At 48.7% G+C, this 61,343-nt stretch overlaps 1 protein-coding gene across 1 annotated transcript; it reads right to left on the reverse strand.

The window, feature by feature from the left end:
• Positions 1–13,560: 13,560 nt before the first annotated feature.
• Positions 13,561–52,410, reverse strand: ADRB2 (adrenoceptor beta 2). Its single transcript, XM_009672471.2, has 2 exons — positions 51,207–52,410; positions 13,561–17,384 (listed from the first exon to the last, which is right to left on the reverse strand). The coding sequence occupies exons 1-2, from the start codon at positions 52,381–52,383 to the stop codon at positions 17,350–17,352; spliced, it is 1,212 nt and encodes a 403-aa protein (XP_009670766.2). The 5' UTR covers positions 52,384–52,410; the 3' UTR covers positions 13,561–17,349.
• Positions 52,411–61,343: the final 8,933 nt, after the last annotated feature.

Genomic DNA, 61,343 nt, shown 5'->3' on the forward strand with positions numbered 1-61,343 from the left:
CCTCTTATTCACTACTGCCACAGGTTGCCGTTCCCTTGATTTTGAGTGGAAGAAGTAGGCTGACAGCAGGCACCTCAATGGGGAAAGTCGGGTTTGGGTTCCAGCATATCCTGTCCCTACAGTACCACCCATGTTGGGAGCACTGCAGGTGCAGTGTACTTTGTTTGATTCAGGATCATCTGGGAAAAAGCACATAGCAGAGGGATAGAACGTGTTTTAAAACAAGGAACTGAAGACAAACTTATGAAGTGTTCTGTATGCAAAAGTAGGAGGAATCCTTCCAGCTCAAAAAAGATCCTGCTGTGGTTTGCATGTAAAATGAACCCTTGGTGGAAGAAAGTAGGTGTACAATTTCTCATCAAATGATTGGATCAGGCAGCCAAGAACACTTTTCAGGATTATGTTCCAGTTAATTCGATTTAACGTCAGAGCCTCCTTTTTGTTGTTGTGCCATTATCTCCTCTAAGGCTTCATCAGACTCCAGCTTTCTCTTTAGCGTTACTGCTTCCCAGCACAGGAGAAGTCAGTACTACGCAGCCATCTCCCCTGGCAGCAAGTTATGAAGGCAAGTTCTCCTGCTGTCCTTTGCAAGACCAAGGGCAAGATGCATTTCTCCTACTAGCCTTAAAAACAAAAGCCAAAAGGAAAAGAAACAGGGGGAAAGTAAGAAATAGGCAAATGTAAGAGTCAGTGCTTGATTTAGGAGATGCCTCACCAGCTCAGTTAACCCCACTGGCTGAGTGCAGTCTTGAGTGCCACAGGAGCCAATACTCCTTCAGGTGTGGGCATAGCCCTCTCTTCATCCTCAGCGCTCAGATGCTGCCCCAGAACTGGAGCTTTTGCTCCCTTTGAGGCTCTGCTGCAGAGCTTTACAATTATGGTCATGAAGTCAGCCAGGCTTAAACAGCCAGACACACTCCTCAGCTTGATAGATTACAATGGCAGTTACTGTTTCAGCCCTTTCATGAGCCTGGTTGGAATATATTATCCACCTTTTGCTTTCAGTCTGTATCTTTCTTGTAAGTGTAAACTCAGAGAGGTTATTTCTTCTTTTCTCGGACTAGATACAGGGCAAGATGCTCCAGGGAAATTTTTACACCAAGGAGTAGGATTTCTCAAAACCACTAGTGGTTTTGGATATGCAGCTCAAGCCAGTCAGGCACTGATGATTCAGTAAGAAAGCTAATCCTAGAGATGGTTAAATTTATAAAGAGTCATTAGATTTATGATAGAGTCCTGCCTGCCAGCAAGCACGTCTCCAGCCACCTAGCATGGTGCTACTGAGCCTGGTTTCCAGCTCTCTTCCAACTCTCTCCTAAAGTTTAAAGAGCAGACAATGAAAGCACCCAGCATCCCCTTCAAGTTCCTGATGAGAGCACTCTTATTTACTGCAGTAAGGCTACAGTCCTGTTCAGCACATCATCAGACACCCAAGGCAAAAAAAATCTCATTTTCTTCACTGCTGCCAGTATAAGAGTTAGTTACTTGGAAATCCTCCCAACTTCTCTTACCCTAGATTCCTTCCCCTCTCCAAGCTCATCTTCTCTTAAGCATTGAGGAATGCCACAACGAAAGCAAAAGTCAGTGCAAGGTCCAACCACACTAATAGTACTTGTACTCCCATAACATCCTCTATTCCAACCACATAGGAATCAAAGACACATCCTTCCTTCTCAGAGTACCCATTCCCTATACCTTCAGCATTTCCCTCCCTTAAGCTTTCTCCTTCTTCTTTGAGCTGACTCTGTTAGCAGGAAGCCCCTTGGCATTTCTCTTTTCTTTTTGCTGACCTACAGAACTATCTTGAGAAAACAGAGGACTACCTCCAGTTTCCTCTGCACTGTGCTCTAAAATCACAAAAGTTAGAGCTGTAGATTAAGATCAGCTGTGGAGCATTTAAAGACTCATCTATGCAATGAGTGGCTGCTGGGAGAAAACCATGGAAAGAATCACTGGTTGTCCAGGTGTAAAGGGTTTTGTCAGAGACCAGCCCTGGCTTTATTCTGCTGCTTAACTGGGAGAGCTGCTAAGTGACCTGAGCTGTAGGGTTATGGCTGAGGAAGTTTGTTCTCTGTCTTCTATCAGAGCTGCTAGCATCTCTCTCTGCTAGGTAATCCTGGTGAGTCCTTAGTGTGCTTTCTCTGGTGCTAGTGACCTTGTACCCTTGGAGAGCTGGTGACTGAACCAGCTGCTTGTGGGCTGCAGGAGGAAGCAAAGTTGAGCCCTCCCAGGGCTGGAGGCTGGTTGGGGGCTGGCTAGTACAGTAAGTGAGGCTGGTAGGGAAGCTGTGGAGCCAGATAGCTTCTTGGTGAGCTGAATGCTGCAGGCGGAGCCCTCTAGGAGACAGGCGTGTGGGTCACTGCAGTCTGTACCTTCCACTAGCTTGTAGCTAGGCTCTGTGCTAGAAGAGGAGGTGTTTGGAGCCTGTTCCTTCTCTTGGAGATGCCAGAGCCATTAAAAGATTTGCTGTGGAGCCTATATTCTGCAAGTTGTACTGCATAGCTAGGTGGTGGGAGGCTGGCTGTCTGCACGCCCCTTCTTTTGGGTTCCAAATGCCATCCTAGTCAACGGGGTATCTTTGTGGCTGATGCTACTCCAGAAAAGAGTCCCCTATAGGAGTTCTGCTCAGGGCAGTCTGTCCTGGCCCCAGCTGCTGTGGAAGAGCCCTCAGTGAGCCCCTGTCTCAAGGGAATGGCCATCTTCTTTGATTGAATTTAGTTACTGTTTGTGGGGGAGACCTATGGCTCAGTTGCTAATGTAATAAATGATCCTCTTGCTTACAAATCCTATCACATCAGCAGAGGCATTTATGTCACTGAAGGCTGCACTAATCACTAAGAGACAGAGAAATACATCTACCACTGTAACTTGTCTCTGTATTTGAGCAGGGAATACAGATACATCTCAGTTATCTACATCCAGAGCTGGAAAGGAAATTTCCTTCTCAGAACTCTTGTCCTTTGTCCTTAGTTTGGCTTTGAAACCACTGAGGGGAGGAAGGAAATGGAAGGAAATAAGGAGATCCACACAGGTGAGGCTTGAGTGCCCTTTACAGAGTCCCTGTCACTCCATCCCTCTGCGCATGCCACCTCAAGCTGTGTTGGTAGGAAGGACTGGGAGCACCTTCAGCCCATGTTGCTGCTGTGTCTCTGCTCGGGCTGTAACTGCTCTCTGCACCTGGTTTGTGTACCCGGGACAGGACAAGACGCAGCTGTGCAAGAGGGACCAGGTTGCTGAGGGATGAAGGTTACAGGCAGGCATGAAGGGCACTTCTGTCATCAGAAAGACATCTGCCCACAGCGGGACAGAGTCAGGGAGCCTCCTCCAGCAGGCACTGCCCAGGAAAGATTAACCCCAAAAAGGGATGGAAAAACAACCCTGACATGAACCCGCATTCCCTGGTGGAGAGTCTGGAGGGAAATTCAGACACAGGTGCAGGATTCATTGAGTCAGGTTCCTTTTTTTCTCCCCTCTAATAATACCACTGAGAAAAGGGATCCTAAGAGTTTGGGATTGGGTTATGTGAGGTTGCAGGGGAACAAGAACAGGGGAGATTTCCAGGAAAAAGCAGAGCTTTAATAACTCTGCTAGTGGGCCTGGTCCTGGGATACTGCAGGCACTGTGGTGATATTGGATTTACACAGCTGTGAGAGGGGAGATCCTGTTTGGATTTGACTTACAGAGCATCCCCCCACCCAGCCTTGCAAAAAACAGGTGCATATATGCATAGTGGTAAAAAGTCCCTAAAAGGAGCACTCTTCCTAGTGCGGCTGCATACCCCAGAGCTCCTGTGGAAATCCCCACGTCCAGAGTTTTTCAATTCCAGAAGACGACAAGGCAGGAAGTAATGTACTGGGAAAAGCAGTGACGGGTGAATTGGTTCTGCAGAAAGAAATCGCCTCAGCCTGGCAGAAGCTCTATTTATCTCCCAAAGTCTTTAGTCTCAGTCTCTCCCAGGGGAACGTTTATGGAGCTCATTAGGAGCCCCATGACAAACAAACCTTTGTCACATGCCAAGAGGACAGGCAAGACCGCCAGCTCCCTGGTTCCCTCCCCTCCCCGCCCAGAGACACAAGGGGATGTCTCGTGCTGCAAATGCCATGCCAGGAGACAACGTGACAGTGCTGCTCAGAGACCCGTCTGCTCGGGGGCCGTGCAACAGGGCCATTAATGCAGATAAAAGTCCCGTCCCTTGAGGTACCTCCTCTTGCCAGCGGATGGGAGTGAAGTCAGACTCAGGATGACAAAAACCTTTTACCAGCGGGCCTCCCACCCACTTTCCTGCTGGAGGAGGAGGGTCAGAGGCTGCAGCCACGCTCTCTGGCCAGGGGTGCAGCTCCCTGCCTCATTCTGTGCTCTGCACCTACACGAAGGCATTTAGAGTCTGGGCTGATGCTGGAGCAAACCTCCCCTCTTGCTGCACCCTTTCCCGTAGAAATTTGAACAGCCTTATGCTGCTCTGGCAGCCCGGGATAACCACAGCACTGAGCGCTGGTCTGCTGTCCCAGGACAGCGCTGACTCTGCCCCCGCAGTCAGGGCCTGGGGAGAGATGCTGGCATTGCTGGCTCCTCTGCATTTGCCTTGTCCTTCCTGCTCTTACTCTCCCTGCTGTTATGGATGGTCCCCAGTCTTGAGTTGGGCTAATCCCAATACTCCATTTAAGAAGTGTTATTTGTCCCATCAGGCCTAGTCCTGCTCTCTTGCCTGCTTGGTGGTACTGGCTCTGGGAAGCCATCTTTCTGCTGTAGGGTCACAATCTCGTTAGGTTAAATTACTCAGCTATTGACTACATTAATTAGTCGATATTGACTCATCACACTGAAGAAAATGAGGGGGACTATCGCAGTAACTGCTTTATTACTCAATCTGTTAAAAGAGAACTGCTCCCTGTTTGCTTATCCCAAAAAGCTGAATATTCAAAAGGTCAGAAGGATGTCTCAGCATGAATCAGCCAGGAGACGTATACCTGAGATCAAAGGGACTGTCATTCCAATTAACAGTCTGGGTTCCTGCAGCAGCAGGCGTTTTACATGTAGCATATACTCTTATCTCCAATAAGCCCTTTAGGTCTCTCTGGAAGTCTTTCTTTTCAAGTCTTTCTCCCCATCTCCCTGGCTGTCCCAGACATCCTTCAGCTGGCAGAAGCAGCTCTATAACCAAGAGTGTAAATTCCTTCTTTCCTACCCCAGGGATATTGCTGCTTTTCTCTCCCTTTTTTTTTTTTTTTTGGAGGTTAATTAAAACCACCTCATTTTCTCACTGCAGCTGCCTGCCCTGGCCAGAGAGAGGAAGCTCAGAGTGTTAGACTGTGACTGAGAACTGGACCCTGGGTTTCAGATCAGAAGCAGGTCATGAGCTAAGCAACCAGGAGCAAGCAGGCAGTGAATGCATCCTTCTTCTGCCCTGAGGATGGGGCTTCGTGTTGTTAGAGGTATGTGGCGCTGCTCTAAATCACCGCCTATCCTGGCAGCTGGGAAAGTAGATCTTTGGCTGATCTGATTGCAAGGCAGCATGGATTTATTTGAGCAAAGCAGGAGGAATAACACTGAGGAAGCTAGGAGAGGCAGAGAAATGTTATTGGACACATACAAGGGCCTGTGCGATCCCTGGCTTCAGGGGGCCAGGCTGGCAGGCTCCTCCAGACGTGTCGCTCCAGGAGCGAGCGGTGTTGGCAGGGCCAGCAGCCTCCCCAGAGCTACCCCACCACCCCGAGCTTCCTGCGGGAGAGCAGGGCTCTGCCCCGGTGCAGCTGGCCTCCACTGTCCGCAGAAAGAAACCACAGCCTGAAAGAAGAGGTTATTCAGAGTGGGTTAAAGTCTATGTACACCACATGCGACAAATTCTCCGAGGGAAATAAAGATGGGCTATTAATACTCTGCCTCAGTGCAGGTTCCTCAGGGACACCCAGGGCACCCACATTAATTCCCTATCAGCACATTAGCATTCATGTGGGCACAAGAGAGGCTGCACCAAAGAAATGAATAGTGATAAGGCCATTATTTAATTGGACATTATGGAAATGCTGACTTCCTCCCATGTAATATTAGCATAGCCAGCAGCAATGTTGCACACAGGCCAGGAGGACTTACTGAATCACGTGGATCTCCAACTACAAAAACCTTTGTGGATACAGTCTGACTTCCTGCCTGATGGTAGATAGGAAAGCACTCTAGTGCAGTTGTGGAACTGCGTGGAGACTCCCTCCCTGGTCAAGGAGGTGGCAGCCTGAAGGAAAGGAGGACTTGACACCACCTTTGCATTAAGTCCAATATCCTGTCTCCTATAAAGTCACCTGTCGTCCCAGAGGAAGATGGGGAACATACAAACAAAGCAAACCCTGGCCAAACGCACAAGGTTTTCCTGTTCCTCAGCCAAGTTAATAATAGAGCAGGATTCAAACCCATACAGCCACATTGTATTTTAAGCTGATCCCAGTTCATCCAAGGGGGGCCAATAGACTACACACAACAGGCTGGTTCCCCAGGCCTTGGAAAGGTGGGAAGGCTGCAGAAAGACAGTGTTAGTGGAGGAAAGCCCCCCTTGCATTGCTCTCTGATACCCTCATCTGGTTGAATCTGGAAGCTCAACCTCCCAATGGACAGGACAAAGCCCCAGGTGGGTCCCCAGCAGCATTAGGGCAAATGTGCAGTGGGCCTAAGCTGCCCTTAAAGAGGAGCGAGGGAACAGGCAATGTCCTGGGAGACAATGTACCCTAGGACAGATGAGGACTCTGTTTCTTCTCACTGTCCGTGTAGAAGACTAGAAGGAGGAGAACTGAGCAGGAAGGGTCCTTCTGTAGCCTGTGGAAAAGAAATGGAGGTATAGCTGAGCTTTGCAGGAAATACATCCCCACCCAGGAAGACGAGCAAGGAGAAAAAATGACATTGGAAGGGGAGGTACAGCCCGGACAGTTGCTCCAATAGGCAGCTACAGAGTGCTGAGCTAGGGGAATTCACAGCACAGAAGGCAGACTTTAAAAACATGTTTGCTTCCTTCAAAGTTATCCAGTGAAGTGGTTTCCTATTAAAAGTAACCCTGGAGATGCAGCTGCCAGTTTTACACTGAATCGCCCCGGCTGGCTCTGCAGTTCCCAGCTGTGACTTGGTGATGTTGCTCTGGTACATTCTGTAATTGTTAATCCGCTCTATACAGTGCGCAGCCGCCCCAGGAATCGATGCTTAAATAAGCACAGGGAAGTTTTAGCTAATGAAATGGGTGTTCATTTCTATTCTGGGGACTGGCTTGTTCTCTTGTTCCTGAGAAGTATCCTGGATTTATCTGTGTACTGAAGTTGAGGCAAGTGTGGCAGTTGCGACTCCCCAGCTCTGCATCTGCTGAAATCTTTCCTATGACACATTTAACACAGCATCCTGCACTGAAACCTATCCACTTTCAACACTCCAGCCAGTGCTGCATTGCTTCACAGCTACAGGGGCTTGAGGTCAACAGCAATGCTGGCCACTGTCTTTTTCTGGGGAGGGCAAAATGAAGGGGTGTGTATCCAGGACAGGAGTGGGTGTCACAAACAAATTCCAAAGAATAAGAAAACGGGGACAAAACCAGAGCCATGACCTTCTCCTGAAGTTTCAGGACATTTGTCTTGAGAGAGCTGCTTTCTCTCACCTTCCTTGCTCCCTGTGTCTGCTTTATTTACTTTGTCTAGTCCCATCATCTTCGTCTACGTTAGCGCTGCCAAGTTTTGTCTGCCCTTTTTGAACAATCCCTTTGGGTGGGAGGAACGCACCTTGGCTGCTGGTGGGTGCGAGAGGTGGAGGTGACCGTGTCTGCATGGAAAGAAACACTAACAAAGCTTTCTGCTATTTAGGAGACAGCCTGAACATTGCATGGGCTCATTGTCCCGTCTCCCAGTAGGACTCAAAAAGAGAGGGGCAGCTGTGGGCAGAGTTGGGGCTCCAGGCAGCAGATGACGTGGCATGGACGTGGCACGTTTGCTCCCAGAAGGAGCAAACTTTCTCTTCTTTCCAGGGACTTGCCTGCTGGTGTATCTTTTTTAAAGATGTCAGCTTTGGAGCTCCTCTGGCATCCATGAGTGCATCCACAGGATCTGGCTCCTTTTGACACAAAAATCTTTCCCTGTGAAGTTCCTCTTTTGGAACTTCCTCTTTTTCTGGTCTCTGGAAAGACTGTCCCTTTTCAGTCAACCTCCCTGATGCCAGAAAAAATTTATCTTCCTCTCTTGTCCTCGGCTTCCTTCCTTCAAGCTCCTGTGCGGGGCTCATTCTCTCTCTCAAGCTGTCCCAGCTCAGTGAAGATGCAGGACGCTTTGCTCAGCATCACATGGGGAGAGCAGCCTCACTGCCTAACGGCACCACTCAGCACGCACAAACATGCCATTATTATCTTGACTGTTTCTCGTGTGTCTGGGGCATCTCACTCTGGATCTGCTCCCTGCCCCCATTACTCGAATGCAGTAAGAGGAGGCCTCGGAGGTGAGGTCAACTCTTCCTCCCCCAAGGCTGGAGCAGTACTTATTGCTGAGCAACTCTTTCTGGGTGCTTTCTCTTCACAGCAAGCTCTTTTGAATTTTGGGCATGCTAATCCTTCCTGCCTTCGAGCACGCTCCAAAAATAGTGCTGAGCCCCCGCGGAGCGTGCAACCTTGCCAGCAACAGGTGCCGAGCTCGTGCCTGTGGTCCTGCGGCCGCCGGCCGGGCGGTGCGGAGCGCGCCGCCCGCCTGGCCCGGCGCCTGCTGGCTCGTGGGAGCCTTGATGACTTTTGCGGGCTTTGGAGCCATTTCTGGGCAATTAGTGGAAAGCTAAAACATACCATGCCTACCATATAGGCCTCTTCTTTCTCTGCGAGGGAAGGCGAAGTGGAACAGTTTGGCTTGAAGATTTTCCACTTGACCCTTTTCAGTTGGCATTGCAGTCAGCCCGGAAGTGAGCTTTCCCACAGAGCTTGCATTTTATCCCATGTAGCAGCCTTGCAAATGAGGCTGCTTTTTCTTGGCAGCGTGTTGTTCTCCCGTGCCTCCCGTGTCAGCCCACACCTGGGAAGCAGCTCTGTTCACAGTAGCTGTGCACAGGTTGCAGCACACAAAGACAGGCGAGGTTTCACTCTTTTCCACCCTTCCTGCCAGAAAGCATGCTAAGCCCAGTTTCCCATGTCGCGGGGGATCCCACATTGAAACTACCACCTGGTTTCTTAGCACTAGACTCAGTGCAGAGTTTAATCACCTCAGTAAACAACAAATGGGTTAAAATTACAGGAAGCATATAAAGAAAATCAATCAAGGTACCATGTAACTTTTGGCCGCAAAAGGTTAACAGCTGAGCAAAAGCAAGGAACACCAGGCGAGCTGTCAAACACCAATGTCTGAAGCCCTGCAAGGCCTGCTGCTTACGTCCAAGGTGTTGTGTGGACCTGGGGCTGACCCTCAAAGATGTCCATGTCCTGGCCGCAGTACAGCCAAACAGTGTGGTACCAGGGCTCCTCTCACCCAGGGCTCATTTTCCAAATGGGACTCTTGAACTGCTTACCACAACCATCCAGAGTTTGTACAAGAACCATCATGAAATACTCATCTATAGCCACAGGATGGAGAGCTGGAAGTGCCATTTAGCTAGACACAGCCACAATTTTGGGATCAGAGAGTGAGATTTCATCAAACCCATTTTTTTTCTCAAGAATGCCATTTATGACTGCACTTTTATAAAGGAATCTCTAAAACATGGCAAACTTCATTTTGAATTGATGCATTCATTTTGCTTTGGTTTTGATGATAAAAGAAAACTGAAAAATTTAATTTCCTCTTCGTTTACTTTACCCCTGAATGCACTTGCCTAGATAATGCTGAGGGTGTTCTCATCTCTTTTTTCCCCTCCTACCTTTTGTTGTTTAAAAAAAAATAAGAAAACTTCTCCAACTGATGGAGTGTAGGAGAAAGAGAAAGTGGAACAATTCAAAGTTCAGTGCGCTCCACTTATTATTGGAAAGGTGAAGGGGAGAAACAGGGTGGTGGAGATGTGATTTACTTAATTTCAAAACGAAACATCTGAAATTATTTTGCAAAGATGATTAATATTCCCTTAAAAATAACCAAAGCCTTCCTAAGAGTCTGCCTTGGCAAACTTGGTGTTTGTTGTGCAATTGCTTTCTAGTTCTACAATTCTTTTGCATGTGTTTCTTGCTAATGCTCCTGATGGGCTTTTTCAGCAGTTGTGCACATGATGGGAATCAGATAGGAATGCAAAGTTCCTGAAAAGGAGGGCATTGCTGTATTCTTCCCCCTGGGAAGCCTGGCACCAAGGGCAAAACATACCTCATAGTCCCAGGTATAGCACCGACACGGGGCCTGATCCACAGCTTTCAAAAGGCTGCAGAGGGTGGACGGAGTGGCCAGGATGTGTCTGACCAAAGGCAGAACTCTCCAGCTGAGCTACTCAGAGCAGCTTCTGTAACCTTGGTAGAAAAATAACGCTTCTAGAGGCAGTTTATCCTGGCACAGGAGAGTCACTTCCTGATGTTTAGCTGACCTGTGTTTAGCCAAGGTGCAGTCTTAGGTGCTGTTTGCCATCACTGGGGTTTCCTCTGCCAGTCTTTTATTCTCCTTCTTGCCCTCTCCTGCCTATTTAGGTCTTGAGCTTTGCAGGACTTTCGCCAGCCCCTTTCCTGCATGAGTGGTATGACACCCAGAACAGTGGAGCTCCCTGCTTCGGTTGCCTTCTTGGTATTACCATTGCAAATACGGTTAAGTCGTCTGCAACCCTGGAATCCTAGAGAGCCTTTCCATTGGCTTCGATGGGCTTTGAGGCAGGATTAACTCTTAAAAGAAATTGGCTCCCCACAGAGGCTGCTATCAAGACTAGCAGGAAAATAGTTAATAGTTAATAGTAGCATTGGATATTTTTTCTACTCTTTCAGCTTCAAGTCACAACAGTCTTCAGAGAAGCAGCATCAGCCTGGTGTTTGTAATGCCTGAATACATTTTGCTGTTATTTTTTGTGTTTTAATTACCGTAATTTCCATTTCTGTAACACTCCTTCTTCCTGTTTTTCGTTTCCTGCTGTCAGATGACAGCCTGGTCTGCGCAGTTTCACATTTTTATTACAAATTTCCCTGACAGACACACACAAAAAAGAAAAGCAGATAAATAGCCCATCCCCCATCACTTCCCTAACTGATGAGACAAAATCATTCCCCTCAGCATCAGGATTCTGCAATTTAAATGTGACCCCTTTTATCAATTTCCATGGAGACCAAAACAGAGTGTCTGAGATTTAAAAGTACTCTCATAATAATCAAAATTATGGTAAATTACCAGCATGAAGTTATTTAGTCCAACATTCACTGGGCTTTGTGCCTCCGGAATTGAAGGCAAATGTATCCGCAAGATCCAGAAATCAGCTTTGGCCTCAGAAAGGCAGAATGGCACAAGCTGGGGCTGGCTGTGTTATAGAAGAGAACCAGGAACAACACTGGTGCCATGCCAGCAGTGCCCTCCAGGGTGGTGGCAGGCCAGGGCAGCGTGACTGAGAAGAGACATGTGCTCCAGAGGCAGGATAAGGCAGGGCAAGTATCTAGTTGCTGCTTATGCCCAGCTGTATGATTTTAACAAGGATGCTAAGCATTGGAGGGCCCCAGAACGGGAAGATGTGGTTATGGCTGGGAGCGACCATAGCTCTCGGGTCAGCGTCGGAGCTGAGCCACCATTTGTGGCACAGTCTCCTCAATCTCCCTCCATCCTCCAGGCAAACCTGTGCCCAGAAGCAGCAGGATTCTGCAGAAAGGCGTCCTACAAGGGTTGCCAGGGACAGAGAGCCCTGCATGCACAGCAGCGAACAGAGCAAACGCTAGAGTTGCAGCTGGAGCAAGGGAATGGTTCTTTCCTCTGTTTTACTGACAAAAATCAAGACTGGCTGCACATGAAAAACTCCTGACTGCTCTGTGGTCTCTGCTTTTTGCCCAGTAGCACAAACACTAGCCAAATGTGGAGTTTTTTATTAACTAGCCTATATTTGCAAATTATGAGGCTTCTCATCTGTTGCAAGAGATCACAGTGCCAGAGCCTTGAATGGACAAACAGACCAGAAACCAGGGAGCAAAAAGTGAGTCTGCTGCACAGTGCGGGCACAAAGTGCTCATTCGATTCTTGGAAGGATTAAATGGGCTCATAAAATAGCCCCATTCAGACAGCAGCATTTGCAAGCACTGACATCTTAGCTTAACAAGGTTCTTCAGCAGTTTGAGAAAGCAGTTTTACATGCTGCTCTAAAGAGATTTAAACTGCCATAATTCATGTTCATACCTCTAACCATGAAAGGATGAAGGAAAAGTTTATTGCAGTTATGTACTGCAATATGATCTCCTCACAGCTCTTTTTTAAAGGATGGCTTTAAAGGTTTAGGAACCAGAAAGCTATTTGGACACGTTGTGGGACATCTGGAGACAGCGAGATTGTGCTCTCAGAAGATAAGGCTCAGTGAATCACTATTTGCCCAGTCCTGAAACCCAGGGCTGAGCCCAGAGCTTAGCAAAACCAAATATGAAATCTGGGGCATGGACAAAACCCATCCTGTTAGCTTGCTGGAGGCCTGCAGAGGTTTGACTAACCTCATTAATGGTGAGCGTGCATATGCTTAGGCCTGCACCTGGCTGGCACAGAACTGTGTGCCATAAGTGACTTTGGAAATGTCCTTAGAAAGCAGAGCATGAGAGATGCTAAGTGTTTTTATGGTACAATGTCACACTACAAGTGGAGGTGTGGCACTGTGAAGACATGCATGTGGTTACACAGCTCTCCTGCTTTGTTCAAGGCTATGTCCTTGATAAAAGACACACCAAAAACCTCTGGTATCTCTGTATGCTGGTCCCACCACAGGACCAGTCCCAGGGCTATGTGGATCTGGACCTGGAGTGTAGATGCTCCCTACATCCTGTGCTACATCTAAGCGCTGGGGAACAGTCTGCAGGCAGAATGCACAGCAAAACCTCTGCCTTGAACATCTTTATGTATTAAGGCCCTCCAATGTTTAAAATTGGGATGATTAATTGTCTAATCATGAATTCTGTTGGAAATGTGTCATTTTCATTCTTGCAGCGTGCAGGGACCAAATGCTTCCCGTGACAATTGCTTCTGAAAAGCTACAGTGCTGTCACTGTCACCCTGCCCCAAGTCAGTAAGAGAACAGCTGGGGACTCAAGCAGGAATGAAGGAGCCTCCTGCTGTACCAGTGACCTGAAGTTTGTGCAGAGAACTAGCATGCAGGACCAAACGCTGCTGCATGGAAGGGAGACTCCAGAGGCCTTCATCGTGATCCTGTGAAACCCTTGGGAGTCTCAGCATCCTCTCTGATCTGTCTTTTTTTCTCCTCTATGATTTCTTTGACCTGTTCTCCTCCGGCTCTGCTCCACAGTAGCTGAGGGATCTGTACCTACACACACCGCTTTTCTGTGGCTTGCCTCCTTTCTAGCCTTGTCCCCCAGCTCCCTTCCCACAGTGCCTGGAGATGCTGCACCGGTTAGCAGGTTCAGTCCTTTCCTTCAGCTCCGCATGATAAACAATGTGAAAAAAGAAAAAAGAGAAAGAGAGAGAGAATGAAAAGGAGCACTTTTGATGCTTTATTTGTAGGAACAATTTGTTCAGTGAGAAGAACAGAGCGCTTACAATCACAATAGTGCTCTAACCAAGCGCTGTACACAAAGGCCCCAAGCAAGCGCTCCACGTGCGTTCGCTCTGAATTCGCCTGCCTCTGCTGAGTGTTCGTGCTCCTCTCGGGGTGCAGGGCTCCGTTGCTGCGGAGCTGTGGCTTCAGCTGATGGAAGTGACTCCAGGCACCACCAGAATAAGCAGTGCCCAGACACTCGCTGCCACCACACAGAGCGTTATCCCCCACCACATGTCCCGGTATGGCTGCACAGGCAATACGGAGAGTCACCCACCTACCTCCGTTGCGCAGCGTGGCTTGGCTGAGGTACAGAATCTGTTGTTTGCTCTCCCTCGCAGGTTTTCGCTCCCTGCTGGGTAAAAGTGGTGCTCACTGCTGACTCTGGTCCACTTCTCAGAAACGTCTCCGGGCCCCCCTCTTACCCTGCCACGCATGCTCCGTTAGAGCTCAGGCACACTTCGCAGTCTGCTGGGGAGACTGCGCATCGCTAGAGGTCCTGGCTGCACCGCTGGTGGGTACAGATCCCCGACAAACTCTTCACCGCCGCATTAATAAGCCATTAGGCTAATTCTGTGCCAAGGTGTGGGAAGGACAGAGAGCAGGAGCATCCAGGGAGCCAGCGAGGTTCTTTGAGGAGGAAAGATGAATGCAGATCAAGTGGTAAAGCTTGAGCAGGACTTAAGGAACAACAAGTATTTGAAGAGGATCACTAGGAATGACGGAATGAAATTTCCTGGAGGAAATGCAGGCGGAATACTAACAGCAGCTTCCGACTGGGACTGCAGAGCAGTCCCCTGAAGGACAGCATTTTAACCCTGGTGTCAGGGGCGTTTAAAAATAGGCTCAGCACACCACTAGTGAATGTAATAACAAGCCTGAATGGCCACAGGCAGGTGGGTTTGTTATACATCTTTTCCATCTCCAGCTCTTACAGCTCTGCAAAGAAGCAACAGCAACAAACAGGTCACTGTTTTCAGGCCATGCTGGCAAATTATCACAGAAAGTGTATCTATTTCAGTTATTGCAAACCGCTCCTGCACAAGAGAGGATTTGTAAGAAAAAGAACTACAAAGATCCCGTGTGTCTTTCTAACCTGAAAGCTACTCCCAAGGGCAGTGTTTCCAGTACAGAATACATGACTAGAGGCAGCCAGGAATTTTCTGAGGAAACAGGCTTTTCTTGGGAAAGATTGCCGTTTGGCAGCCGCACCGCTTTGGACAGAGCTTTGGTGGGGCATTTCAGAGGGAGGGATGAGGGGGAAGTCGAGCTCCCCCAGAGCCTGCCCCGAGGGCCGCGGCGGGGCCGGGAAGCCCGGGCGCCCCGGCTCTCTGCCCGAGCGTGGGGGCTGCGGGAGTGCAGCAGGGCAGGAGAGAGTGTCCCTCCCCCACAGAAATGTCTCCTTTCTGCATCGGACACAAGTTTTTCATGGAGTGGGATATGCGATCGCGAGTAGTTGCTGCCAGCGTGCCAGTTCAGAGCCAAGCGGGGGGGACCAGCCAAGGCTGAGCACGAACTGTTAAGAACAGCTACAGCATTTGCTTAGAGAGTCTTAAGCATGCTTGTCTCAAACTGGCTGTGTTAAATGTGTAAATGAATTATCGCTTCTGGAGATCGTGGAAAAGATTGTCAGGCATCTAAACGTCTGTGCACCCCTTTCAGCACACTGGTTTGACTTGCCCTGGCTGCGGCTATGGCTCACTAAGAGCATCTGAACCCAGGATGTATGTATAGTAAATTTGCTTCATTATAGCTGTGAGCAAGGATTTGGGGGTAAAGCAGGAGCAACTCTCACAGAGACACGTGCCCTGCACAGCCACAGCTGCAAATAAAAAACTCTGGCTAGCAAGGCTCCCCAGAGCTTACGTAGCCTATAGATGTCCTGCTGTCCTTCCCAACAAGAGTTTGTCCAGCCTGTTCGTAATTCTCAAAGGACCAAAATCCCACAGTCACCCCAGGCAACATACTTCTGTTCTAACAGCAGCCATTTCCTCCTGCTTCATATGCACAGGTATCCACACCCTCTGTGTGTGCCTGGATCCGGCCCGTTCTCGGCATGCATCTGTCACGCTTTGCCCACGTAAGCCTGCTTATGCACTACTTGCTGTGTACCTTTGGCAAGGCCATGGGCCCCTCATTAACCCTTCGGCCGGCTTCCCCGGGGCTAACAGACGCCGACCACAGCCCCTCAGTCAGACGGCCAGCAGCCGCAATTAAATGCTCGGCTTTTATTTCACTAAGCCAACGCAGAGAGGAGGGCAGGCATTCATCCGCTCCCGTTTTTCAGATACATAACATGCACTCTTTCCTCTTTCGGCTGTGGATGTGTCCGGGGAGCCAGAGAGGGTGCTGTGTTAGCAGCTTTGCATCAAGCATCCAGAAAATAAATAAATAAATAAAATTGCACATGAGGGAGAGGTTTTGCGCTGGAAGCCCAAGAGAGAGAACGTGCAAGGCAGGGCTCCCGGCAGAGTTCAGTACTGGCACATTCTACCCAGATGCTCAGGAGCAGGTCAGTGAGCAGAGACCTACAGCCCTGCAGCTGAGCACAACAGTCTGCAGCCAGGATACTATTTGCAATTAAGAGGTGCAAGTTTTCCTGTGGTTTTGAACCAGTTTTTCCTTTGATTTCCTGTTTGAGCTTCTTTTACTCCTTCTCTCCCTGTTTCTTTCCTAGCTGAATCAATTTTTAAAAATCCGAGATGCAGGAACTGAGTGTCCAGCCTGCCCGTGTGCTCATTTCAACAGTAACAGGAGAGATCTGGATGCTCTGTAATGCTTTGGGACTCGAGTGTTCAAACTTGGCTCCAAAATGTGGTGATGTCGGCATGTGACTCCTTGCAAATTAAGTATCACCAGGCTCAAGCCTCTATCTCATCTAAGTCCAGGCACTGCAGTTTTGGATTTGCTGGCATAAAGAGTGTATGAAAGCCACGGTTAGGTCTGCACTGTGCAATGTCAGCCCCATCCAGCAAATGCACACTGCACTGAGCAGGATTTGTCCTATGCTAATACTTCTGTCTGCTTGTATAGGTCTGTGCCCCACATGAAGTACATGTAGAGCTAAAGAGAAAAAAGAGGTAGACAGGGAAGACACCAGTAGGAGAAGCCAGCACAGAATAAATCAAAGCAATCTTCCATGTGCCTTCTCTTTCTAGTCTTGGTCAGATTCTTTAATTTTGAGCCCCAGCCAGCATGCGGACAGGGCACTGTGGGCACATCCTAGTGGTCTCTTGACCTGACCGTAAGGCAGCGACCTTGCCATGTCTCTTTCAAACCAGTCACTGGAGAGGGCCAGGTGGTCCTGATACCCCCTTCCTTTTAAAGTGCTTTCCAAAGACGGTGTGACAGGGAAACCCTGCAGCACCTCTTGCGCTGACTTGGACATTCACCTCCTTCAGTTCACAGAGCTCTTGTAGCTTCTTCCCAGAACGAAGCTGGTTTCATATACAGTGACTCTTGGAAAGTGCCTCTCAATGCTGGTCTCCAATCTGTGTCCTCCACTGCTTGAAGTGCTGATAGAGCCTTTCCTGGTCCTCTGCTATTCCTTCATCAGCTTCTCTTCCAGCAATGCACTATGGGCTATGGGCTAGGATGAAGACATTTGTCAAGGCAATCACTTCCCACAGCATCCCCAGTCTCAGAGAAGCAAGGCCGTGCTCCCATTCGATCTCTACAGAGCCCTCAGGAGCTCAGGATGGTGAGGAAGAGAGTTCAACCCATTCAGCTCTCGACCATTCCTGGACACCCTGGGATCTCTGTGGGACAGAGAAAGAAAAAAGATGCATCAGTTTGGTACAGTAGAGGTTGGGGGAGAGCAGGTATTCAAATGCCAAACCAAGGAGACAGGTTGCACTTCCCCAGGCGCACACCATGACCAAGGACTGTATCTTAGCTTTCAGGCACTCACCTGCTACGCACCCCAAGCACTGTGCCAGCCACTGCCAAACACCCCCTTCAAGGAGCTAGTGGATGGATGAGCAGCAGGAGCCAGCCCACTCTCTTGGCCCAGTGAGCAGAGCTGTGCTACGGCTTCTCCCTGCCCATGCATGCCACTGAGTGCAGATAATGGCTGTGCCTCCTTGCAGTGGTGAGCTTCTGCTCCCACTGTTAGCAGAGACATTTCTGCAGTGATGTTGCGCTCCTGGGCTGTGTAACTGAATGATCTATCAAACCATTTAGCAGGGAACGCACCTTCTGGACAGCTGACTGCTTTAGTACCCAGAAGGTGAGTTTCCCGCAGTAGCTACCAAAAAGGAGACGATTGTATGAAATAATGGAAGTAAACAGATGCATCTCCATATATTCACTCAGGGCAGCTGCCCAGAAAATCAGAACTGCAGTTCATCATACTTGCTTCTGGTTTTAATATCTGTAAATCTATGAAAGGGAAGAAAAAGGGCCTTTTATTGATTATGGATATATCTGTATGATGATGGACATGTTAGATGGAAAAATGGGAAGTTAACCTTCAGATTGAGAAAAGAACAAGTATTTGATATACCTGTGCTTTTGTTTATTTGAAAGTGATAGTTTAATAAATATATGTGAAAGATTTCGGTTGTGGGGGGAAGGAGCTTTTAAAGATAGAATGAATCGGAAGAAAGGAAAAAAAAAAATCTCTGTTCCTTGGGAACACAACGTCTCCCTCAGAAGAATTTTGGGTATCCAGAATGAAGTTATATTTCTTGTGCAAACGGAAGTTGAAGTTCTGATATGAGAGAGATGATTTGCAACAGTGTCAGTCGCCAGTACCGCTTAAAAAAATCTATCCACACTCCATCTGCCCTGCAGAGTGTCTGTCCCTCCACCCTTCTTTTTTCCTTCCTTCCTTCCAGTTCAGAGCATCCCTGGCTCCGGTAATGTCTAATCTCTGATCAATTCTGCAAAACTTGGGGCTTATTCTGCACCCTGACGTGAGCAAGTGGGAGGAAGAGCCCTGAGTTCTCCGAGGCAAGCAGAGGATTTTTCAGGCTGCTTTGAGGAGTGGGTGGCAAAGCAGGAATCCAGAGAAAGAGGTTTTCTGTCGGAACAACAGCCTGGGACATGGGGCCAATTCAGCAACTGGAAAAATCTTTGCAATGAAGTAGCTCTAAGCACCAGTGACCAACAGGTCCTAAAAATCACCCGAAGCAACGATGACATTTTCACAGACTCATTTAGACTTGAGATTAGGCTGCCGTGGTGATTAATACAACTAGAAAAGTGACTTTCTGTTATCATTGTTTCAAAGAAAGGCAAACCCACCTCTGACCACAGCTGTGGAGGTGCAGGGGAGACTGACAGAGGAGGATATGTGTGCATGGGATTATTCAGTGATGGGCAAGTCTAAATATTAGGCTATAATACCTAAGGAAGCAGAGTTAAACTCTGAGCACAAAATCAACAGTACCCTGGAGAATTTCTTATTTCCAAGGGGGATTCTACACTGCACAAAAGAAGGAAGAAAAGTCTCTCACCTTTTATGTTTTGTCCTCCTGAAAAAAAAAAAGAGTCTACAGACTGACTTTACTTCTGCTGGTGCAACTAGTGCAGTGAAGTGTACACTGGGGCTGGCAATCATTAAACATCAAGCTAGGGAGAAACTGATTTGCTAAATCAGTTGGATTTAGATGATTTTGATATATTAACCATGCTATCATCTAGTTTTGCATACAGGGCACTGTATGCAACAATGTATCAACATCTAGTAATGTCACAACTGCAGTCCAGAAATCTTGCAAACCAGGAGCTCTTTAAAAAATCCTTGAGCTTTCCCATGTGGAATAATAACAGCTACCACAACTCCAATGACTTCCACAGTCAACAGCCCCATATAGTCATGCAGGACAGGACCAAAGGCTAACGGTTTAAAAGAGGAAGAAAACTACACCCAAATATGAAGTAACAAAGATGAAATCCATGACATTCTGCAATGCGGTATGCTAAGCACGATGGAGTTTTTCCAGAACAAAACTGGAATCTCTGCTCAAAGCTTCTCTGCCTTTTTCATGAAGTTGAAGCCAAAGGGCTCTTCTTCGACTCTCCTATAGATGGAGCTTTTAAGCTTACAAGGAAACTTGAACCATGCTGCAAACTCCAAGGGCAAAGTCGCTGTTTTAGAAAGAGTTTATCTGCAAAGGAGGGGGGAATAGGCTGAACAAATTGCATGTCTGCATTTAGAAAAGAGAGCCATGAAGCAGAGCAAGGTTACGTTTCTGACTCTGAATCCCTCAACCACTGTGCTTTAATTGCCTCTTTTTCTAATTGGAAAGAGCTTTGTTACTTGCAACGGAGCTACTAACCATCCTCACCCCTCACAGATCAGTCCCTGAGGTCCTGACTTAGTTCTTAGTAAGAACAACCTGAGAGAAGTCTATGCTTCTTGATAGCTGCATGTCTCATGACATTACTATTATAATTGTGATTTTTTATGTATTCTAAATCCAAGCCATGGAGTTTTGATAGGACACATAAGTCCTATGTCCTGTTCCTCCTCCCTCATTGGATAAGCTTCACTTTCATACTCAGGTTTCTATGGCAACAATCACAGTTTTGTTTCATGACTAGTAAACTGTGCAGTTTCCTGCCAGTGAACTCACTGGCTAAGTTATTCACTGCTACAGAGAACAAAAAGGGTGGGAAAACTTGGGTTGCGTTATCTTAGCTCTAACTATTTTCTTCTCTAGTGAGTAACACGGGGCTGCCTTCCACTCAAGCTGTGTGGCGAGAGAGGTGAGAACAGTGTACATGCAGGTGCCTCCGAGCTGGGGCAGGTACCATCCCTGGTGAGACCAACAGCCTGGGTCCAACTTGGCTATCCCGAGCTGCCTCACCCCACCTTAGAGTGGGCGTCCCTCCCCGTGGCTGCAGAGCAGGGCCTTGGGAACTGTGTCAAATGCTAACTGGGGACTGCTTGGAGGACGGTTTTATTTTCTCTCGTCTGTAGATGGTAGCTGTGTCCAGACCCTTGGACAGTAAGAACTGGGAAGGGATGAGCTGCAGTTCTTCTCAGGATTGTCCGGTTCTCCCGCTGCCTGTGACCTCTGCCATTGTGGGGGGAGGCTGCTCAGGGAAGAGAGCTGGGTAAAGCATGTCCTCTGTTAAAAAAGATGTAAAAAATAGGTGGAGGGCTTAGTTACCTAGGACTCTCATGGTCCTGTCCTGCTCTGTAACATCTCCAGGCTACCCAGTGGGTCAAACGGACCCTGTTTCGACTCACTGACTTTCAAACAGTTGTGCTACACATGGCTGCATTTCACCGCATGCAAACTGAGCCACTCAGCGCAAATGCGAGCTGTTAAAAAAGAAAGTCACTTAGGAACAATTAGAAGATTGGCCAGATGCCAACAGAACACTGCAGGCCAGCTGGTGTAAATCAGCTTGTCTCCATGGACTCTAATGCAGCAAGGCTGATGGTGGCTGAAGCAATCATTTGGCCCTACAATCTCCCAGCCAGCAGCCACCAGAAACCCAGGCCCTCCATGCCAAAGTTTCTTAAAAAAAAGCAAGGTTGTGTGGGAAACCCTACAGTTAACAGATTTCAGCACAGGTTTATACTGGGGAGCAAATGTTTGTCGGGGCAAGTCTCCATTTCACCTCTCCTTCTGCTTAAATCTGCAGTCTGCAGCCTGAAGCCACAGCACATCAGTGAGAGGGTCCAGGACCTCTTTTACAGCCAGTGTTTTTCACTTCTAGATCTATAGAGACAAGGCAGAAAAATCTAGAGAAGTCACCCCTATATGACTCCCCTGAAATGGTAATGCAACAAGATTTATCATTTTACATAGGAGCGTCGGTTTATTCTTTTTCTTCACTAAGGCACTCTCTGAGACTCAAGCTGTGGTTAAGGTAAAACTCATTTTCATCAATATAATGCCAGTGAAATCGGTGGAGTTGCTCTCCATTTCCACCAGTGTGTCCCAGAGCAAAACCTGGCCTGCTGTTCAGTAATGTAGTGCTAGTACATGCTGAGCCCAACTACTTTTGCTCTTTTTCTGGCGTAAATCAGCCGTGATATTCTGAAGTCAAGCAGTCTAATTTTCCTTTACACTGCTATTACAGCACTGACGTCAGTGGAGTGACTCCAGATTTATGCTAGTGTCATTGAGAAAGGAGTTTGACCTAGTTGATTTACCCCACTGTAAAACTATGTGCAAGGGGAATTGGGTGTGCAATACTCAGCCCTGTCCAGGCATTGATGGAAGACAGGGCTAGCTACCCAAATAATGGCATAGCCTGAAGAATCCTTATTTATGGTCTCAGAATATGTGCACACACGTAGGAAGGATGTTTGGAAGATGGCAATTAAAATAAACAGTGTATCACTTCTCCTAAACATCTGCCTTGTAAAAGCACAAAATCAGATGTTGCCCTGGAATGCTTGCTATTTACTGCCCTGGGTAACCCAGGGGAGCGCAGCTTGCATGACCTCTTCCAACATTTCCTCTGCCCTGAGACCTGAATTCCTTAGAGTTCACAAGACCAAATATAATTTTTAAAATAGAAGCCAACTGATGAAATCTTACAGTCTCTGTTCTTGACTGATGTCTGTTCACCTCTGGAAAACCTGGACTTACTCGCAAGCCAGACAAGAGACGACGAACTGCCTGCATCGCACAAAGCAACAGATGTGGTCCAGATATGGGCCATGGGCCAGGTGCATTCGTCTTGCTAACTGTGTAGCCAGCTGGATTTCACTAATTTACATTTCCTTATTTTTTATCAGTACAACCCTAGAAGAGGTGGAAGACTCATGATGAAATCGATTTTGTTCAGTAGTCCTACTAGGTCTTGGGCTTGAGGGCAGCCATTCTGCAGGGTAAAGAGCTGATGTGAAAATTAAAATGACCTTTTCAGTCAATGAGAACTGACTATTACCCACACAGTTACAGTAGGACTTAGAAGTGCCTCCTAAGGGATTTTTCCCAAGGGTTCCAAGGAAGGACAAAGAAGGAGAAATTCCTCCCTTAGCCCTAGGCTGTAGGTGGGCAGTACAGGATCTCCGTGATCTCTGCTGCTTCCTCAAGGCCATGGAAGGCTCTTAATTAACACATTCACCCTTTTGGGTGCGAAATGGTGGATCGGTGCCACAGGAGATCCTTCAGTCCTTCTTGCTCAGCTCATCCCAAATCCCATTTTATATGGATGAGCTCTATAGAGTCAAGATCCAGATGCCCCTGGGGCAGACGTGGCACAGATATGCTCTGAAACCAGTTTGGAAAGCTCAAAATGCCCAGGATTCTGCCTCATTAGGATGAGATTTGTTTCACGTAATTTGAGACATGTACACTGTGAAGATCTCCATCCAAGTTAGTTGTCTAGGTTCTCTTTATCACCAGAGGAGAGATACAGGCCCTACTAGGGGGGTAGTTCTCAAGCTAATGTAGATATCTGCAAGGCAGCTGAATGGCTCGTCTCCTGAACATCAGGGTTTAGGGTGGAGGAAGGGAAGGGCAAAATGGAGTTTCACTCTACAGCCTTCCAGTATCCCTACGTCAACAGGACAGTTGGCAACCTTGCATCACACAGTCTCTGCTTCTAAACAGGGCGCTCGGTGCAGGTTGTCTACAGATTGTCTCCTCTTCCCCTTCCTGCCTTTTCAATATCTCACTAGAAACTCTTGCTATTTTTTCACATTTCAGCAACCTGTCACCTACTATTTGCCAACAATTCTTGCTATAATCTTCAAGTAGCATATGTTAAAGTGCAGATGTCAAAAGCATCATAGGCTACAACAACATGAAATGAACCATCAATTGCTTCTTCACAGATCAAGGTAAAAGAAGAATCAGCTGTTAATGGGTAAGAAGCCGAGTTGTGTTTTTAACACAATGGCAGAATGTACACCAAAATATATCAACAAATCCCAGAGGCAAGGCTAATTTGTGACCAGACTTATTTAAGGAGAAAACTACATCTCAGAAGGAAGCACCTGACAGTGCCTCTGAACACTTTATAAGGTATCAATCAACTCAGGAGCTAGTATTTCTCCTCTGTCCTTCTCCTTTGAATCAGTTTGCACTTATTTTATACTCCTTCCCCAAGAGCTCTCTTAGGGGAACAGGGATCCAGCAGCTGATGCAGCCAAGACAGACTTTCTGATACAACTTCCCAGTCAGTCTCAGCCCGAAGTACAAGCCACATTGTGCCCTCCTAGCCAGGCACTGATTTAGCTTAGCATTTCCACTTGTTGGTAAGTTATCAAACCTCTTGAAAGATCTAAGTCCTGTGTCATTTATCATTGGTTAGAGAACATAGATTTCCCACCCCAGGTTATCTCTCGGGTGCGCCAGGGTCTCAGTGAAGATCACTGGCTGTTAAATTGATGCATGTGACAGTCCCACCATTAAATCCCGAACCTGGATCCTCATTTACTTCAGTGAGAAATTATGCCCACATGGAATTCAAGTTTTAAAAGACTTCTCTTTTTTCTGGCAGTGGATCATCAAAGTAACTCTGGAATGTAGCCAGAATGTGGAGCAGCTGCAAAGCAACAGGATTTTAAAAGCCATGTTATCTTATTTCTCTCTCTTCTTTGCTTGCCCCAGTTTTTCTGAGAGGGGTTGTTTGTTTCTTTTTTGATTTGGGGGAAAGTGGAAAGCAGATTGTTTGCTCTGCTATTTTAATCAGTGAACAGATTAAAGGGGGTTCCCAGAACAGCAACAATTTTATTTGAAGTTGTAAAATCAAACTGTAAAATCCTACCCCCCAACAGGAACTCTTGACTGGTAGAGAGTGGAGAGTTAGGAGACTTGTGCAATGTTTATTTGGGGGAGGGGTGTTGTTTTTCGGCAATTAATGATTTTTCCTCCCTGCATTTCCCTAGTAATAGCGCAATGTGCTAGAATGTGTACTGCTCTTGTGCCCTCAACTCTGTGCAGTTGATAGACTTCACTCCACTGTTGCAACTGTGAGTTGGCTCTCTGTGAGTTGTAACTACCAGTACAAAAGGAAAGACTATAGAAAGGGGAAAACACCTTCTGAAGCTTTAATGGAAGAGGTTGACTCTGAAACATGACCAACTGCATGCACACAAGATGTAAGGCAAATCATTTTCTTCACAGAGGGGAGTACAGGAACAAGACTCTGTGGAAAAGCTCCAGCAAAACTAGTGACAGGCACTCTGTCCACACGCAGACAATGTTTTTGTCTCGGTTTGTGGCATGTTGCAATTTCCTCTCTTTTCTGTGATGCCAGCATAGAGTAGACTTGTCCTTAAGATGGGTTTACATTCAGCTTCACGTATAGTTGTTTCAACTACTACAGACTTAAAAACAAACAAACAAACAAAATGCTGCAATGAACTGAAAAACCTCCTCCCCACAGGAATAACAGAATAGTCAAATAGCACCCTTGCTCCTCCATATGTTTCTGTACTCAGCACCCTATCGAAGGAAGGTGCTGGGATGGGATTTCAGCCCCCTTCCTGCCCCAATGAAAGGAGACATAGAAAGGGGTATTGATAGTTAACACACCCTGAGTCCAATTAGCATCTCTCAAAAGCTGTTGGCCCAGGCTGACTTCCCTGCTCCCTGCTCCTCAGTTGAGCACAGCAGCTAGATCAAGAGGCATCATCATTGCCAGAATCAGTAGTGGCAGTGGGCCTCCTGGGCTGCATTAGGAGGGGCATTGCCAGCAGGTCAAGGAAGGCCACCCTTTCCCTCTGCTCAGTACTAGCGAGTGCTGGGTCCAGTGCTGGGCTCCCTAGTACAAGAGAGACATGGACATACTGAAGCGAGTCCAGCAAAGGACCATGAAGGTGATTAAGGGATTGGAGCATGCGACACACAAAGAGAGGCTGAGAAGGCTGGGACTGTTCAGCCTAGAGAAGAGAAAGCTCTGAGGGATCTTATCAATGTGTATAAACACCTAATGGAGGGGTAAAGAAGATAGACTCTTCTCTGCGGTATCCAGTGAGAGGACAAGAGGCAAAGTGCACAAACTGAAATATAGGAAACCCATTTAAACAGAAGAAAAAACTGTTTCCCTGTGAGGGTGGTCAAACACTGGAACAGGTTGCCCAGTCTCCACCTGTGGAGATACTCAAAACCCAACTAGACACAGCCCTGAGCAACCTGCTGGAGCTGCCCCTGCTTTGAGCGGGGGAGTTGGACTAGACGATCTCCAGAGGTCCCTGCCAACCTCAGTGATGCTGTGATTCTGTGAAATACAGCAGGCAGGAACATTGCTGTGAGCCAGGCACAGAAGGCCTATGTGACATGAAAAAGGATATACATGAAGACATCACCAGCTCTTCTTTCCTGCCAGCCAGCTATGAAGCAGCAAAGACTACCTCCTAATTTTCCTTTGAAATGTCTAGACGTTGCCCTCTGGGTAGCACACTGAGTTTGCAGGGCTGGCAAAACACGTTAGGTGCCATGCTGGAGCAACGGGGCATTCCTGTGGCAATTTTTCTCAAGGGCTCTTGAGGCTATTAGTGAATTCCAGCAGCGAGGACCCTTCAGTAGAGTGTCACTCCCGTATTTGAGTGGCAAAGTGTTGGCGACATAGGGCACTACCAGGTCAAGTAGAGACCCACCACTGATTTCTTTACAATGGTGTTTTCCCCTGTTAATTCACAAGTTCTCAATTTTTCTGCTATGCTGCAATTCATTTGCTGTGTGGACTAATTGCAAATAAATAATCAAAGAACTAGCCCATGATGGAAACTGCTATGCTGAAACTGGCAATGCTCTGACTAGAGAGAATGGCAGGGTCGTTTCTCAGGTTTGATGAGGTGGGATCCCACTTCCAGCCAAGAGGAAAGTCATTCTTTGAGGCTCATCCGGTTCCCTTCTGGGCCATCCAACACAGAGTCAGTAAGTACTGAGCTCAGGAGTGTTTGGAGTGACAAGGCTGCCAACCCTTGTGAGACGGTCCTGGCCACAGTCAAGACAACCACACTGAAGAGCCATTATGAGAGAAATTAAGCCCAAGTGTCTTCCCTGTCCTGCTTTTAGATGCAAATCCATATGTGAGAATAACAAAGAATAGGCCCCTGGGTGAGAATGGGCCTGGAGCAGGACAAAGAGTGACACTCAGTGCTTACCTGTGAATGCCTGGTGGGACTTTCACATTAAAACAAGTACTAAGTTTTAAGGAGGAGAAATCTCTGGCTATTTGGCTTCAAGCAAGGAAAATACTCCTCCAGACTTAGAGTCATTGTTTGTGGAATTAAAGTCTGAACTCTGATTTCCCCCAACTGTTCAAACTCTCCACTGATTTCTGGGAAACTTGTAAATGGAATCTGGGTGGTCTGTTTAATTGTTTAATGCAAAATAACCTGGGGCAAGGGGGAGCAGGGGGGAGAATACAAAAGAACTTTTTATTTTTTAAAGTCCAATAGTGTCACAAGGCAGATTGCTGGTGATGCCAGGGAGATGCACCCAGCTTGCTGCCAATGCACTGAGCACTCAGTCAGAGCTTGTTTTTTACCCCAGCAAGGAAAGCAGAGATATCCTCTCCCCGCAGTGCCTTGTGGTATGGAGAGACACAAGAGAGGATCCTTCTCAGCTCTGTTGAGGGACCTAATGGATTGATAGCAAAACTCCCGGTGCTCAATTGCTCCTAAAGGTCTGATTTGAAAGAGCAAACACTGGGAAATAGGAGTAAAGCTGGCTGTCACCTCCAGGTGGCTTAAGAGAAGCTACATGAAGCTGTTACCATGTCCCTCAAGCTACTTCCATGCTTTTTTTCTTTCAAAGATCCAACAGGTAACAAGCAGAAGTAGCAGAAGCTTTCTTTTTACTGGATAAAACTGCAAAGAGGGAACTTTTCCTGTGCCTAGAATATCATTTCTGGTTAAGAGAGATGAAGCCAGACTCAGAGACCCAGCCCACAACCACTGAGTCAGCTGGCGAGATAAGGCAATGGGGAAAGAGAACGTCCAGGTCTCTGCTTCCGATTCACTGACCAACAGCCAAAACAGCTGTCTCTTGGTCATTCAGAGTGGGGAATCTCTCCCTTTGGAGGAATTTGGTGTGTTTCCTACATATATACACCCATAACTGTCAGTCTTATTTACCCAGATTGTTCTAACCTAAATGCTGCCTCACTGATTGAACCAAGTATTTCCAGGACAGCTCTCAGCTTTGAACATGGGACACAGACATAGTGGAATTCAGGACAGGTGAAATTTAGCCCTACTGTGTGCCCCTTCAGAAACACAGTTAACTAACATCCAAGTCTGTGCTTTGCTGTGAACATTTGTGATGCTGCTGTGGTTCCCTTGAGACTCTTCCTGGAGGGAAGAGAGAGAAAGAGAGTCTCACTGTGCCAGACAAGGAGGACATCCTCTCTCCATCTCTCACGTGCATTTCTGCTCTGTGGCTGTCTCTCTAGCAGGCGTAGTTCCCCTGTGAGACTCCAGTGTAGATGATCTCTGATCTCTGATCCCAAGGGCACAAGTGGAACAGACTCAGATGTGGGAAATGGTTTACAACTTTAAAGCCAAGTCCCTTATCCCCACGCAGCCTATGACCCCTGCATAAGCTGCAGGACTAGGCAGAGTGCAAGAAGGCTGAATACAACACCTTCACCACTCCTACGAATTGCAGTGCCCTGGTGAGCCACAACAGCACACTTGATTTGCTGGGAACTTGCTACTGCTGGAATTTCCTTCTGTGCTGGGGAGACGTGGAGCCTAGCAGAGCCTCACTGGGGAAGGGGAGGGTTGGTTTGTCTCCATCCAGCTCTGATACTCTCGGCTGGACTTTCAGAACATGCTCTTCCCGCTGCCCAGCCTGCCTCTGTGCTGCTGTTCTCCTTCCTCACTTGAACCACAGAGCAGAGTGTGGTCCCCTGCTCACAACCCGTCCAGCATACCGATGACCAGGAGGAAGGCATTAGCCTGTTTATGTCAACACAAAAATATTTCCTCCATTTTCAAAACAGTGCATTTTATCTGCTGATCTCAAAGCACTCTGGAAAGAGGCATTATATCTCCCACCCAGCAGATGAGATGTTATGATCTGACCAAGGTTGCTCAGCAAGCCAGTGACTGAAGACCAGTTTCTAGATCCTCCAGTCTCAAGCCAATTCTCAGCACAGCTCTGACATCTCTGAATGAATGTGTGAGCTAATGCTAATACTACAAATACAAATGTAATACTACACCTACAAATGAAAGGCCAGCCTTTTCCCTTATGACAGCTTAATCTCCAAAACCATGTATTATCCACCTATTTAATTTATTGGGATTGGGATGTGGTAAAGAAGACAGAGGACACGATAATGGTTGACCAGGGGAGATGATTATGGGAGAAAGCACATGTTGTTAGTTCTTGGGATTCTACATTACACTGTTGTATTATACAAATTCACATTCAGGGAGAGCATCCAGCCCATGGGACAGATCAAATCCACCTATTCCTAAAGACGAATTTGGTGATGTATTTTTAAGCGTCATCATTTGGAAAGGAAAGAGGAAGTCACCAATATCAGTTCTGTTCATGTTCTCCTACTGCGGGCTATGTGACCACACTGAGTACAGAGAGGTGTGGTCCCATTTCAAAAACACTCCCAGAGTATTTCAGAGGTTGTTCAGGCCAGACAGTCTGGGTTTGTTCAAGGGCTCACCCTGCTTTAGTCACACTGTGGCAAGTATACACATGGAAAGGGAAGTTTCTTTAATGAATGGGAATCAAAGTAGAAAGGGAAACTGGTGAAATACAATGCCTCAGCAGGGCAGAAAGTGGTCTCTCCTCTCTGGAGTGACTACGGCACTCATAAAGGTCAGGGTTTCTTTTTTAGAGCCTTAAATTTTGAAGACATTTTACCTGCCACTGGAAAGTAACAGATATGCTCCTGCCCTTCAGAGTAGCCAACAACAGCTTGAAAACCTGACACTGGCACAGCCGCTAAAGGCTCAGAAATGAGCAGGCAAACAGAAAACTATATGAAAGAAGAAGAAAGAAAGAAAGAAAAACCACAGGCTTTTGAGGTTTTCTTAACACAGACACTGGAAAACTCTTACGGTTTTCTAACACTTGGGGGAACAGCAGTTATGTAACTGTGAGTGATTCAGCACCAAGAGACCATTTGGAGACAGCAAGTCCTTTCCTCCCAGTGTCGGTGCCTACCCGGCCAGAGTACAGAAATAACAGAAGGGGAATATGAACAGCCTGGCCTTCTCGGTTTGTCTGGGAAAGGTGGAGGTGACGTTAACCCTCTTATAGCTGGCATCCTTCCTGGCATACATCCTTGGTCCGAAGGGGCACCGCATAAAGCAACTCGACACCCTGCTGGGGGCTCTCAGGCTGTTTTCTCTGCAACTGTAGTTTCTCACCTCTTTTTCCTGCAATCAAAGAAAGCCTGGAGACTCCTGAGTAGCAATGAAGGTGTCCTGCTCTCGTCTAGCTAGAGAGTAGTGAGGCATCAGTGAAGGAAACTGTACGTGGCCGAGCCTTGCAGAGCTGCAGAGTACAGCACTGAAAGCATATCTGGGGCTGGTGGATTCCAGCACGATGCTTTCTCACACATAACAACAAATGGAAAGTCCTACTTTGAAGACTGAACAGCATGTTAGGCCTATTGGACATTCTTCTAGGAGCCTATTTCTGAACTACCCTTACATACCGGTGCATGGCTTCACTGTACAGCATCTAACGGCGCTCCTTCCCTTCTTCCTCCTCAGACAATACGTAATTACCTAGAAAAAAGAACCTATCATCTTTCATCTCACTTAGACAAGAGTAACGTAAGGGTAACAACATTCATTTCACCCTGTGTATGCCGGAGTTACACAAGCAACTTAAAGAGGAACCTAAGCGGCATTTTTCTGTAATCATGGCTGTATTGTCGTTTGGAGGATATTGCTCCTGGGAAGTCCAGGGGCTCTACCATCCCACTAAACCAGCAAGGAACATATTAGAAATACATGACTGTGTGGACAGGAAGAACAATGGAGCCCTGGTTATCCGTTGTCTCTCTCCCTTGTGCAACAAATCTCTGGTAACTTTTTCAAAAGTAGCTCTGGAGCTTAAGGCCCATTTTCAAAATTGCCTTGGGAAATTGTCCACTCCCCACATAAGTAGATGTTATTTGATGAGAATAAGTAGGATTCCTTTTCCCTTATCCTGCTCATCCACATTAATGGGTGGAGCACAGAGGTTTTTGCCAGGACTGATAAACACTCCCAGCTTTTACAGGGCTAAACCTGTATGGAGAATGCGAAGACTCACCACAGCTGAGTTCATACAACACTGTGGTTTCCTTCATCAAAGCAAAACTACATCTGCCCAAGCAACGGTAGGCACAGTGAGGTGCTGGCCACAGCTGATGGTATCGCAGACAGACACAACACAGCTCTGTAGGAGGCCAGCAACGCAGCTCTGCCACACAAACAGCATGAAGGCAGCAGCCTGGAATCCATGGGTGGGGTGGGCATCATATCTGCATAAATACAAGAGCAGCAAGAAGGCCTGTTTTCCCAGAGCCTCCTTCTGACTTTGTGATTGCACCACATCAGCCCTCAGGGGCTTTTCTGCATTTCTCCCTGGCAAGCACCATCTTAAGTGAGTGAGCAAATGGTTGGCATCTGCCACTGAGATATAAAAAGACTTCCATATGAGGTGGAGCTCAGCTTGTTGATGAGCTCATGGTTTCAGTCATGGTGACCTGTTGCACTTAATGGATGCACCCATTCCTTCAGCACCCCTGATCTCACCCTGCTTCATCAGCAGCTGTTTCTGTCTTCAGCTGGCTTTTCAGCCAGGGAAGCTAGGATCTCCTAACCCATTGCTTTCCAATGCAAACCTCAGTCGCACATAACACAACAGCAAGACCCATTCTCCTGGTCCCCGGAAAGGTTGCTGGAAGTGAGACAACCTTTGAAGAAGTTAACAAAAGAAGAGATTAAAAAAAAAAAAAAAAGCAAAGCCTCTCCCACAACATTTAGAAATGGCAAGTGCAGAATCTCAAGGGGACACTAATTTCAGTTATCTATTCAGTTATTTCAGTTATCCTGATTTCCTTGCTCTTTAGGAAGGGTCAGATCCTACCTCACAACACCATGACCTGGAAGCAATTCCAAGTTGTGCTGTGAAATTCAGCTGTAACTTGAACCCTCTTTAAAAATGGCTGATCCCAAGACTTCTGCAGGAATGACAACATGGGTGTTTGTGAGGGGTTCCACCAGTCTGCCCACACTGCTCTGTTGGTCCAACACAGAAGAGCTTTCAGGTTTATTGTATTTTAATCTGTTTCATAGTTTGACAGCACTGAAATCTGAAGGCCTCCAGCATCCTATTGGAGACTTACCAGCAGCTCTATAAAGTTGTTTGATTCTTCCACATTTGACTCTGACATATAAAGGCTCACTATTATGGTGAGAGGAAAGAGCAGGGTTCAGGATCACTGGTGTTTCTGACTGTGTGCTAAAATGGCCAATAAAGAACCAGTGATGTGCTATGAAACAGTAGTAGTTTCCACGGCATGGAAATCCATCCGGAGAGAGTCAGTGAGGAAATCATAACTGAGCTTTTCATAAATTACTGAAAATCAGATGTTAACAACTTCCATGTATGGAAGATAAAAGGTGGAGCAGGTGAGATGCATACGTATATTCAGTTCTATTAATCTTGCTTCATAAACCAGTCCAGCCAGACAGTCAGCTGGACTCAGCAGCTCATCTTGCAGTTGTCTCTATTATTAACAATAATAGGCCTTTCTATTTGCATTGCAATCCTTTGTGGGCTGTGAATGCGGACCACAACCCCCACAGTGAGAGGCACGGCAGATGAGCAGGACAAACCGCACAAGGTGACAAGGCAAACAGCATCCTGCTCACACCCTTCTTGAGCAGAGGTGCTCAGAGGGAAGGTGAGTACATGCTACTAGCCTCCACAACAGTTCACGCTGAATTCTCCAAAATATATAGCAAAAGCTAACAGTTTTAAGCAAAAATGTATACTCCGTTTCAAAGGGGGACAATCTACGGCAATTCTGTACTACCTTAGGAATCAAAGGTAGCGATCAAAGTAGTTCTCTCAAGATTTACTGCTTGCATAGTTAAATTCATCAGACAAAAGGAGGAAAGAATGGGGGGGAATGACACGACAATAAGGAGCTATTCAAAAGCACAGGAAACACAAGAGCATGAAGGGGCTGGCTTTGGTATTTGAAGCCGTATAGATACGAAAGAAAAAAAAGGAAGACGGTAAACTCTTTGACCAATGCGGACCACACTGTCAGCACTGAACAAATGAACTACAAAAGGGATTGACACATAATAATGATGAGCAAAGCAGTAAAAGGGAGGGGACATAGGAATAGGAAACTATGTGTCTCTGAGATGTCGTGGACTGTTCTCTCCAGGGAAGAGGTGAGCACCTTTGCCCCTGATTGGGGCAAAGACAGCACGAAATACTCATGGGTGACTTCTGAGCTCCACACTCATATCTATGTTTACACTGTAGCGGAGGAACACTCCAGCAATGCACAAAATGACCTAACAGGTCTAGTTTCTATTAGTCATTTACTTGCAACAAACAGTAATTGGAATTCCTGGCTAAAATCACTGGGGATTTCCGCAGGCAAAGCCATAGCTTGGACCTGGCTTTGCTGATGCTATAATTAGCATGTGAACAGAAAAGTGTCCATTAGCATCTGCCGACTTCTCTGGCCTGATTCGCGTTGATGTCCATGATGCAATTGCTTCCTTAGTGCTGGTTTCTTGTGTCACCGACAGAGGAATGCGGCATCCCTCAATGAATCATGCAAGGAGCAGGGGGGAAGGAAGGAAGTTCTCTACAAACAAAACCCTTTTCGTAATCAGCTGAAGGAAGGAAACAGGGGGGGGGGGGGGGGGAGGAAAGAAAATTTTAACGAGTACTTAGGGTTAAAGAAAATGAAAAGCTTTTGCAGGGGATGCAGTTACTTTTAAATTAGGCAGGATTACTCAAGGCTAACTGACAAATGTAACACATGACGGCTTGCTACTGCTACTAGGTAAGGGTTGCTCTCTTGGCACAAATGGTTGCATCTCATCCTTCAGAGATCTAGTCCTGGTCTCTCATCCTGTTGGCAGTGCGGCATAATGACATAATGGCAGTTGTCTTACAACCTCACAGCACTCTAGGTAAGCTCTGGCAAAGTAAACAAAACGGTTTAGTCGTTCAGTGAAAGTGTGTCAGGCTGAGGTTTAGATTCCTGCTGAGGAAGCCAAGAAATGACAATATCTGGCAGTTGTGAAGCACCTTCTATCCAAACTCCCTGATACCCTTTGCAGAGGCATTGCCCTTCCAGGCACCGGGTGCCTGGCAGGCTCCATTTCACAGGCAAGTGCACTGAGGCAGCGAGATGTGAAGTGAGTCACCCCCAGCTGAGCGCAGACTTCAGATCTCTCAGTTTCTTATCTGGTGCCTAAATCGTAGATGTTTGTCACTTCAGAACATGGTGAGCTTTTCATGCCATGTTTTTTCTTGCAACTCAGCAAGTACCCCACATGAAAGCCATGTGGCTTTAGGTAGACGTTTGAGGTCTTGAGGAATTATCTACAGAGTCTGAAGAAACATTTTGGCACCACTGACTCACACGTGTTTTAGTAACACCACAATCTCCGCCCAGTCACAATAAAACTGCTTCTCAGGGAGGGCTACAGACACTGGAGAGCAAGGGTATCTAGACATTACTCCCTGGGTGCCTTGCACAGCAGGACAAAGCCAGTCCGGACCTGAACTGTGAACAGATTCACTTCCCAAATGGGCCAGGGTCTTACTGAGGTCCCCATCCTGCCAGGCTCCCACCTCCTGTAGGACACCTGACTTTCCTCCAGGCACGGGGCAGCCATAGGCTCCTCACATCTGCTGGAGCTGCTAATGGCAAAACCACCTTAGCAGACTGATGTCTGCACTAGCCACTCAGCGCACATGCACATTACCGCAGGCACTGGACTTAGCACAGCTGCAGCAGCACTGGGCTCCATATGGTCCCACTTGTTGCGCTAACAAGCATGCTTGATGGGCATCCTAGAAGAGTTTAGCTACGCTGACCTGTTCCCTCCTAAACCGTGACTGCTGGCTGGCACATCTTGCTTTGTGGAGCTGTCGAGCTCATTCGTGGGGGTCAGAGGCTTGTCATCCACACTCTAAGCTGAGCCTATTCACCGGGGCTTTTGCCACTGACCTTGAGCGCAGCCACTGAATCTTCCTCGCACAGCCAGCCCTCACCTGGCAGAGGCTCTTGGGAGATACCCCAAAATAATTTTTAAAAAGCAAACTAAGAGCCACAGAACTTTTGGGCATGATATTGATGCCAAAACCCAAGCAGTGTCTCCAGTGCTGCCTGGGTACCGAACCCTTCCCTGCAGCTCTCCTCCCGCGAGAGGCAGCCACTCCCCTCAGGGGAAAACCCCATTTTCCCCACTTGCCACCTCACAGCTGCATCTCCTGCTTATCACCAAGGCCATGACCATGTCAGGGCAGGGAGAAGGTTGTCCTGGTTTGTCTCTGTATCTGTCAGACACACTCACCACAGAGGCACATGTAGTTGCAGAATGACAGAAATGCCTGCTTCACGCCCTCCCTAATTACACCTTGGCAGAACAGCCTCTGAGAAAGAAGCGACCTGACTATTCATTGTAGAGGAAAACATAGCTCTGCACAAACTCGGGAAGGAACCCAGGGAATGAGGTGAAATTGTGAATGTATTGCTTCATATAGTCCTGCCTCATGCCAAGGCTCGGGAGGGGAGTCTCCAAACACACGGGCTTGTCTCGAAGTCTTCTATAAGGAAGAGGAGGAAAAGGATGCTTCAGCAAGAAGCAGGCTAGAGGACTCAAATGCCCCAACTCCAGAGGGGGAGGGATGGAAAATAAGGGAAGTAAGGAGGGTATGATAAGACTGACAATATTTTTTTGGAAAAGGATAACAGGCTGCCTTCGTCTGTTGTCCATCACTGCTTTGCACTGGGCACCTCTATCTACAGGAGGGGAATAGAAAGCACATTAAAAATACATTTTTTTAAAGCCACCTTCTAATTTTTTTAGCACTTGTGGACATCGGAAGTTAAAAATTCCAGTTAATGCCAGCAAGAGAACAAACAGGCACTCTACAAGCATGTCTGCCCCAAAGTTTGCAAATCAGGCTCCTGATCACCCCAGCTATGGATTTTATTCAAAAAGCAATATATTTGGCAGAGATTTTTTTACTGGCTGTTTGATTTGTGGTCCTTTGAGAGGCATGCACAAGCATTTCACCCCACCCATAAGAGCTAGGAGCTCTTCTTTAAAAAAACGCAAAGAGGGATCGCCAGGTTTTTCACATGACTCCAGCAGGTGAGGCTCCAATAAAACACCGTCTACCGGGAAACTCGTAATCGCCCTGTGAGGCTGTGCAGCACAGCCCTCCTCCAATCTCCCTTCCTGGCCAGCCTGCTCTGTGAAACCCTTCTTTCCTTGGACACCTACCACTCCAGCTGGTTAACTAGCAGTTCCCCCAGCCCTGCACCACCATACACTCCGATTGCTTCAAAGGCAAGTAGAGAGGCTGCTCTGCTCACCTTGAAATAACTGCCCTGGGCTCCTGCATGCCCTGTGGCACGCAGTCAGATGAAACCCCGCAAGCTTTGTTTCATCCCTAGGTAGGATACACTTTTGTGTGGGTGCTGTAGTGTTTGATGATAGCACCTGACTCTAAAACCTCCAGAGCGGAAAGTGCAAGTCTGTACCCCAAATTCAAACAAATGCGCAAAAATAGTGGGAACTGTAGGAGGTTCTTCTGACCTATAAATTGGGTGGACAGCAGGGAGACACAACACTTAACCACCTCCTCGCCAGCGTCACTGCTTCGATCTAGAAAAAGGAGTTGGTATAAATCCAGTTCTAACACTACCTACTTCTGGATCCACGGGGACACTGTCATCACCTCTAACACCCACACGCTGAAACTGCTGCCCACGGGAAACTTGCCTCCTGGCAACTTCTGTCCCTGCAGCGCTGAACAGAAGTAAACAGCAGGAACAGCCTGCTAGAGACGGCTCTTTCTTACGGCCGCATGGGTGAAACTGGCTTTATCCCCTTTTCCACCATCAGAGCACCTGCTTGGATCCAAGAAAAAACTTTCCTGACATGTCAGGAGAGTTTGGAGAGGCATTTCACAAACAGCAAAGATCAGTCATGCTTCTGCGCTCAGAGCTTTTACTCTTGGATGCAATGGGCTACGCTCATTGCTAGCACAGAAAAGGTAATGTATGCTAGTCTGTCAGCCACGTAGGCTCCCACGTATGCATCATGTTGGCAAAACATAGCACCCATGCCAAGATTTCTCTAGGTGGTCATTGTCTGGACCAGCTGCTCCTGGCTCCCCACTGCCAGCTAAGCGCAAGCGTCAGTGCTTAACATAGCAAAGCGAGTGTGAAATGAGGCTCAGGGCTCGCAGGGAAACGCTGCGAGAACAGAGGTGGAGGCGAGCTGACATCATGCAGGGATGCTCCTCACGTACCTCCCCCAAACCACAGCCAGGCAGGGTTGGGTTTGATTCTGCTTCCTGAGAGTGGCAGGTCCGCCAGCACAGTCTGACTGATGGGGCCTGACCCCAAGCCGAGGGAGCAGAAGGAAGTCTTGGAGAAGCCTAAGGCAGCTCAGGATGGAGGAGAGGAGGGGATGAAAGATTTCCCTTCCTGCGAGCTGCGATGGCAGGAAGGGAAGGGCTGGTGGGCACATTGGAGGGTCACGCACAGGGGATGCCAGAGATGCAGGCACTGTGCAATAGGAGTGTAAGACAGACACGGGCACAAATGCACAAAGAGAAGAAAGCAGCTGGCAGACATGGCAGGGGCAGGGACAGTCCTCAGCACTGGCACCATGGCTTAGCTTTCTAACTGGCAGAATCCTGCTGGCTGCAGGGCAGAGCAGAGAGCATAGAGAAACAGTCCCGGGTTTGCACCTCACTGCCACTCCCAAGGAGACACAAGGTGTCCCTGTGTAAGGCAGTGCTTACACAGGAAAATTTAATGCCAGGTTTGTTTATTTAAGGCCAAACCATAGGATTCTGTGCTGTTTGTGAGCTGTAGCCATTGTGGTGATCCACATGACCCCATTGCAGATAAAATGACAGTGAGGTCCTGAATACATCGGCACCGCTATTTGGCTTGTACAGTCAACTTCCTCTCTCTCTACCACACACACAGAGCTTGTCCCCAGTACTCTAGCAGGGTTATGTAGCCCAGGGTCAGCTTTAGGCTACCTCAGGCCAGTTTGACTGTAATTGCATTTGGACTGGCTGGAAGGGGAGATGGGAGAGGGAAACGTCAGAAGCAGGACAGCAGTATGCAACACAGAGCAGGAACACGTCTTGCAACAACTCTAGTTCTGGCTCAGGGGATAGAGACTGACTTGGCTCAGCTCAGCTCTAGGGGAACCTCTCCTCCTTTGACTACACCATCACTGTCACCTTTTCTCTGCCCTGGGCTGGGCTGAGAGTGCAGCTGGCCCCTGCCTGTTCCCAGCACTGTTCTGGGTTAGCTCACATCCCTGGGTTCCCCCAGGTTCATTTCCGCTTCTCGGTTTCATTCAAAAGCGAGATACAGAATCTCCTGATTCTGCAGGAGGAACTGGAAGGAGGAACATTACAGCCAAGCACATCCCTGTTCTTACTCCACTCCCACTGTGAGGGGGATATTACCGTGACGCTGGGCTGCTCTACAGCGCCTTGTAAATCGAGACGCCTGTGACATGTGGATCCCTCATATTTCCTACACCAAAGGGCCCTGCACTACCAGGAATCACTAAGGACAGTAACAGTCCAACTGTTTCTGGAGCATCTCAGGTTTGCAGTAGCAGTTTCCTCCCCTAAGTAAATCCCTGGCTTTTCTTCCCACTCCAGCAGTGTGAAGGAGCCATAAAGCTCCTGTAATGAGCCTGCTGAAAGTTTTGGCCAGCAGGGGAGAATACCTGAGCAGCATAGCGCTGGTATAGCATGCTCTGAGCCTTCTCCAGTGTCAGGCTAGGTTGGAGCATGACTAGGGAATGGATTTATATTGCTGTCTTGTGATCAGAGTGAAAAGGTGACAGATGGACACCCAGAGCCAGGATTTGCTGGATTTTTACCCATCATGAGGATCAATTGTCTCTTTGGCATTCCTCTCTACTGGAAACTCCCTCCATATACCTTCAATAGACCTGAATGCTGCATCCCAGCTGATTTACTCAGTAGTCCATAGAACAGTGCAGAGTCTTGTCCCCCTACTAGTGTAATTTGAATACCTAATTTTGAGCACTTAAATCCTTACTTGCAGTTTGAGGATACAGTCAGCTCAGTTTTCTTGCATACCATTCTTGCTGGCTTGCAATCAGCCAGATCTGTCTGAGTGTTTCTCATCCCCAGGAGAAACTAACCCTTTCGTGAGGCAGCAAAAACAGGAAGGTAAATTTTGCTAAACATCCTGCCTTCTCTCTGACATTATCGGCTGAGATGTCACTTGAACAACACTTTGCTTTACCTCTCACTAGCCTTCTTTTGAATGGGGTGTTTGTTCTGCCCTGGGTGGAAAAATTTCAGCTCATTTGTTGATGGCTCCCTTGCACAGTCCCACTGCACAGCGACTTGCTTCAGCCAGGCGAGATCTGAAGCTACCTGGCACGGTGCGCTCTCATTGCACTCATTGCTTGGATGATTCAGGTTTAAACATAGCCCTACTGCCCTGTGCCAAGACCCTGTCCCCACCTCCTGCCTGCTCCTCCATTCCCTGCTCAGATCATTTTCCCGAGGTGCTTGCTTGCTGGGCCAGGGCTCAGTGCTACAATAAAAGAGCACTAATTCTGCCAGACAGGAGGGAAGATAAATGATTTGAGATGAAAATATTTGATGCCAGTTACGGGCAAAACCAGTAGGTTTCAGTGTGATTGGGATTGTTTTTCCCTTCCTCATCCTGAAACTGGAACCCCTCTGCAGGAGGTGACATGGCACGGGGCGAAGGAGATGATTGACTTTAAAAATAAAACAACACTCACTTTCTCTGCTCTGGGAGCATAAATTAGGCCTGGCCACTTGCCTTACACAGCTCCACCAACACTGGGAACAAACTGCACAGGCATTGCTTCTTTGGCAATGAGACCATCCTCTCCCACCCCAAGGCTCACAGTTCCTCAGTATTTCTGTATCACTGAGAAACTGTCCCCTTTCCCTTCTGTACTGCCTTCTTCCTCCTGCCAGGTCTGCTAAATCAAAAGAATTAGAGCTGAAGACAGACAAGAAAGAAATAATAACGTAGGAGGGAAAAGGTAATAGGCTGCCTGCGCTAAAATGCAGATCCATGCTGTCCTGTTATTTCCCTGCTCTGTTTCTTCTCCTTCTGCAATTCCTTTACAGCTTCTCCCTCCTCTTCCCACGTGGGATTCGGCCTCTTGCTTTCCACTTTAAGACTCCTGCTAGTGCTTGAGTTATTTTCTCTCCCAGGGCTCATTCCTCCCTTTCCATTCTTTTTTTCATCACCTTTTTACACTCCCTTGGAGCTATATCTCATGTTGCCTCTGTTCTTCAGCTGCCTCCATCTGTCCCTCCAAACATTCTCCTTAAAGTCCTTCTCTCTCTCTGTTTCTTTTTGCCAGTCTGTACCGTGTTCATGAATCTTTCGGCAGAGCTGACGAAAGCCCCTTATAGACACAGACCCTCAGTGGGCTGGAGCTGTAGAAACCTATGCTAAAAAGCTGGCCCTGTCCAAATAGATTTTTTATTATTATTCCTCTCCCGAGATTTTCAGTGTTAAAGGAAATTTTTAGGAAGAGGAAGAAAACATCCCTGAAATCATTCCGATTCTGACATAAGCCTTTGGCTTTGCACATCATTTTGTACAGGAAAGCCCCCAAAGCTTTGCCATCTAACTGCAGCAAGCAGCACTGAAATCCTGTGTGCCCAGCACACTGAGCCAGTCCAGCCTGAGAGCACCTCAGCAGATATAATGAAGACACGACCACTTGGGCTTCCTGCAAGCGCTGGGGGCATGGCAGGGTGATAGGGAGGCACATCTGAGCTTGGCGAGCCCACTGTACCTCTGCCCAGTGCTTCCGAGGAGCCCCAAGCTTCTTTTCAGATCAAAAAGCCTTTCCCCTCTCTGACCTGTTTCTGTCTCTGTGGTCCAACACGCAAGAGTTACACCTCAAAATCACCCCCGCCGTCTGCCCTGGCCCAGCTGCCACCAGCTCTCGCTCAGAGGCTAATTGTGCTGCAGCTCTGTACCCCGACCTTTCCTTCCTGCGCATGGTACACGCTCACCGCCTCCGCTCACGTGATTCTCACCCACCGTCATGCGCAGGACAGCTCAGCTGAAGTCACCTAGCACACTATCCCCTCTCCCCTTCCTCCTCTTTCCAGTGCCAGCCCAGAGCCAGAGGCAGTTGGGGTGTCATCTCCTCCTGCGCTGCAGAGAGCTGCCAGCAACTGTTCCCCACGGTGTGCTTGCAAACATCAGCTGGGCACTTGCAAAGGAGGGGTTGGGACTGCAGGAGGAGCAGGAAGGGCATGATGGAAAAGCATTGCTGGTGGACTGGTAGGGCCTCGTAGACCAAATTCACCTGGGAGATCATGCTAAAACCCAGCCTAGAGAGTCAACATCTCTGCCTATCAAACTGGTGGGGCATTACTAGGGTGTTTCTCATGCAAGCATGAGGGAACGGTTTCCTCTTTCTCTTCTTCTTTAGCTACAAAATGGTTTGTATAGCCCTTTATACTCAGTAGCTCAGCACTCAAGGTTTTTAGCCTAACTTGCCTATATATAAAGAAGTTCCACATTCAGCCAGACTCATGTTAAAGCAGAACATCACAGTAGTATCTGGGTTATAATGAGATGTTGCAATAACCTGCAGTCCTGACTGCTATGGATTTATCTCAGCATTGCTCTGCTGTGCTGGGCTGGGAGCTCTGCAGACACTCTTCCTCTCTGAAACCACTAACAATGTCTTGTGACACTGATGTGACACGGACCTAGCTGAGGGAGCTGTGTCCCAGGCAGAGGGCTAGAGGAGAGGGCATGATAGTCTATGCCCAATCCCACCTATTCCCAAGCAGGACAGCCAGGTGAGGTGAAAGGGAAGCAGTAAGTGAACCACAAAAGAGAAAATGCTTGAAGCATTTCCTCTGTGAACTAGGGATCCCGCTGTGATCACTAGGCTCACCCTGTGATCTAGGTAGCTCCTCCTCCCCGCTCTCTGGCACATAGATATATTGAGATTTCCACTGTCTCTGCTACATGCAGAAACATTTCCTTTTTCTGCTAAATGTGTATCTCACTGAGCAATTTGCTTTTAAGGTCACGCTTAAAGCAACTTATCTAGGGTTTCTACTACAGTTTCTCATGGGCAAAATTGCCACTTATTTCCAGACATGAGTCCAATAAAACAGGATGGGAGCCTTAAACTTATTTTGCACTGGTTTTGAAGGCTTTTTCAAGGCTGCCCTGACTAACTAATTTGCTGTCCACACATCACAGTCCCTCAGAAGCAAATGGGACCTCCATCCAAAAGCCACCAAGCAGTTGAATGTCCCGGCAGGCACCTATGCAGTAGCACACTGTTCATGGTAGACACCATTTGCACTGATGCCAGTGGGCTTGAGAGGCAGGACCAACGGTACGGCTCTGGCAGCGACGAGCAATGTTTTCAGCAGTGTGGCTCTTGCTTGGGCTGATCGTTGCAAACTAAAGCCGAGGGCTGCCGCCACCCAGGGATGAACAAAGCCTTTCCTTTAGCCACAGAGAGACAAGATTAAGGAGGGATTTTCACACTCGCACACACTTAAGAAGAGAAAATATTTATATGAGGGAGAAAGGACTTGGCAGCGGTTTCCCCGAGGCCCTGTTTGCTGTCATGCATTTCTCAGAACTGGGTTCAGGCTGTGGAGTTCAGTGGCGGAGTCGGACTCCCCCGGAGCTGTCAAGGTGGTGGTGTCTGTGGGACACTGAGTTCAGAGGCTGGTAACAGTTCCTCTCTCAGTTGTTCCTGTTGCCTAGGCCTGCAATGAAATCATGTCTGAGAGACTGCAGGTAGCTCTGGCAGCGACCACTGAGATTTCATAATGTCATTCCTTTGGCACCACTGGACGATCAAAGCCATGTGGGGCTTCATCCCATCACCAAAGGTGCGGGGAAACAGGGTCTGGGCTATAAGCAACTCTTAGGACCAAGCACTTTTCCACAAGGTGGGATGTGACGAGAAAGGTTCTCCAGGACGAACATCCCATTTTAAAGGGGTTGGGGTAAGCTGGACGGCAGCTCAGGCTCCACGCAGAGATGCTGAAGGAATGACTGATTCCCACTTCAGGACACATGCAGTCAACAACAGCTCATACTTCTAGCTGGAGCTCTCTATCCCTTGAAAGCACACAGTTATAAAACCAAAAATGATTATAATTTGGGCATTTGCCGTGTTTTGGAAGTGCGTGGTTTAATCCCTCCCTGTCTAAGCTGCATGACAGCTCCCCACTGTTGTTTCTGGAAAAGAGAAGCCTTGAAACGTGCAAGGCACACGCTGGCCTTTGCTGCCAGCGCTTTCATCATGGTCCAAAGTGACATAAAGAATGCAAAATACTTGTCATTGCAACACGCTGGGCTGGGATCCTGGTTTACGTTAACCATGTTCTTTCTTCGCTACCACCTGAAGCAGTGAAGGCACCAGGACAACACGGCTGGGCAGCAGAGGGACAGGCCAGGGGAATAACATACTTTTCCAAAGACCCCCAGAAGCTTTTCCAGTCCTAATTAGGAGATAAACCAACCTGGGACAGTCAGAAAAGACCTGTGCTACTGTCACCTCCCGCTCCTGTGATGCGGTTCAGACCCAGGCTCTCAACCAGCACAGCTCTGGAAGCTCAGGGCACTTTGTTTGCACCATGCTCAGCTAGGACAAGAGAGGCAAGGCAAAGGCTGTCGGTTGTGGGTGAGCGAGGGAGGGAGAAGTGCGCAACACCTTGCTCAGACAGGTGATGGGGAACAGTGCTGCTGCCACTCCAACACAGGGACCTTGCTTCTGGGCCGCAGCAGAGGAGTGACTGCATCGGCCTTTACAGACAAGTTGCTGACACGTTTTCCCGTGTTTCATGTTCCCCAACCAGATGGTCTCAGCACTGGACATCTGTGTTTCTCCTGAGACCTGGGAGAACCTTGGCACTGGAGACCAGCAACAAAGGACTAAAAATCCCAGCTATAAGTGAGACAGTGCTTCTTCAGCTCTGTCCTACTGCACAAGGGCAGGAGCCATTCAAGCCTGTGACTGTTTGAAGCCCAAACAGCCAGAAGAGCAGGTGGGCTTTTAAAAGCCACTCTGCCTGCAGGCTCTGATGCAAGAGGTGCAAACCAGAGCAGCCCTTTTAAAGAGAGGTGCTAAACATCTGCAACTTCCTCGTTTCTTCTAGGCAAGGAGGACTCATAACTTTGCATCAACTCATGAAATTCTCCCTGCGACGCAAGAGGGCTTTGTGTGCCTCCCTGCTAACACCAGGCTACTTGGGGTGGGTTTTTTTAAATGACCTCTGAAGAATTCATGGGGAGAGTCTTGAAGCATTTGTGGGAAATCCAGCAAAACAACTTTAAGCAAGGACACTTGACTACAAGCATACCATAAATACTCTTTATTTAAACACAATGTCAATCAATAGGACCTGCAATAAATACTCAAACTTTTGAACGTACATGTCTTCATCTATGTATCTGTCTAGCACAACAAAACACCTTTACATTTCCTTGTTTATATACAGATCTATATATCACTATATATAGATAATGGAGATATATACACACATATACATACATATATCTAAATATATATGCACTTGTGCAAAAATGACCTTACCAAGGACAGTAAACAAGTAAATATTTCCCAATCCACTCTCACTGGCACTGGCAATATTGCACTGAAATTCATTTGTATGCTCCTGCCATTGAGAAGGTGAGAAAACAGGCAAAAAACTGAAATTGCATGCATAGAGAAGCAGCAAATCCACCTTTTTCATTGAATAGAAAGGTTTGTAAAGGCTCAGTGCCTTCTGAAGTACTGGGCTTGGTTCAGCACCCTTACACACAGCAATTCCAGCAGACACCCACTGCAAAGCCCAGGTGAATAAGGGTTGTGTCCAGCTCTTACAAACAGATCTTGCAACACTTAACCAGGAGAGATAACCTCCTTCTGAGATCTGTGTAAACTCGTTTCCAGCATGCACAGCTCTTTCTAGACCCAGGCTGTGGTACTAAGACCCCGGGGAACCGTCTGTGTTCCCAGACAAGCTGGTTGTACTTTGTTCTGCTGCAGGCAAACATGAGTTTCAGTCCTTCATCTGAAGGACTGCCTGTGCACCCAGCAGCAGCTCGGGCCCTGGAAGAACACTTGTACGGCATCTCTCAAGAGGCAGCACTAGGCAAAATATTTGCTGCCCTAGTCCGTAATACCACAGAAAGCACTTGCGGGTTCCCTTGGGTGCCCAGCGTAACTGGCCACTCCGGAGGAATGTCTGTGATGAGAACAGGGTATAACTACCCCAGCTGCCAAATGACTGTGGCCTCATAGCCTGGGATGTGTGTTCTTTGCAAAATATTCGCTCTGCCTCCAAGAGGAAAGGTTAGGGCTAATGCTCGCTTTCCAAACAGCTCCAATAAAAAATAACAAGGAGAAGAAACACTCAGGCTGTTGGGTTCAAGTCTCAGAAACAGATAGGTTTTCACATCGAAAAAGACTGCTGCACAGGGACGAGATGCCAAACAATAGCTGCAGTCCTACTCGGGGACCTGATAAACCACATATAAGTGTCGAAAACAACAAGGAAAGGAATCTTAACCCTTATAAAACACTAGTCTCAGGGAGCCAGGGGTCATGCCATCTCTTTGCCGAGAGCAACATCTCATGCCAAGGTGGCTTTTCAAAAGCGCCCTTGCTCATCTAAATTTACAGAAGCACCCTGGGTACTGCGCACATTGCAAACCCAAAGCACAGGCCCTGATCCAGCTCTTCCTAGTTAGCGAGAGATGCGGGCCAGCCAAGGTACGAGGTGCTGCTGCAGGTCTGGATGCCTCTGCAAAGATGAGTGGGGAGGGGAAAGACTGGGATGACATGGGTGAGCACCCAGCAGGCAACTTCCCCTGAGTCCCGCTTCCCCGTCCGTACAGCCAAGGGGCGCAGCCACTCACTGCCGCAGTCAGCCAGGAAGCCTTTGCTTCCCTGGTGTTTTTAAGAGGATGGCACTTTCTATCTGCTGACAGAGAGCAGAGAAGGGACATGCAAGCCAGGACAGCCTCCCTCTAGCCGGAGGAATGAATGTGCTCATTAAACTCATCTCCTTGGGAAATGGATTCATCATGCCAGCGAAAAGAAACACTGAGAGGCGGAGGAATGGCAAAGAGATGGGGGGGGGGGTGAAAGTCTTTCCCTTAGCCACTATGGGTGTTTTGGGCTCCTGGCAGCAGGAGCATTGTAATACCAGAAGGGCAGGAGACGCTGGGAGAGAGATGACAGCCTGCTGTTTACTCCTAGCCAGCCCTGTCAGTACCCTCCCTGCACAGCAAAAACATGTCCCTTATAGTAAATAAATACATAAATAAGCCCTTTGAGAAACACAGTGGCCATGACGTGGGAGAGCTGAAGAGCACGTTGTGTGCTCGCTCACACATCTGCTCTCTCTCCGGAGAAGCAGGGCTCTCCTTTCTTCACTGCAAAGCTCTGGCCTGTTTTCAAACGCTTGGGAGGATTTGCTAACTTAGTTCTCTTCGTTCCCTCTCTGCTGCACCCCACCATCTCCACAGCCACCTTAAACCGGGGTCCCACATGCACCTGGCGCAAAGGTGTTGCTGAGGCTGCAAGGTCTGGACGCGACCCCGCAGGCGAGGCTGGGACACGCCTGGCAGTCGCAGCCCCCTCGCAGCCCAGCTCCACGTGTCCACCTTGGCATCCTGCAGCAACGGGATGTGCACGGCTTGCCACTGCTGTGCATTAATAGCTGCCCAGAGCAACCAGCCATTTGTAGACTTCCGCAATTCATTACTCCGGCATAAACGCTCCCACATTAACCACATACGGGGACTAAGAAAACCTGAGCCGGGTTGGAAATGGAATCAGGTGACCAGCACAGACAAAAACCTTACCTCCCATGTTGGCCATAAGCAGGCTCAGAAGGACTTCAGCAAGGGGAAAAGGTCACATCTAAGCCTGAACTCAAACCTTGCTGGATATAAGGCTCTTCGCAAATTGTTCATCCTAAAAAGAGGCTTGAGTCAAGCTCCCAGGTGAGGCTCTGCATCCAGTCTGCTTCCACTGCATTAATTCCCCCAGCCATTTCCATAGCTCCCCAGTACTGGAGCAAGTGTCAGGTTTTATTTCAAGGCCTGGGCTTCCCAGAGAGCAAAAGCTCTCCAGGAATGCCTCCCAAGAAGCATAGGACTCAGCAGCTCTTGACACTGTGCTTGTTTTGGAGGACGAAGCAAAGACAACTCCTCATGTGGAAACTACAGCTGCCAGAACTACAGCAAGACCCACAGAGAGGACAATGTTTTGTAACAACACGAAAGCTGCATTTGTGGCACTGATCTTGACTAAAACATTAAAAACAATAACAATCTCTGTTTGGCCAAAGTGGCTAAGAGCAATACATGTCCTGCCACGCAAAGCTGCAGTTAGCTGTATGCACCCTTACCCAAGGGGTCAACAGTAACCCACTTAGGCTCCACGTGGCTTCATCCCCTCTGTGCAGCGGGCTAAGGTACAAGCCAGCAGCACAGAACATAGCCCAGTCCGTTTGCAATAAGAATTTTTGGCATTTCATCACCGTGACTTTCCTTAAGTGAAGTCACTGCTGTATGTTTTATTAGAGGTATTTAAACTGAGGCAATTCTCTGCTAGTGTAAAATCCTAACTACCCTAACATCACTTTAACCAGCTACGGTTCTGACTTAAATGTTCCACTTTTGAATGCCTAGCATAAATAAAATTATCTTTTCATTATAAAACCATTTAAAAGGCCAAAGGATTCCTTTATACAACTTTTCTTTTTCAACCATGGAGCAGGGGAGGTTTGCCAGGTGTGGCTGGGTTGGTATCACAGTGTTTTTGTGGTTTTATCTGAGATGTTTCAAAGGGCAGTCACCACATTTCACAAGATCAAACCCAAAAGAAGCTTTGCCCCAATGATTGCTGGATTTCAGGAGTTACTTGCTGACCACCTCATCCAGTTCCAGCTGCCTTCAGAACTCAGCAGTTTGTATTTCACCAATTTTACTCAGGTTGTCTGAGAGGAAAGAAATCAGTTCTTCAGCAAACTGCACTGCAAGCCTAAGGTTTCTTAACACTGTCACTGCGCACTGCACTGTGTAGGTCAACTGCCCAGTGTAAACAGCTGAACGTACCCTGTCCTTTCCACATTTTCAGGCTTTGGATACTGCCGTGGTTCTGAAATAAGCCACTTATTCACCTCTCAGCTTTGGCTACATACAGCAGCAACATCTGAAGTGTTACTATAGCCAGCCAAACACAGAGAGTAATTATTTAGACAATCAAGTCCTGGTCCACAACACGTGCTACTGAAATGCAAGCAATTATTAATAATAGCAAAAATGCACACAGTAACTGAAATGCGGACAGTAGGTTTCTGTGTGCTGGCAGCCTGCTCCTGCTCCAAAGTTGGTGGAAGTTTGGCTGCTGACCCCAGGGAAGGCAGGCTTATTCCCAGGCAGGAGTCGGCTATCGCCCTCAGACGTTTCTTCCCTCTGTGCTCTTAGTAACACTAACCTACCTAGCCTATTGCAAAATATTGCAAGAGCCTGGCAAGATTAACAAGGCAGAAGAAGAAATCAATCGCTACAACCAAGAGGTTAATTTTCACTTCCCCCTGAGTGCTACATAATAATAATGGACCTGCACTAATCTAAAGTGCATCTCTAACAGCGCGTGTTTACCTGCGTTTACTATACAACGCACCGACCTCCTGCATTTAAATCCTTGTACAGTATGAAGCAAACAGCACTCAATTCTGCAGGTTCCTGGGCCTGCGTTGGGTTTTCCCCATCTAGGACAGCCTGTTAACGTTTATCTGAGGAGCAAATGTTTTTGCCGACCTGGGACCTTCTCCTTGCAGCAATCACATATCACGTCATGTCATCACACCCCTCCTTTGCTTAAGTGGCTCAGACAGTAATTTAAGAGCTAACTCAAAGGCATTCAGGTGCACCCGGGGGCTGCTGACATCTCAACTGAGGCAGCGGGTGAGGGTGCAGACGGGCGCCAGCATCCGACACTCGAGTCAGAGCTGACAGCTAGACGCAGGAGGGAAGAGCTTTCTCAGGCACATTCCCTGTCTCTGCCTGTAGTCCTGATCTGGAAAGACTGCAAGAGGAGCTGAGCCAGCACTTGTCACAGGACTAGAAAAGGACTGAGCTCTTGCAGCTATTTCTCTGTCTCAGCACCCTTTCCAAGCAGAATCGGGACCACTCTAGGGAAGAAAAAAAGGAGCACCAGGAGTTTCCATTCCCCTTTCCCATAAAAGCCAGGTGGGGCTTGGCAGTTCAGAGCTTCGAAAGCTCAAGGCAGAGTTTGTCTCTGCCTTGCAACTTGTAGCAGCTGTGGCAGAGACCAGCAGGTCTCACCGCTCGCACTGTCTTTACAGGGATGATTCCCCTCCAATGCTCCCGAGGCTACCTGTTTCGGGTACCAGCACTCGGGGTAGGTCCTTCTCAGAGCAGTCCATAGATCCACAGTCACACAGGGACTGCAAAGAGCTGCCAGCAGACAGACCAGCTCTGCTCCCCTTCACTCCCAGCTTCTGATCTCCCTGACTGGTGCAAGCCACTTCCCCGCACTGTTGCCCCAAGCCCCCTCTGCTACCTGCAGCAGTGGGGACCAGCGTCCGAGGACATGGCTCAGAGGGGGCTTGGCTCGGCCGGGGTCTTGGCACAGGGACGCCTGCAACGCCAGCCAGTCGCCCCAGTGCCTTCACATTCCCCCCTCCGCACTCCTGCTCTGCCAGGGACCCACTGACCGCCACGCACCAGGGACCCATCACAGCGCGTCGCCAGTGTCAGAAAAGCGACGGCAGCGCAGGGCAGGTGCTTGAATTCTCTGGGGAGGAGGCGAGAGCCCATGAAGGTGATGCCAAGCATCCTTCCACGGGGCACCACAGCCCCACGGCCAGGTGACAGCTCCTGCGAGCCCATTTCTCCCCTGCATCTCCCCGTTTCTGAAAAGACACAGCGCTTCTACATCCTCCCAGCCCTTGCGTTCACCCTTTCAAACAGCAGCTGAGGGGGAAGGCAACGGGGACACTTTTATTTTCCCAGCCCGACTGCCGGTTTCCTCCAACCAGGGACTTTCTGAGAATAACTGGGCAGCAGTGCAGGCGCCCTTTGCCGTCCCCGCTCGTCCAGCCCGCACCTGCCTGCCCGTGTCTGCGGATTAGCTTCCCCTCTGACAGCCCGGGGAACTCGCAGCCAAGTTTTGTAACCCGGGAACAAAATGCAAAGCCTGCCGCAAGGAGGGGGAAAAAAAAGCCCTTCACAAACAAACAAACCGGGGCTAGAGCTGTGCCCCTCCGAGTGTCAGTCCTCTTTGAAACAAAATAAAAAATCCCCTCCCCTCCCGCCTCCTCGGGTTCCCTGTCACTTGGGACCTGAAGTTAAAGGAATTCAACAGTTTAAAGGTTGGAGGAAGCTTTGGCCAGAGTTTGAACAAAAGGATGGTCCGTGATTTTAGCAGCATTTCACCCAACTTTCCAGTACCATGTTCCTGAGTCCCACCGTCACAGTCTCACATTCTGGGCAAATAGTCCATTTATTTCTATTCTTATTTCAGATGAACGTCCTACAGCACTTGGCAAAAAGCATTCGTTGTTTCTGGGCGTTGTTTAAACTGTCCCAGTGAGAGCAATAGCTGCAGATCTGACATGGCCTTTCCGAGCCGTGCTCAGACCATGCAGCCCTGGTCCTAGCATCCCTTTTAGGAGCTTGTTCATAGGGTGGCATCTCTGCACAGTTTCCTGGGCTGGACAACAGAGGCTACTGCCCAAGGCTGCATAACTGGCCGAGGAGGGGTCCTACGGGCCACCAGTCTGCTGGGAGGCTTGGTTGTGACAAAGGAACTGGGAAGACTTTAAGGTAGGCAACATCACCTGGGGTTTGCCATGAAGTGCAATCACTGGGGTGGGCAGAGGGCACCCGCAGCCGGCAGGAGCCTCCCCACAGGCAGGGGCTCCTGTCCGCCCTGCAGAGGGTTTCCTGCACCAGCAGCCTGGTTATTAACACTAAGTCCATGAGGTAGTTCAACAGCCACCACAGTCAAGAAGTTCCTCCTGGGTTGAGCTTTCTGCACAGCCTTAAAACCTCCCCACTCAACGAATGAAGATTGCGCCTCTACACAAGTATGTGCTACAGTACTTCTGACACTCTGCAAACAACTAGCCCGCCCGACCATTCCCAGAGCAACCTTCCACCTGTTCGCACAAGGTTTGCTGAGTTTTAGATTTCTTGCAGCCACCAGATTTTAGATACATTTTAAAAGTGGATCATTATTTTTCTTGGGGGGGGGGTTGTTTTTCCTTAGAGACAGAGAGGGAGAGAGAGAGAGAAAGGCTCATTTTTGTAACCAAGGTGTGCCACACCAGAGCCCATCACGTCTCAAAGCTACCCACTAGGCACAGTACCTTTGCAGTGCAAAAAGTCCTCTGGGTTAGGGAAGGAGCCTTCTTCACAGAGCAACTCACAGGTTTTATCCGATGCCAGGGGATAGCTGTTCTCCTCCTCATTGTAGTCACTCCTGCCGTTGCTGTTGGAGTACCCATTGGCATACATCTTCAGGGCAGACCTGCGGAGGCACAGGAGCTCCTGGAAGGCATACCTGAAGTCCGGGCTCCGGCAGTAGATCAAAGGGTTGAAGGCAGAATTGACATAGCCCAGCCAGTTCAAGAGAATGTACACGTACTTGGGTATGATGTCGTCCTGGATGACGTGCACAATGTTGACGATAAAGAAGGGCAGCCAACACAGTGTGAAGGTGCCCATGATGATGCCCAGGGTCTTGAGGGCCTTGTGCTCCTTCAAGTAGAACTTGGAGGAACGGCGGTGCCCAGTTCGCCCGTTCTGCTCCTGCTCCTTGTTCTGGATGTGAAACCTCCCCTCGCTCTTGTCTATCTTCTGCAGCTGCTTCTTGGCCACCAGGAAGACCCTGGCATACACGAAGACCATGACCACGAGTGGCAGGTAGAAAGAGATGATGGAGGAGGCAATGGCGTAAGCCTGGTTGGTGAAGAAGTCGCAGCATGTGTCCTCCTTGTAGCACAGAATGGCTTCCTCACGCTCTGCCCGGTACCAATGCATCTGGATGGGCAAGAAGGAGGTGAGGGCAGAGACTACCCACACCACCAGGATGACCACGCGTGCCTTGCTCTTGGTCAGCAGGCTCTGGTACTTGAAGGGAGAGGTGATGGCGAAGTACCGGTCCACGGCGATGACACAGAGGGTCTCGATGCTGGCTGTGACACAGAGCACATCCAGAGAAGTCCAGAACTCACACCAGAAGTTCCCGAAATTCCACATCTCCATGATGATGTGGCTGGCCCCGAAGGGCACCACGGCCAGACCCATCACCAGGTCGGCGCAGGCCAGCGAGGTGATGAAGTAGTTAGTGACGGTCTGCAGGCGCTGGAACCGGGCGATGGCGGTGATCACCAGCACGTTGCCGAAGACGATGGCCAGCACGATCACGGACATGAGGATCCCCATGCCCACCATCCACACGTCCCGCGACAGCGTGGGGTCGGCGGCGGCGCTCTGGTTGGCGCTGGCGTTGCCGCCGGGCAGCGCGGCGCCCACCGCCCCCATGGCCCCCCGCGCCGCCGCCCGCGGGGCTCGGCGAGGCGCCCGCGCCTAGGGCTGCGTCGCGGCGGCGCTGCGCCGGGCGCCGCGCATACGGCGCGGCAGGTGCGGGCGGGCTGGACGCGGGCAGGGGCACCGGGCTGCGCGGCTGGGCGCGCTCCGCTCCGCTCCGCTCCGCTCCGCTCTCGCCCGTCCCGTCCCGTCCCGCGGCGGCGCCGCGCCCGGCCCCGACTGCCCCCAGCCCGTTAGGCGCCGCGGAGCTTATAGCAACACCCCGCCGTGACATCAGGACAGCGACAGCCAATGGCGGCGGCCGCCGCGCCTCTTCCCCCCCCCCCCGGCGGTGTCCCCGCGCCCCACGCGCGTCCCCCCTCGGCGGTGTCCCCGCGCCCCACGCACGCTCCCCGCCCCGCAGTGCCCCCGTGCCCCACGCGCGTCCCCGCCCCGCCGTGGCTCGGCGCCCCACGCGCATCTGCACCCCGTGGTGGCCCCGCGACTGAGTGCCATGCCCCAAGGTGTCCCTGCACTCCCACGCACACTCCCCGCCCTGCAGTGGCCCCACGCCCCATGCACATCCCCTACCCGCGGTGTCCCCACAACCAAGCGCTCCCTGCCCCAAAGTGTCCCCGTGCCCCACGCACATTCCTGCCTCATGGTGTCCCCATGACCGAGGGCTCCCCAGCCTGTGGTGTCCCCCCGCCACGCATGCGCCCCCATTCCATGGTGCCCGCACAACTCATGCACTCCCCGCTTTACAGGGTTTTCACACCCCCCTCCCCATGTACACTACCACCCTAAGCATGCCCCTCTGCCCCACGCATCACCCCATCCCATGGTGTCACCTGCCCCACACATGTCCCCCCACTCCATGCATGCTCCCTGGCCTCCAGTGTCCATATGCCCCATGCATGCTCCCCGCCCTACGTTGTTCTCACGCTCCACACGTGCCCCTGACCTGCGGTGTCCCCACACTCCCACACCCCACGCACATCTCTGCCCCACATCATGGTGTCCACGTGCCCCACACATGCTCCCTGCCCTGCGCTGTCCCTGCACCCCATGCACAATCCTGCTCTGCAGTGTCCCTGTGATCCACACGTGCTCCTTGCCCTATGGTGTCCCTGAACCCCTTCCCACATGTGTCCTCAACCCACCACGTTCCATGTGCCCCCATCCCCCACTCACTCCCCACCACAGTATATCTGCTGCTGCTCTCAGAGAGACTTTGTGTCTGGTTGGGTGCTGGGATTTGGACTTTCCTGAGAGCTGGGTGACCCTGGGGAGCGCCTGTCCTCACAGGCAACACTTTGAGACAGGGTGTCACCCACGGTCTCCATCCCTCCCAGCCCCCAGCCCAGCACCATTCCTGCGGGGAGCTGGCCACTCCACAGCCCATGGCTGGGGCAGGCACCTGGAAGCTGGCTGGTGGGACTGTGTACTGGGTGCTCGAGGTGCAGCCCAGCCCCTAAAATTGTGGTGGTGGTTGAGCACACGGAGCGCATCCCCTGACAGGGCCAAGCATGCTGGTCGGGGGCTGGAAGGCCACACAACTGCTGCACACTGCAGTCTGCCACACTACCGCCAGACATGCTGGAGACTATCAGTCACAAGTATTTCCCTCCAAAGCAAACAAATTTGCTAAATAAGGACTAAGGAATCCTGCAAAGTCCCTTTTAACCTAAAGGGAGATAACTCCACCACTTGAGTTTCATTTCTGCCTGTGCAGAAACCATCTGGCCTCGTGCTGCCCCCTTGCAGACATACGTAATGCTTCCTGCAGTGCCCAGGGGTCTGCTGGAGATGATAGTGGAGCCTGAAGGCTGTGATTTGCACAGTAATTAAAATTATCCCATGTCAGAGAAAGGGAGAATACAAAGAGTTGCTTTTGCCCAAATTTACCCACGTGCCTTCTGGCCACCAGCTGTACCAAAAGTAACTGCATCTCAGTGCCTCCTTAGGTACCCCGCATTGTCTTTGTGCCTTCCAGAAGCAGATGTTTACGAGTCACCCCAGGCTTGTGCACATAGGACTGTCCCCCACTGCCACTTCAGGATCCAGAAATGCAAACATTGCCTTTATTAATAACAGGCTTGATGGTGGAGGACTCCTGCCTAACCTTCTTTAGCTATTAAAGGGTGAATAATTTTGGATCTCATTTGAAACACATCAACCATCAGAATTTGACAGGGCTTCAGAATTCTGCCTCATTTTTCTTTCTCACTACAAGGAAATGCAAAAGTGCTAAGTGCAAGGCACGGCTTGCAGAGGGGAGCTGCCTGCAGTTGCTGTTTCTCTTGCCCGTGCCAGCACATGGCAGAAGAGCCAGACACCTTGTCTGGTCTGGCCCTGCAAACCACTAGGTGTCCCATGTCATGCATGGACTGCGTGAGCTAAGCCTAGGGCTATTTATAGAGAAGAGCAGGTTGTACACAGAGGAAGTTTTGTAGTTTAAAACAGAGGGGAAAATGAGGTGACAGCACCAGGAAATAAGATGAAAGGCAGTTTCAGTGGTATGAGATTTCTCTCTAGGCAAGGATCTTTCTAAGTATGAGCTTCCAGTACTGCTTCCATATTCCACTTTGGCATCTGCAAGCTTTGGAGTTTTTAACAAAAAGACACATGAAAAAGAGATCTGCAGGATACCTCTTTCTACTGCAAACATGCCAAGCCTTTGGAAACCAGGGGGATTTGGGTGAGTGGAAGACTAGGAAACATTAATGACCTTAAGAAACAATAATGCCCTTAGCTAAATGAGGAGTTTCAACTGACCACTGTTGAGCTAAACAGGGCTATACTTTATATACATCTGAATCAATAGGTACAACTGCAACCCCCTGACATAAGTCATTTGCTCTCCATTGGTCTTCACTAACTTTATGCCAGCTAAGGATCTGATCCCTACATAAATATAAGCTCCTTTAGCACTTGCTTGGTGCAGTATCTCTGGCTCCTGTGCACATAGGTACCCCCACACCCCCTCTGCCCAGTGGCCAGAAGCATTCACCTTGCAGTAGAAATATTGCAAGTAACTGCTGGGGAAGTGGAGCTACAAATCAGATGCAATATTGGGAGAGCAGAGCAGAATGGGGAAGGAAAAGCACTTGTGTTAACTATACATTATATTCAACCCACTTTTCCATCTTCTTTCTTAAGAGCTGATCAGAAAACTCCAGAAGGTGATCATGATAAGTTTCTGCTAATAACCTGGTGAGTGTGCTGTTTTCTGTGGATTATGCTAAAATCTGGGAATATTCAAACAGTAAACCAAAGAGTTTTAAAAAGATTTGGCTTCCTAACAGACAAGCAAATATTCATCCTTGCACGAAGCACTGTTTTGAAAGGAGGAGAAGCAGGTTTGAGAATTCAGTAGGAAACACCAACTCTGGGACAGTCAAAGCTGATCTCTCTGCTTTGGCACAAGCGGTTCAACAAGGGCATCTGGTACATGGAGAAACCCATGCTCCCTGGTAGCATTCCTATATCCTTCTCCAGAACCTGCTTCCAGACTCTGGAAATCTCTGTGGCCCAGGGTGCAGAAATCAGCAAGCCCAGCTGCTATCTAAATATTGTGCCTTTGTTGTGCTTTATTCAAAGAGTCTTGAGCCTCTGTAGTGGTTAAGGGTGTGGTGAAGGAAGTAGAGAAAGGCTGATTTTTCTTCCTAGGTTCTGCAGCTCTTTACTTGCTTGACTAATCTTTGCTCACTTACATGAGGTGTGTCAGGGTAGACCATTGGCACAAGCTGATTTCTGCGCTTGGCTTTGCATGGTCCACATCAAATGGGACTAGTGAACACAGGTTCAAAATAAAGGCAGGATTTGGCCCCACATAAAAATAAATTTCATCACCCACAACTCAACTGTATTGCTTTTGAGATTTTCATGCCCATATCTGTGCTTTGGAGTGGTTATTAGCTTTGAAGTATGTTTGAGGTTTCTTATTTAAACAAACGTAATACCAAATCTCCAAAGAAAGGTTAGGAAAAGAGTTAAGTTTGCATTTCCTATATTGGTTGCCTGAAGTGCAAGGACTCTGCTTACTCCAGAATGCCTCCTTCTGGTCCTCTGGCTTGGAGGGTGTCAAAACAAGGCACATCTCATTTGTCTCATGCAGCACATTGCTGCCACTGACCCCGCTGCTTTGTCATCACGCTAATCTTTTCTCCTTTCATAATTGGATGTGTGCTCCCTCCTTGCTGGGTGACATTTGAAGAATGGCCTGTGGGATCAATGAGAAAGGCAGGATTGATAGGAAGAGGTAATCACTTTTATTAGCCCTACTGACATAATTGGAAAAAACAGCCAGGCTTTTGGGCATGCAAAACCTTCTTCAGGACTGCGGCCAGCTGGGACACTGGCCTCAGCCCTGCTTCCCCAAATGCTTATCACAACCCGGAAGGCATGAGGCACCCGGATATTAAGCAGCTGGCCAGATGCAAGGGCTTGGAAATGGTAGCCCTCAACAGTGTTTGTCTAGAGAGGAATTTGTAAAATTCTCTTCTTGCAAATAACTGATAATATTGTTTGTATGGTATGTCACTGCCGACAGGGCTGTAAATCAGCAAAAGCGGTATGCAAATAACATTGAAGCATTCCTCTTCTTGTGGCTGCTGATTAATACCAGACCCCGCTATAGATGACCGACTTGGCATGCTCCTGATCCAACAGCAAGGGGCAGAGTTAAGACAGTTTGATAGTGCCTGCTCTGAGGGCCCTCATCCTGCATTTCCTGGTTTTCAAATGCTTTTGTTTGAGCGTGCCTTGCTTTGGCCATAAACACGCACTTAGTCAGTGCTGTGTGGAGCTGTCGAGTGTGTCCCCACAGCAACACCCGTGGCAGAGCTGTTTGTGGTGAGCATCTCAATAATGGAAAGCAGCCAGGGGAAACTTTCTGTGGGTCACCTCTGCCTTCACACCCTCTCCTATGCGTTTGTGGCTTTCAGTCCCTCTCACTTCAAACAAAACAGCTTGACAGGAGCTAGAGAGCAGGTTTGCTGTGATAACAAAACAGTGCGGCCTTGTGAGTCTTTATTCTTTTTCCTCTCCTGCTTTTTAAAGCATGAGGAGGAGCCACCTGTGATTCACAGCTCCTGGTTAGTCTCTGATTTATGTTTGTTGGGAACAACAGTGTAATTAGAAATTAGGTTCGGAAGATTAGAAATTAGATTTTGATGAAGAAAAGTGATTGTTTGCTTATTAGTTTTTCCCTCAGGGCTCCCTGCACATGGCTGTGGGAGCCTGGAGGCACCTCCTTGCTCCTCTCGCCCATGGCTAGTAAGGAAAGCACAGTGCTTCCTTTGGTATCCACAAAGTTTTTATCTGGCACAACACCGGACCAGGCCCGCTGGCACGGGCAATGGATGGGAGAGAGCAGAGAGGTGCTGGCTCCTTTCAGCGTGACCGTGCCTCTGCTTACCATGGGCAGCGGCTTTGCTGGCTGGCTGGGGGCCATAACATCTTTCCCCTCTAGATTACTCAGCCTAGGCCAGTACCAAATATCACAATCTGGCCCAGTCTTCTTTCCAAGAGTCTTCAGAGTCTGCAGCAAACATGCAAATCCTGGTCTCCCCCAGTTCAGAGACCCCTCTGGGTGGGGGTAGGGATGGGTCTGCGTCTCTGCACTTCCCCTTCTCAGCTGCAGAGCCCCACGTGAGACCCTTCTCGCACAATCAAGCTTCTGAGGAACCTGGTTGCCACTGTGGCCTTAGGCAAGGCAGCACAGACATCTGCGGAGAGCCGCTTGGCAGCCTGTGGCTGCACTGACTCTTCTCACAAGGACAGCGTTAGGAGCCCTTCCTGCACCTTTCTCCTCAGCACAGTTCTCCTGCAGGTAGACATGGTATGTCAACCTCACGTGAAGAGGAGATCAGTTTTAAAGCGTGGTCTCTCATGTGCTCATTCTCTGTGGAGAAGTAAGGAGCAAACAACCAGCCATGCCCACCCTGCGTTTTACATGCAGGACTGAGACAGCGAAGAGACTCTGCTCCACACTGGGATTTGCAGAATAGTATGAAGTACCTGTGACAGTAAGGGTCTCCCAGTCTGACACAGAAACATCCCTAACTCTATCACTCTGCTGAATAATGTCAGGCCTCACATCACAATTGGCATAAATGGGGTTTGGCACTTGTGACAGTCATTTCAGCAGACCTTATATGTTGAGTCTGCACCAGGAACAGGCTGGGATAGGAAGGTATTCCCACTGCTTGCCCTCGTTCCTTGCTGCAGGTATATAAAAATTCAGCCTGCCTTTTGTAGAGTGTGGTTCTATCACCCTCCACTGCAAGACGGGGCAGCTACCATGTGAAGTCACCAGCAGGAACAGAGGACTCCATGGTGCTGCTTGGGAGAAGTGACTTAAAAAAGGTTTCAGATAAGGGGGATCTTCATGAGTGTTGCTGCTGATGAAAGGCTTACTCAGGGTAAGCTATGCAGTGTTTCCCAAAACCAGCATGCATGCCTCTCCTGATCCCTTCTGGATGATTATTCCATAGGAACAGTCTTACCGATCATGAATGGTCTGTGGCCACCTCTTCCATACACTTCACTCTGCACTTTGTGCTCTGTGTAGTACCATCACAGTGCAGGTTTCTTGGGGTCTGTTTGCTCTTTGATGCAGCTATGGTAATTTCCAGCAGCAGCAGCACAAATAAAGCAGAAGCAATATTGAACACAACCCAGGAGCTAAGAACTACTAGAAGAATTTGAGTATAGTCTAAACGTGGAGGAGTGGACAGTCGTTCCTGTTCAATGTTGGACACTATCTTCATGCCTAAATTCAGAGTGAGGTCCAGCCATTTAGGCTGCAGGTAACAAACCCATGACCCTCAGTGCCCTAGTTGATAGGAAAGTTCCTAGTTTGCTGGAGGTAAAAAGAGGAGGTTTCCCTATTATACCTTTGGAAAATAGACTGGACTAAGCCAAGTGAGGACAATATTTTACAAGAACGGGTCCCTTGTGAGGATGCTGCAAAGGTGTAGGAGGAAGAGAGCGAGGAAATCATTTGTTCTGCAGCAGAGTGGACAAGATGCTTTGATCTCCTTTGTGCATCTTCCATTGTATTTGCTGAGAGTATGGTTATTAAACTCTAAGTACTGGCATTGTCTTTTTTAGACTGGACCAGAAAAAAGGAACCTGGCAAATACGAGCAAGGACCCCAGTGAAAACTGAGATGCTTAATGTTTTTCAGACTGGACCAGAAAAAAGGAAGCTGGCACATATGAGCAAGGACCCCAGTGAAAACTGAGATGCTTAATACGTAACATGACACTAGCTAGAACAGCTGAACATCAGTGATTCATTGTCTCTGGGCCAAATACTAAATTGTTCATCTGTAAATCAGTACTCAGGGGGAATACAAGTTATAAAATGACATAACAGGAGGACAACAGAGGAAATGGAAGAGAGCGCCAAAATAATATTTAGAGATAAAAGATTGCTATCAAGGCTTTTTTTTTTATTCTCATTACTGTTTGTCTCAGAACTGCATGTTGTACTCATAACCACAGGCAACCACTGACACTAACCGTCTGCAAGCAGAGCCCAGTACCTCCTTCCTCTTGATCTGACTCTGGCAACAATCTCTGAGCCCATCCTGATATTAGTCTTTTCTTGTCCACTCCCTGGTATCTCCTTTTCTGGCATGGTGCAAGGCTGTGGTGTGAGGCTGCAGCAGGGGAGTTTGTGGCTCAGTGGCAGTTCTTTGAGTGTAAGCCGCATCCCATCCTCCAGGCACCATCAGCACTGGGGTGGCTTTGCTCCATTACCCCCCCCCCCAACAGCAGATCAGAGCACTCACCAGTGAGGTGCATCTGGCACCAGGGCCAAAGAGCAGATGAGGCTACATAAATGCAGCTCTAATTTCACAACAGCCTGGGCTGAGAGCCAAGCTGAATTGCATGCTCATAGTGTGAGATGGACAAGTCTGATTCTAACACAAATGCATTGAGTTGTGGCCATACTGAAGTGCCTTAGTTCTCATTTCCTGTCCATCAGGGCAGAGCCAGGGCAACGATTTGGGTGATACTTTAGTGCTGTGGTTGGGACAGGGCAGACAGGGCAAACTCCCAGCTCTTCAGAGGTGATGCACTAAATCCAGGGCTCTTCTGAAGCTGCTCACCCCAGCTCCTGGCAATGTCATGGGAAACTGGTCACTGCAGCATGTTTTGGCCCCTCTCAGGGAACACGTGGCAGGAGTAGTCTCAAAGGGAGCACCAGCTTCCATGGTATGTCAGCGAGGATGGTCAGACCTGGCCAGACAGGCTAGCGGTGTTACAGCAAGGCCTTCAACAAGCTGCTCTCCCTATTGTGCCTCATTTTCCCCACCTGAAGAAGACAGTCATCTTTCCTTGCCCTTGGAAGGCAGTCTGAGGTCCTCAGGTAATGCTCAGTATCATTAGGCAGGGGCCATATTGTATGGGACTTACACTGCCACATTGTAAACAAATTACTTAAATATACGTATTTAGGAGCCACACTGGGGAAGTAACACACACACAAAAAAAGGTGCTCTGCCCTTTTCACCTCTCTACCATTAGTGTGGGTCCACAGTGATCCTAAGGTGAATCCCGGTCCCACGGATATGGGAACATTGTCCTTGTTTTCAATGGGGCCAGGGTTTCACCTCTCATTCCTAATTTTAGAAGGCTACTTCATGACTTTATAAGAAAGGGAACTCTGTGTGCCGGAATATGTGCCCAGCTCTACTGAGTCCAAGAGGAAATTTGTTTTTTCCTGAGAGCCTTCTTATCAAATCTGCTGCATATCAATCCCAAAATAGCTTGTGTGGCTACTGATCAGACCAAATTTTCCCTGTGCGCTGAAGGATCATTCAAGAGCCAGAGGAGGACTTATTAGTCCAACATGTTATGGCAGGTCAGTGATACCATGGGGACAGCTGTGTGAACGCTCTTCATCTGCGACAAACCTGAGGTGTTTTGACTTCATTTAATCCTTTTTCCACTTTGGGC

This window comes from Struthio camelus, chromosome 13 (assembly GCF_040807025.1).
Source record: "Struthio camelus isolate bStrCam1 chromosome 13, bStrCam1.hap1, whole genome shotgun sequence".
In the NCBI taxonomy this organism is placed as follows: Eukaryota; Metazoa; Chordata; class Aves; order Struthioniformes; family Struthionidae; genus Struthio; species Struthio camelus.

Coding starts and splice junctions, on each gene's coding strand:
- ADRB2 (XM_009672471.2), bottom strand. CDS start 52,383: ATGGGGGCGGTGGGCGCCGCGCTGCCCGGCGGCAACGCCAGCGCCAAC. Junction 17,385..51,206: donor GGACTTTTTGCACTGCAAAG/GTACTGTGCCTA, acceptor TCTGTCCCACAG/AGATCCCAGGGTGTCCAGGA.